General features: G+C 39.2%; 2 protein-coding genes, 1 long non-coding RNA gene and 1 other non-coding gene across 4 annotated transcripts; 2 read left to right on the forward strand and 2 right to left on the reverse strand.

Annotated features, from left to right (window-relative positions):
• Positions 1-5,653: 5,653 nt before the first annotated feature.
• On the forward strand, positions 5,654-6,628 carry LOC125498539 (uncharacterized). The gene has a single exon (XM_048646767.1). It carries the CDS (start codon positions 5,654-5,656, stop codon positions 6,626-6,628), a length of 975 nt encoding a protein of 324 aa, XP_048502724.1.
• Positions 6,629-10,614: 3,986 nt separating this feature from the next.
• On the reverse strand, positions 10,615-10,722 carry LOC125499243 (small nucleolar RNA R71). The gene has a single exon (XR_007275958.1). It is a non-coding gene; the product is annotated as a small nucleolar RNA R71 (small nucleolar RNA).
• Positions 10,723-20,790: 10,068 nt separating this feature from the next.
• LOC130591730 (uncharacterized) lies at positions 20,791-21,395 on the forward strand. Its single transcript, XM_057395537.1, has 2 exons — positions 20,791-20,972; positions 21,043-21,395. The coding sequence occupies exons 1-2, from the start codon at positions 20,841-20,843 to the stop codon at positions 21,382-21,384; spliced, it is 474 nt and encodes a 157-aa protein (XP_057251520.1). The 5' UTR covers positions 20,791-20,840; the 3' UTR covers positions 21,385-21,395.
• Positions 21,396-36,370: 14,975 nt separating this feature from the next.
• Positions 36,371-37,370, reverse strand: LOC125499107 (uncharacterized). The gene is made up of 2 exons (XR_007275823.2): positions 36,788-37,370; positions 36,371-36,659 (listed from the first exon to the last, which is right to left on the reverse strand). It is a non-coding gene; the product is annotated as an uncharacterized LOC125499107 (long non-coding RNA).
• Between the last annotated feature and the right edge of the window lie 34,719 nt (positions 37,371-72,089).

Genomic DNA, 72,089 nt, shown 5'->3' on the forward strand with positions numbered 1-72,089 from the left:
TTATTACAATTGGCAATTCTGAATATGTTAGCGATTGTACTGCATAGGTTGAGTTGAAAGTGTTAATACCCGACCGAAGGATTAACCATTCCTTGAACCTATCTTGACAAGTGGTTCAAGGACCTGCAGAGAGAATGCCCACACCACAATCTTGACAAGTGGTTCATCACCCAAGCATTCTACAATGGTCTACAACCCCATATCAAGAGTACAATTGATTCATATGCAGGGGGTGTCTTCTTAGAGAAGGAGGTGGATGAAGGGTATAATTTTCTGGCCAACTTAGCAGCCAATGATCATAGTTCCTCCAGGACTATTACAAAGAAAAAGTTGCATGATGATGTCTATTCCTTATTGTCTTCACAAGTAGCGCAGTTGAGCATGAAGATGGATTCCCTTAAGTCATCACAGTCTAATACTCCTCCTATGAGTTTTAATGCGATGTCGTCCATGACTCCTATTACCTCTTCATACTGTAAGGTGTGTGGTGTTCAAGGCCACTTTGGTCATGATTGTTACTATAGTTAACCTGATTCTAGATGGAGCATGCAAATGCTTTTCAACAGAGATCTCCACACAACCCATACTCTAACACATACAACCCAGGCTGAAGAGATCATCCTAATTTTTCCTACAAGAACAACAATGTTCAGTATTCTCAACCTCCACAACAAACATCCTACCAACCACCTCATCAAAACCCACCACCACATGCTGCTAGACAATAATATTATCAAGGGGCTCCTCAGAACCTCTCTCCTCGTTTTAATAGGCCTTCACACCAACGCTATCAACAACAAGCTTCTCAGAATTCCAGCTCTCAAGAGCCTACTATGTATGATCTAATGAAAATGATGGTTTCTATGCAGAAAAATCATGAAGAGAGCATCAAGGAGTTGAAGAACACTACCAAACACTTGGAGACTCAACTTGCTCAGGTGGACGAAAATAATGCACAGAGGCAACCAGGTCATCTGCCGGGGCAACCCATCCCCAAGGAGACTATCAATGTCGTTAAAATTCATAGCAACATTGTTAATGATGCTCCTCACATGCCCATTGATGATGCTGCTCCTAGTAAGGAGAAGGAGGTGGTAGAGGAAGAAGCAGAGAAGAGTTCGATGTATCAGGTGAAACTAGCTAAGGAAGATCAGACAGGAAAGCGGAAGGATAAGGTTTCTGAAACGCTTATTTCACAAAGGCTACCTTTTTCCCATAGGATGCAGAAGTCGAAGGTCGATCAACATCTTGGCAAGTTCTTGGCTATGGTCAAGAACCTTGAGGTAACAATTCCTTTTATTGAACTTATTTCTCAAGTGACTATTTATGCAAAGTTTTTGAAAGACATGATTACTAAAAAGAAAGACTTTGGTGGGGTAGATCGAGTCGCTCTAAGTGAAGAGTGTAACGTTTTTTTTCCAAAATAGAACCCCACCTAAGTTGAATGATCATGATAGTTTTTCCATCCCTTGCCATGGAGGTGCATTATTTATAGATAAGGTATTGTGTGATTTGGTCGATCTTTCTATAAAACACCCTCTAGGTGTTTTAGAAGACATTCCTGTTAGGGTGGGAAAGTTTGATATTCCTGTTGATTTTGTTGTGCTTGATATGGAGGAGGTTGCCCAAATTCCTATTATTCTTGGTAGGCCGTTTTTGTGTATTGCTAGTGCTGTTAAAGATGTCAAGTCTGGATCTTTGAATTTAAGCATTGGTGATGATAATGTTACTTTTAATCTAACCAATGCTGTTAAGTCTCCTATGCTTGAGTAAACTTGCTGAAGGATGGATATTCTTGAGGAGACTGTTCTATCCGCAAATGATGTGTGCTAACCCTCTAAAGGTTATACTTACTATGGATGGTCCCCAGGCATCGATGCTGAAGTCGATGCCTGCATTATCGATATGGAGGGACCTCGGGTTAAAAAGGGAAAAAGACCGGTGGTTATGAAAAATGTGCATTCTAACTATGCACCTGAGGTAACATGCATGACTGCAAGCCAGACTAACAGTCTTATTAGGAGGAAAATTTTTGATGAGGGGGGAACTCATTGCCAAGCCCCTCCGATTTGAGATTGCGGAGGTAATATGGTCGTGCGGGACCTTTATAAACCAGCGCTGTGTAGGAGGCAACCCATAGTTTTTCTCTTTCTTATCTTTTGTTTTATTCTTTCATTTTTTCCCTTTTAGAGAGTGAGAGAGCGGGAGAGTACTAACGTTAATTTATCCTCTGAGCATCATCCTATAGTTCATCTTGCGGCACTGAGGACATTGCCACGTTCAGCTTAGGGGAGGATTTTTGTATGTATTTTCTCTCTAGTGCCTTTTAGTTGCTTTTCTAGGATATTGCAACGTTCGTACAGCTTATTAGGAGTGGGAGTTTACGTACAACGAAAAAAAATGTACTGCTTTCTTAGTTGCCTATTACGTCATATTAGATTTCATCTCATTTTAGTTACATATATGGGACTAATGCTAGTACTCATTGAGAACCTTGTTAATAAATCACAGAGTTAGAAGTGATAAATTCATGAGACTATCATGAGAGCAGTAATCGTGTACAATTGAAAATTTTATAATTGATAAATCATTTTTGTATAGAGTTTTTAGGCATATTTAGGTTGCATTTTTAGAGCATATTGATTCATCTAGCTGCATTTTAGTTGCCATTAGCATGGCCTATCTATTATGTGCTCTATTACGCTTCGTTTGTGATTTTCTGAATGTTTCAGCAGATAGTTTCATAGCTATTTGGACGTTTCCGAAGCAATTTTGGATGAATTGGATAATTCTTGTAAAGGGAGTTGATGAATGGTGGCTTTTGATCGGTGAATTTATGTTCGTGGATTATTCTCTTGTTCCTTATAATAATATTAGTGAAGTAGCTTCCATGAGGATCGCGGCATATCTCTCAGGAGTGAATTTGAGTTGAAAACGCAGAAATGCATTATGTCCGAAGTGATAAAAACCGATACATGTTTACTATTTTGATCGTAACTCAAATGCTACAAATTAGATGGAAGTGATTCAAGTTGCGTTGGAAACTACACTTGAAGATCTTCGGAACGATATGTCACACACCTATAGACGATGCCTAGAACTCAAGATAAAACCTTCGAAAGTTGACCTTGAGAAACTGCATGCGAACCAGCGCCCAACGGGTTTGCTTCTAATCTTGCGCCTGCATTGCTGCCTGGCTCGCTGGCCAACCAGCACCCACTGGTGGGGCTCGACGCTGGGCGCAACATCTTAGCAGCGCACCACTATCATCACATCATCAAACTTTTGTTATTAGTTTACTTTATTATTTCCTTTTTTTTCGGACTCATTAAAGATTAGAGGAAAATATAAAAGGGGAGATTTATTTTATTTCTCTCCCATGCTTTTATTCCTAGAAAACTCTAGTATTACGTTTATTCTTCATCTCTTTTTGCTTCTCTTCCATTAATTCAAGTTCTACAAGTATTCTTCCATTGTTTTTCTTCTTTATTAATATTTGCTATTGTCTTTCTCTTGCTTTATTATTATTTTCATTATTTTTCAATCGTGAATTCTAGGTTAATTATCGATTTTTCTTTAGTTATTTTAATTATGTAAAGTTATTGATTCAATGTATATTGTCAATAATTAACCTAGAATTCAAGTTATTTTAATTATCTTATCTTCTTCATTAATATTGAATTAATGTTATTTTAATTATTTCCTAGGTTAGTTATTATTCAAATCAAACAGTCATTTTTCTGAGATAGTTTATTATAATTAAGCGAAAATCGATAGAAATCCTCTCTCTGTGGGATCGACCCTTATTTGCTAAGTATCTGCTAACAACAGACACCGTGCACTAACGATATTACTTTTTAAAATCATCAATAATCATAGTATCATCACATGAACCGTATATAATACAACATATATGCTATACTTAAACATTAGATAAATCATGAGACAATATTTAAATTGCATAATTTATAATAGTATCATAGCTTATATATTTAGTGATTAACGTCATGCAAGTCATAATTTACAAAATCATACTTTCAAAAATCATTCATTATTCACAATAAATATATAAGAATAAATCTGAGCATACTTTACTCATATAAGCAAGTGTCATAAATGGTAATCATATATTAACATAATTTACATATAAATGATTTGATCGAATTATCTTATAACATGAACATACCTTATTAATCATTTAAATTCATAATATCACATCGTTTATAAATAAGAAAAGTGCTTGTTATTTGAATATATTACTCATAGTTCACAAAATACATTAATTCAATAACTTGACATAATGTCATAAATATATAATTTATCGATAAGAAGACAAGATAAATTACATAATTTCCCAACTAATACTCATAATCATAATTTCACAAAAACATATTTTCTTGTATTTTTCATTATTTATTTTACTTAAATGTACGTTAATAAAGAGGTATTATCTAGATCGTGCAATTTACATTGACAGATAAAGTTATAATGCTCATAAAATAAATCATAATTGGTAAAACATCATAATAATTTTGAAACATTAATTGATAATAATAAACCATTAATTTCCAGCACTTGTATTACTAAATAATTTAATGATGTCGTAAGCATATATAAGTAAAACATAAACTAACAATTGTATAGTTCATATATGCATATAGTCACATTTTATCACATTTTCACAAACGAGCAAGCACATAATGCTACACATAAAAGTTACGCTAACCATCTAATCCAAAGTATCGTCATTCCTTCAAGAATGCTTTCACCTTTGTTTATAGCTTCATACATATCATATAATCCAATAAGAACAGTTAATCAGACTTCACTCAATTCATAACAAATCTTAAGATTTTTCTTATCAATCGACCCTTTCAAAAATATTATTATTATTATTATTCTTAATCTTATCATTAATTTCTAAATGCCATTTTATAAAAATATCGCATAACGATGATAATAATAATTTTCTTAAAAAATTTCTGAAATTAATATTAATAATTTCCTAAAATGCTTTTGTAAAAGTAAGTTATTATTTTAATTGATAGCTTTTAATGAACAAAAGAGTTAAAGGAAGAAGTTGGGTTTTATACTTCTAATAATGAGTCAAAAGTTGACTTTGGGCATTTTCATTTAAGATGGAAAAACTTATTTGTTTGAAATCAGTTTTCCTTGAAGTTCTGTAAGAAAGAAAGGGGAAGGGGAGGAGAAGGTTGCGGCAGGTTGATGCAGTATACCAAGTTAAATCTCTCAGCTTAACAACCTAAGTCAGTCCAATAAAGGCCCAGGGCCCAGTAGCTATTTGTAATTCTCTTTCTGTTATTTTGGGACCAACAACACAGTTGTCATTTAGCTTATTTTGTCCTTTAGCTAGCTAGGTCAGTTGTATGAGAGTGTGTACACACCATATATATGTACTGCTGAATGAATGAATGACACAAGCCTTTTTGCTGAATCTCACAACTTTCCTAAAGAATTCTCCTGGTAGCGCTGTTGCTGCTACTCAACATGGTATCAGAGCTGTAGCTCAAACAAGGGAAGAAAAAGATGGAATTTTTCAGCAAAATCTGAAGTTAGTAGTAAGAAATCATCACTGTGAACCTCTGCAATATTTTCTTCTCAAACCAAAGCCCTTACCTTCACCCATAGAAAGATGTCAAAAGAAAAAATCAGCCTTTCAGACATAAAAAGCCCACTGTATCTTCATCCGTCAGATGGACCAAACATTGTATGCATTGAAAAGCTCCAAGGCATGACAAATTACAGAACATGGCAAAGATCCATGGAAATCAGCCTAGCAGCCAAAAGGAAGCTCGGGTTTGTGACAGGAACAGTCGTAAGAGATGGTGAAGATGCAGTGAAACAAGAGCAGTGGGATACCTGTGATAGCCTTGTAATCTCATGGTTACATGGGTCAATGACTGAAGCTGTAAAAAGATATGTGTTGTACCTCAACACTTCCAGGGCTATATGGGTCCAACTGAAGGCCAGATTTCAGGTTGCTCATGGAGCAAGAAAATACAAGCTCAGTAGAGAGCTGTATGATGTGAAGCACAATGGAGCCACGGTGAATGAATACTATACCAACATGAAGGCACTCTGGGAAGAACTGGAGTCTCTCAACAGCTTGCCACCCATCACAACTATGACTACAGAAATAAATGAGTTTGTTGCAGCCTTGAACAAACAGCAGGAAGAACAACACCTCTTTCAGTTTCTCATTGGGCTGGATGAAGAGTATGGAGCTCAAAGAAGCCAACTCCTCATGAAGTCACCCCTGCCATCTGTGGAAGAGGCTTGCTCTTCTGTGCAGCAAGAAGAAGCACATAGAGAGATTCTGAACATCTCAAAGCTGAATCTTAAGCCCTCAGCCATGTTCAATAAGACAACAAATGAGAGTGGATGCACTGAATGTGGAGGAAAGGGACACTCATCTGAAAAGTGTTGGTATGTGGTGGGGCTTCCTAAAAATCACCCTAAGCACAGGCAGCAGATGAGAAGAGAAGGCAAGGAAGGTATTGAACAGAACGCTGGAAACAGATGGAACAGGTTCAAAGGGCAAGGAACTAGAATGGCAGCCAATGCTGAACTGTCAACCCAACATGGTGAAAAGTTGCTTACCTTTTGATAAGCGCATATATTTCTATATTTTTGTCCCCTAAAATTAGTCTTATGGTTGTCTTCTATGTGTTATTTTATAATATTTATTGACTTTTATCAATAAGTAAGTTATTTATGTCCATATTATATTTTATTGAATACTTAGCTTAAATAGTGTGTTTTTTTTATTATAGGTTATTACAAGTAGACAACAAAATGAAAGTTGAAGAAAATAGTGCAAGCCCAAACCAATTACACGTGAGAAGTAAAAGGAAGCAAAATTCATCTTGTTTCTTACTTCACATCTCACGGGAAACTTCAATCAAAGAAAGTAGGAAACTTTCTTCCTTCCTTCATTCATTCATTATAGCAGAGTAAGATAAAAATTGGAGATTTTCTTATTTCTAATTCAACGACCAATTCAGTAAAGCAAAGAGAAATTGTTCCCTTAATTCAAGATTCTTCACCGAATTCAAGAGTCTAATTTAGGGAATATGGATCATATGAGATTTTTTCTTTTCATCTCTGCAAGTAATTTCCCTAAAAATGAAGATTGGGGGATTCTGAATTGGGTATATAAATCCCTAATTTTTACCACAAGAGGACACACAAGGAGAGCGACATAAATTTAGAGTTGTGAGAGCAAGGTAGTAATACAAGGAGATCCGAGGCTACGAGATTAAGGAGTATTGCAAGAGAGTGGTCGGCATTGGTGGAGAATCAAGTGCAGCGGCTGCCTTGAGTTAATCCAAATTTCATAAGTTTCTCTCTACTTTATTATTTAATTCTCTAGTTCTTGTGATTGAACTTGGTTGATATACTTGTTAATTAGATGATATTTTGGTTTCTAATTTCTGATTTTGGTGTAAGTGTTTGAACGCTGAGTTTATTCACATTTTAATATTAAGTATGGTATTTATTCAATTCATATGATCGTTGCTAGAATTAAAAGTTTAATACTTTATGCTTGTGATAGTGCACGATTACATGTATACAGTAACTAAGCTATACTAGATTTCTATTAGGCGCGGCGTTTAATAGTTATTTAGATTTGTTAACGGCTTAATATTATTGTTGTGAGCGGCTCATGGTAATTTTATTGAGTTTATGAATTGATCTGATAAAGGAAGTTTACCGGGGTTGGCAATATTTTAGCAAGATTCTAAGTTTTTAGTGAGCTTAATAACGAACTGATCGCGGCGGTAGTTCGACAACCTATTTACTAAACTTATTATTGAACTAGACCAAATGACTGGGATTACGAAACTAAGTTGTGTTTAATTTATCTATGATCGAACCTAAGTTTTGTTGCTTGTTTGTCACTTGTATATAGTAGTTTAGTATTATTATTAGTAGTTATAATTATTACAGTTATTAGTCAACACTATTCCAAACACCCCCCCATTCTATGTTCATATTAGTAAATAATGTATATATTAGTAGTCATATTCTTTATGTGCATAATAGTTTATTATTTTTGTTGTGAGTTAACTTTGAGAGTTAGGAATTTAATAATCTTCTCGTGGGATCGACCCTTTCTTACCCTTTTACTATTTGTTAATATTTTTGAAGGAATAAGATAGGTATTATAAATTATTAATTTGTATACGGTAAACGACACGTATCAAATTTTGGCGCCGTTGCCGGGGAGATTTATAAAAAATTATGTTCTTCAAAGTTAAATTGAGTTGCTATGTTTCTGTTTTAAATTTTCTTATCTAGTTATGACAAAAAAAAAACAAATAATATTTGCTATCTTGGTTTGTCTAGTCTAATTGGGTGAGTTGGCTATTTCTCATTATATAGTATGTTTCTTGATCTTTGTTTTTGCATACTATATACTTGGTTGTTTCTTTCTTGCTCATTTACTAGTTTAAATTTTGCATTTTTTTTTTAGAGGTCTTATGAAGCTACTGCTCTGTTTTTGCTTGTGTGATTTGATAATGTTCTAACTTACATCTTCATTTTGCTATAGGTTTAGTTATTCGTGCACTAGTGCTTAGACTAAATAATGTGTTATATATGCCATTGTTTATCATGTAGTTCAATTATGTGAGTTTGTATAAGTAATTGAACTTTCCATAGTTAACTGCACCACTAAAAGTTCTCTGTAGGTAAGCTATAGTAATTCATGAAAGTGACTTTTATGCTACCATAACTTTTACATTAGCAGTGACTAAGCATAATGTGTAAAAGAATATCCAATCTGCTTGTGCTCTGTTTATATATTTTCAGATGTGAACTAAAATTTTTGCTCAAGAATATGCTGAATTCTAGTCCATGGCAGATAAACTATATGTTAGATGGGTCTAATAAGTATCCCTTGTTTCTTGGCCAAATTTTTGCAAGGTATAATCTTGTTTGATTCAATTGTGCTTATTGTAAGCTAAATTTATTTTTGATCTAGTAGTGAAACATTATGAGTTGTAGATTTCTGCGACTTATGGAAGTTCTATAGAACTAATTGTCTTATTTACCTTAAAAATCTAAGGTTAAAATGAATTTATAGAAAAGAGTGGACTTTGTAATTTTGTTCTGTTGGTACTAGTACAGATCAATGTTAAATTCTCAACTCCACCTAGCTAGGTTGTTATTTATTTAATTTTTCTCTCCATGCAAATAAGATTATAGTGGGTAATGAGTAAATGAGTGTAACATGTGTTTATTTTTTTTTTTTTTTTTTTTGCTCTTAGTTCTTGCATTGAGTGTTTGGTCAGGTTTTCTAACATAATAAGTTAATAACTGTTGAGTACCACTCTTCTAAAACTAATATAAATTAAAATGAAGCATATCTTCTTACTCTCAATAGATTCATGATATAAACTGCTGCAATAACATTTTTCCTAAATGTCTGATTGTACTAATCCATAACTGATCAATCAGTTATAGTGTGGTACAAACTATAAGAAGACCCATTAGTACAAGTGACTGCAATTTCAGAGTAATGAGCGTATATCAGCTGGGAAGCATTCTCTTATGCATTTTTATTTTAGAACTTTCTGTAGTCCTTTTTTTATTTTTATTCTTGGTACTTGCAAGGGGTTTCAGTCCATAAAAAAAATTGTCACTTACACACTCTTATCTAACTAACTCATGGATCTGAGTCTGTAAGGGTGAAATGCCTAGCTTGTCATGATACATGATCATTTTCTTTTTGTATGATATGCTATATCAAATATGGAAATGATGAGATTTTTCATGCATATTTACAGTCTGTATGACATTTATCTCTTATATAGAGTTATCCCTTTCAATATATGTTCATATTATGCTTGCCATGACTTAACTTTATCAAGTTAATTTAATAGAAGTTTAGGAGACATATTAGTTTTAAGAGGTATTTACTGTGCACCAATTTCAAGTAGTCAGAAGAGTGGTATCTCATATGGTATTATGGACTTGACGACATATTATAGCCCTTAGATTGATTATATTTGGGCTTTCTTTGTTTTCTATATTCTTGATTCATGTTCCATATCTAAGACTGAATTTTTTTTGTTTACAGTACATGAACACACGCTTACGACGTGAACGAGTGTTGTTTGATCCAGAAATAGAGCGTACAACTAGAAAAACAAGGAAAGAATTCTTACAAAAACAACGGGAAGAACGTCTTTATCTTGAGAACTTATTCAAAGACGAAGAAGAAATGGGTGATGAAAGGACCTTGAAGGAGCTAGCTGCACCTAAACTGGATGATGAACCGCTTGGCATCATTTTTCCAACCTTGGAAAAACCTCTAAAGTTAAACTCAGGTTTTCTCAATCTTTTACCAAAATTCTATGGCCGTGGAGGTGAGGATCCGAATCGATTTCTTAAAGAATTTTTGGTTGTTTGTTCTTCTATGAAACCTGAAGGTATTGATCCTAATCATGTCAAACTACATTCTTTTCCATTTTCATTGTTTGACATAGCTAAAGATTGGTTGTATTCCCTTCCTCCTGGATCAATTACTACATGGGATGCACTACAAAAAGCTTTTCTAGAAAATTTCTTCCCTGCTAGTAGAATTGGATCCATTAGGAAGGAGATTTGTGGTGTGAAACAACATTCTAATGAGTCATTATATGAATATTGGGAACGTTTTAAGAGACTTTGTGCTTCTTGCCCCCAACATCAAATTAGTGACCAACTTCTTATCCAATATTTTTATGAGGGTCTTTTGGGTAACGATAAAAATATGATTGATGCGGCTAGTGGGGGTGCTTTGGTTGACAAAACACCTACACAAGCTAGACAATTAATTAGTAACATGGCCCAAAATGCTCGACAATTTGGCTCACGTAGCGATGTGAAAACAGTAAATGAAATTGACTTAACTTCTATTAAAAGTCAGTTACAGGAAAATGCACAACAAATAGCCACCCTCACTACATTGATGTCTAAGTTTGTTGGGAATGAATCTAAGGCTAAAGTCTGTGGTATTTGTTTTGATTTTTCTCACTCTACTGATGCTTGTCCTACTGTGCAATCTGAAAATGTGAATGCATTAGGAGGTTTTTCTGGTCAGCCCCAAAGAAAATATGACCCCTTTTCACCAACTTATAACGAAGGTTGGAGAGACCATCCGAACTTAAGATATGGACATAAACCTCAGTTTACTCAAGCTAATCCTCGACCTTTTGTTCATCAAAACCCCCAATCTCAACCTTCTAACCCTTCCTTAGAAGACTTAGTGAAGCAACTTACCACCCAAATTGGCCAAGTCCATAATCAAAATATTGAGTATCAAAAGAAAACTGATTCCCATCTCCAACAACTTGACACCCAGATTGGTCAAATTTGTACTTCTCTAAGTAATATAGAAAATCATGTGTCAGGGAAACTACCATCTCAACCTTTGCAAAATCCAAGTAAACAAGTTAATGCAATCTCACTAGAAAGAAGCACCATAATGGATGAGCCTTTAGGAAATTTGAATGAAGATGAAGTTAATGAAATCCAGGGAAATAGAATTCCGTTATTAGATGCAATAAAGGTGGTTCCTAAATATAGTAAACTCTTGAATGATTTTCTCACTACATCTAACAAACACAAAGGAGAAGAAGTTTTGACACCTCTTATTATACCACCACCAAAATGTGAAGACCCTGGATCATTCTCAATTCCGTGTAGGATAGGTGAGACTATTTTTCGACAATGTGTGTTAGATTTAGGATCTGCAGTAAATGTTTTGCCCTTATCTTTATATGATAAGTATAAGATGGGACCATTAAAGACTTGTAGTGAGATACTTACTATGGCTGATGGTAGTAGTGTTTGTTCTGTCGGACTATTAGAGAACATTCTCGTTCAAGTCAAGCACATGTGCTTTCTGGTTGATTTTATTGTTATCAATGTAATGCATAATTCTGAGATTTTATTAGGGAGACCATTCTTAAAGACTTCAAAAGCATTAATTGATGTTGCTCACAACTGTGTCACTCTTGAGAGCAATGGAGAAAAACTGAAATTGAATGTATTTGAACAGGATGGTTCTGACATAGAGTCAGGTGCTACTAATTATGTTGCTTATTGTCTTGCGCAGCTTGGTCCAGAAAATTTGGAGATTTTACTAGATGAGATGGTGCATGATGTCGGACTAGAGCACATGTTGATGAATGCTCTAAATAAAATCAATTTGCTAGAATGATGATAGAAGTACGTCGCGCCAACGACGTAAACTAAAGGCGCTACTTGGGAGGCAACCCATGACTGTTTTTATTTTCGTTTATATATTCATTCCTTTCTTCCTTTTAGGACCTGTTTTGCTGATTTTCTTTCTTTTCTTTCCTTTTTGATATTCACAAATTTCTTTATATCTTCATTTTAGATTGTGATGGCGACCACCTTGGAAGTCATGTTCCATGCTTACCTAGCCCTTTGGATGCACTACAAACACACCTAACTCATTGGTCCAACACATCTTTGATAGCAGTACATCCGCACGTACCAAGGCGTTGTAACCTGCTCCAGATTCATCATAAAACCACTGCTCTATTACACCTTGTATTGCTGTTGGTGATTTTCTACAGTTTTTTTGTATCATCACCACTGGACTGTCCATACTCCATACAAAGCAAATGTGGAAATCATTTGGATGATGAGCGGCCATATCACTTCAAGTTGTGTTCACGTATTGACAACCAGTTACAAGGGAGTGCTCTAGCTCACCATCAGCTCACACGTAATGCCAGAAACTTTGATATCAGAAGTGAACAGCCAGCTAAGTTCCTTAATTCTTTTTTTAATTTTTTTTTTCCTTTCTCTCTTTCTTTGCTCTCATTTTAGTTTTCCTCTCCTCTTCCATTGAGGACAATGCTCACTTTAAGTGTGGGGGATGACACATCTTGCATATGGGAAAACGTCATCTTTTAAGGGAGATTATGCCCAAATTTTGAAAGAATCAGTCTACTTTTTATTGCATATGCATAGTAGTTTTACATTTGCATTCATACATATATAACATAAACTTTAGGAAAAAATGTATATAAAAAAAAAGAGCAAAAATAAAAAAAAAATATAAAAAAAAATGTATTTTCATTTGCATTAGTTTTAGATTTTTCCACCTCTTTATTTCCTAAGGAATGGCTATTACTACAAGTTGATAAGAAACTCTAATCTAACATGTTTATAAAATAAAATTGTTTTTCCAAATAAAAGATTTTGGAATGTTTAATAATTGGAAAAGAATGACAGGACTTGAGAAGTTCATAATATCATTGTGTGTTATATCACCACATTAAGCAGAAAAAAAAAAGCCTACTATCAAATTTTTCATAACTGAACCAATATAAGCATTGTTTTCTGGTTCAAAGTCACGAAATAAACGAGCCATCATCCAAAAAAAAAAAAAACAACAAAACAATGTATTCTGCGTTTCTCTGAGATTAGTAGAGCAGTTGTGTTATAAACATGGATTTTTATCGCAATATTTCTTTGATTAATATGTTGAAATGTTTCATACTTGAAGGCTCTGCGTACCAATGTCTGGGTTTTAAAAAAAAAAAAAGAAAACAAAAAGAAAGAGATGAACCCAGTCATGTACGTGTGGTGCTTCTATCTTTGCTCGAGTAGTTCGAGTTAGTAGATCCGTAGGGGTATTTTAAAACCTAGTGCCTTGGGCCAATTGGACCGGGAGAAAAGAAAAAGTGTGCAATTATTGTGAAGTTATATTGGTGCTACTGGCTACTGATATATATTATATCTGCTCTTACTTTTCTGCTCTGCTATTCTTAGAGTTTTACCACTACATACCCAAAAACACTCTTCCGTCTTCAAACCTTGGCCCCTTTACATCCTTATTCTGAACCTTGATGATCTTTTGAGTTACTTTCATACTCTTTTGGCATGATCTATTATGAATTTTGATGGTAAAGTCGTTCGAAAGCCAAAGTTAACATTCCTACTAACAATTTCTCCAAATGTTTTTCTCATGACTAACTTTAAAATGTTTTAGTTTCTTATCTTGTGCTTATTTAATTTAGTTATTTCCAATAAAGAAAATTGAGGTTGAATATTAGTCTTACATTTAGTATTAGATTGCATATAGTTCTCTATTGATAATATTTTGATCGAGGGCGATCAAAAGCTAAGTGTAGGGGAATTTGATAAGCGCATATATTTCTATATTTTTGTCCCCTAAAATTAGTCTTATGGTTGTCTTCTATGTGTTATTTTATAATATTTATTGACTTTTATCAATAAGTAAGTTATTTATGTCCATATTATATTTTATTGAATACTTAGCTTAAATAGTGTGTTTTTTTTATTATAGGTTATTACAAGTAGACAACAAAATGAAAGTTGAAGAAAATAGTGCAAGCCCAAACCAATTACACGTGAGAAGTAAAAGGAAGCAAAATTCATCTTGTTTCTTACTTCACATCTCACGGGAAACTTCAATCAAAGAAAGTAGGAAACTTTCTTCCTTCCTTCATTCATTCATTATAGCAGAGTAAGATAAAAATTGGAGATTTTCTTATTTCTAATTCAACGACCAATTCAGTAAAGCAAAGAGAAATTGTTCCCTTAATTCAAGATTCTTCACCGAATTCAAGAGTCTAATTTAGGGAATATGGATCATATGAGATTTTTTCTTTTCATCTCTGCAAGTAATTTCCCTAAAAATGAAGATTGGGGGATTCTGAATTGGGTATATAAATCCCTAATTTTTACCACAAGAGGACACACAAGGAGAGCGACATAAATTTAGAGTTGTGAGAGCAAGGTAGTAATACAAGGAGATCCGAGGCTACGAGATTAAGGAGTATTGCAAGAGAGTGGTCGGCATTGGTGGAGAATCAAGTGCAGCGGCTGCCTTGAGTTAATCCAAATTTCATAAGTTTCTCTCTACTTTATTATTTAATTCTCTAGTTCTTGTGATTGAACTTGGTTGATATACTTGTTAATTAGATGATATTTTGGTTTCTAATTTCTGATTTTGGTGTAAGTGTTTGAACGCTGAGTTTATTCACATTTTAATATTAAGTATGGTATTTATTCAATTCATATGATCGTTGCTAGAATTAAAAGTTTAATACTTTATGCTTGTGATAGTGCACGATTACATGTATACAGTAACTAAGCTATACTAGATTTCTATTAGGCGCGGCGTTTAATAGTTATTTAGATTTGTTAACGGCTTAATATTATTGTTGTGAGCGGCTCATGGTAATTTTATTGAGTTTATGAATTGATCTGATAAAGGAAGTTTACCGGGGTTGGCAATATTTTAGCAAGATTCTAAGTTTTTAGTGAGCTTAATAACGAACTGATCGCGGCGGTAGTTCGACAACCTATTTACTAAACTTATTATTGAACTAGACCAAATGACTGGGATTACGAAACTAAGTTGTGTTTAATTTATCTATGATCGAACCTAAGTTTTGTTGGTTGCTTGTTTGTCACTTGTATATAGTAGTTTAGTATTATTATTAGTAGTTATAATTATTACAGTTATTAGTCAACACTATTCCAAACACCCCCCCATTCTATGTTCATATTAGTAAATAATGTATATATTAGTAGTCATATTCTTTATGTGCATAATAGTTTATTATTTTTGTTGTGAGTTAACTTTGAGAGTTAGGAATTTAATAATCTTCTCGTGGGATCGACCCTTTCTTACCCTTTTACTATTTGTTAATATTTTTGAAGGAATAAGATAGGTATTATAAATTATTAATTTGTATACGGTAAACGACACGTATCACCTTTGCTCAGATAGAACAACTCTTGAAGCTGATACCTTCATCTTCTGGTGGTGGAAAGAACAGCTCAGACACAGAAGAAGAACTGGAGAGTGGATTTGCAGGTATGGTTACTTGTTGCAATGTCACTGCTAGCTTGACTCACTGGATCATAGATTCAGGAGCATCTAATCACATGACCTCTGATGTTGGAAACCTTATTAAACCTGTTGAGGCTAATGACAAACCATGCATAAACCTGCCAAATGGCAAAATTGTTGGCATATCTCATGTGGGTAATGTGGCTTTGAAAACAAACTGAACCTAAAAAATATCCTGTGTGTTCCCTCCTTTAGACACAACCTGTTATTTGTCAACAAGTTGGTTCAACATGATGGTTGCAACGTAACTTTCTACCCTGGTTATTGCATAATTCAGGACTCAGTTACACAGACTGTTAAAGGTGTAGGAAAAGCACAAGGTGGATTGTACTACCTGGTGAATGCCCCTATTGGTGAAGTGCACAGCAGAAGAAGTGTGGATGATAAACTCACGAAAGAAGTTGTCAGAAGAAGTGATGAGCATATGAGTGCAAATCATGTAGCTAGACAACATAACAGTTGTGTAATGTGGCACAATAGGCTAGGACATGCTCCTTTGAGCAAACTTAAACTCATTGGCTGTGTAAAGAATTATTCCAATATATCTGAATCTATGTGCATTACATGTCCCATGGCTAAATTTGCAAAATTACCTTACAGTGTTGGTAGGAATGTTACTGGTTGTGCTTTTGAACTTGTGCATATGGATGCATGGGGCCCATATAGGATATATACAGGTGGAAAATACAGGTATTTCATCACAATTGTGGATGATTTCTCAAGAGCAACTTGGGCATACCTTGTTTAATACAAATCTGATACTTATGCAGTGATTGATATGTTCATTAATTTTGTCAAAACTCAATTTGGAGTTGATGTGAAGAAAATAAGGTCAGATAATGCATTGGAGTTTGATGATGTGAAGTTTAGACAACTGTTTGCTCATAAAGGTATTGTCCATCAAACTTCCTGTGTGAACAGACCACAACAAAATGGAAGAGTGGAGAGAAAGCATAGTGTTTCTGTCTAGAAATTAAGGGTTCCGATTCCTTTGCTTAGGGAGTACCGGGTCAGATTCGAATGTCCTGAGTTCAAAGTCCGTACGCCGGAATCCTGCAAAAGTAACGGTTAGACTGCCCCGGGGGTTGTTCCGGGATCGCCTTTCCGACGCTCAAGTCAGTGATCAAGCTTAGAGAGATAAAGTCTAGAGAGAGATGCTCTGGTTTGTTAGGTAAGAATTCAATACCTTCTCATTGATGAGGGGGTTGAGTATTTATAGTGTTGGGGATATCCCAACTGTAGGCTAGCTGGGGGGCACTGACAGCTGGAATGCACCATCACAGGTGGGACCCACTGGAGGTTCTAAGACCATTATTGGGCTGGATTATCCCTGGTAAGCCCAACCCAGGAAATAAGCCCAAACAATTAGCCCCACGCCAGGAGTGGGAAATATCGAGGCCTTGCTGAAATATTTCCCGTTCGTGGCGGAACCTAGACAGTTTGGAACCTAGGTGGCCCTGCTTCTTAGGCCGGAAAGGAGGGCACGTGCCGACCCAGTCTCCTCAAGGAGGAGGGGTGGCTAGAGTGCCGACCCGGTCTCCTCGAGGAGGAGGGTGGCTTGAGTGCCGACCCGGTCTCCTAAAGGAGAGGGGTGGCTCGAGTGCCGACCCGGTCTCCCTTAGGAGAGGGGTGGCTTGAGTGCCGACCCGGTCTCCTAAAGGAGAGGGGTGGCTTGAGGGCCGACCCGGTCTCCTCAAGGAGAGGGGTCTTGAGTGCCGACCCGGTCTCCTTAGGAGAGGGGTGGCTTGAGTGCCGACCCGGACTCCTCAAGGAGAGGGGTGGCTTGAGTGCCGACCCGGTCTTCCTTAGGAGAGGGGTGGCTTGAGCGCCGACCCGGTCTTCCTTAGGAGAGGGGTGGCTTGAGTGCCGACCCGGTCTTCCTTAGGAGAGGGGTGGCTTGAGTGCCGACCCGGTCTCCTCAAGGAGAGGGATGGCTTGAGTGCCGACTCGGTCTCCCTTAGGAGAGGTGCGATTAGTTTACGGCTCGGCCTAGGGACCAATGAGCCCCATGGTTGTCCGAGCCGGTATCGTTGTTAGGCTGAGCCGGATGGACGCGGCTCGGATGAGGGGCCAATGAGCCCCACGCTTGTCCGAGTCGGTGCCTGCTCTCGCTAAGTCAATCTGGGACTTAGGAGACTTACTCAACCAAGGAGGAGTGCCTCCAAGGGCCGAGCTGGGTGGACGCGGCTCGGATGAGGGGCCAATGAGCCCCATGCTTGTCCGAGCCGGTGCCTGCTCTCGCTAAGTCAATCTGGGACTTAGGAGACTTACTCAACCAAGGAGGAGTGCCTCCAAGGGCCGAGCTGGGTGGACGCGGCTCGGATGAGGGGCCAATGAGCCCCATGCTTGTCCGAGCCGGTGCCTGCTCTCGCTAAGTCAATCTGGGACTTAGGAGACTTACTCAACCAAGGAGGAGTGCCTCCAAGGGCCGAGCTGGGTGGACGCGGCTCGGATGAGGGGCCATTGAGCCCCATGCTTGTCCGAGCCGGTGCCTGCTCTCGCTAAGTCAATCTGGGACTTAGGAGACTTACTCAACCAAGGAGGAGTGCCTCCAAGGGCCGAGCTGGTGGACGCGGCTCGGATGAGGGGCCAATGAGCCCCATGCTTGTTCGAGCCGGTGCCTGCTCTCGCTAAGTCGATCTGGGACTTAGGAGACTTACTCAACCAAGGAGGAGTGCCTCCAAGGGCCGAGCTGGTGGACGCGGCTCGGATGAGGGGCCAATGAGCCCCATGCTTGTCCGAGCCGGTGCCTAAGGTTTTGGACCACTGGCTGAGGTGACCGAGTGGGTAACCTTGAGCTGATGAACTGGTAATATTGAGCTGGTGAACTTAATAGTTTCTTGGGAACCCAAGTGCCACGTGGCAACGGGGGATTATTGGGGTGCTTGAAAACATGATGGCGATTCAACTTCTGGTTATTTATGACTTTTGTGACGATTGATATTCCGAGGGGTTGTGCCTTTTGAACAGTTTTGGGGCAGTTGGGAGGCCCATTAAGGGGCTGAAGACACAAGGCCCGGTCCAAGATGTGACGTGGCACGCGGAGATCGAGGATTCTGCCTATAAGTAGGAGAGAGGGGAGAGATTTTTGTCACTTTTACAATTCTCTCTCTCTCTCTCTAAATTTGAGTTTTCTGCTCTCTCTCTCTCTACTTTAGAGCATTTTCTCTCTCTAAGTCCGAGCCCCATCTTCTTCGTCCGACCAGGTACGCCTTTGTTTTGCTTTTTTACTAAGTTTTTCTTCTCTTTCTTTTAATAAAATCGGCCGACCCCCTTCTGTTGATAAATAATGGGGAGCTCGTCCGAGTCAGTGACACCCCCTCCCTCACCTCCTTATAATTTAGCCGAGGAAGTGAGGGTATGGGAATGGTTTTGGTGTCAACTTTAATAAGTTGCCCGGATCCCTCGCGGCCTGAGGCGCTTTCCCTCCCAAGTACTCCTTCGCAAGCCGAGGAGGAGGAGGCCGAGGGTACCATCCCCCTACCCTGGGAGGTGTCCCTGGCCTATCCTTCTTCGAGGAGTTACTTAGACAAATATTTGTCTGATGGTGTAGTTAGGATAGCTATGCCAGGAGAGGAAGGCGAAGCTTCTACATCGGGTCGGTTCGCGTATCCGAGATCGACCCAAAGGCGGTCCGGGCGCAAAATTTCCACTTCCATCTTTAATAAAGGCCTTATTGGAGGATGCCCGAGGCCAAGCAGCGAAGTTCCAAATAAAGGACCCCTACATACTGGTCCGACCCGATGCTAGCCATACAATCTTGTCTCCGCCGCCCGGGTGCACGGCGTTTTACTATAAGGCCATGGAACTAGGCTTAAGATTCCCGCTGACCCTTTCGAGAAGACATCCTGAACGCCTACACCTGTGCTTGGGTCAGCTCTCCCCAAACTCTTGGGGCGGGATCTTAGCGGTTCAGGTGATCTGTAACATCATCGGTGTCAAGCCGACCCTGACCCTTTGGCGGCATATGTACAAATTGTTCGAAATGCCAGCCGGGGACCATGGTCCGGGCTGGTGGTGTTTTCAGGCTCGGCGGGGCTATCGTACAGTTCTTGATCTCCCCACTTCTCAGAAGGGGTTCCGCCGAGGATTCGCCTTTGTTACTATGGTGGGGAATGGGGCATCCCCACCGTGCCCCCGTCATCCGAGCCAAACCACTGTTTGAACTCAAGGTGCCAGAGCTATCCGACGAGGAAGCCTGGCCGCATCTACTTTCAACTGGAGGCTAAGATAGTCGATGGTGGCGAGGTGTTCGTAGCGGGGAACTGGCTCCCGAGCTGCAAAATGTTCAAGAACGAGCACTTCCTCGCCGCATTCGGCCTTGAGTCTGGCCTTTCCCAAGGGTAATTCGGCAAAGGGGTCCGGTTGACTTATATTTATGCTTGCTTTGATATTTTGCTCTAACTCTTTTTCCTTTTGCAGAAGGCCTCCCTAGCCTTTCTCAAAGAGACCGACTCAGAGATGGCGAACGATTGAACCTCCGCTGCACTGAAGCGGCTCGGATTAGGGCCGAGATGAAGGCCAACAAGATTAACAAGCCGTCTAAGCCAAAAGTGAGAACCCTTTTCTCCGACCCGGTTTGCTTTAGTTTTTCATGTTTCTCACCAACTTTTAATGTGCTTTGCAGGATCCTTCCAACCCTAAGCCGAGAAGCGCAAGGAGCGCACTGAAGAGAGGGTGGAAATGACGGAAAAGGCCTTGGCGAAGGCCCGAGCCGAGCAGGAGGCCTCGGCCAAGAAGGCAAGGCAAGAGCCTTCTGTTGAGGTGAACAGCCCCCGCCGGCTTCTGGGATGAGGGGACACACATTTCCCTTCACCCAGAGGATTTCGAGCCGGTGCGAAGTCCGAGCAGTCAGGGGACCTCGCACACCGAGCAGACCTTATCCGAGGCGCCGGTCCCCTTTACTCAAATGTCCAAGACGGACAAGAAAGAACGGATTGCCAGTGCCCTGGAAATACTGGTTACCCAAACCGACCGAGATCATATCAACGCGGTGAATGGGAGAAACGAATCGAGCGAACTCTTTCGCTCCTGGATGGATGTAAGTACCTTAGCCTTACTCCTCCTTTTACTTTTTCATTTTTATTTTCTAACTTGTCTTTGTTTTGCAGTTTTCCATCCGGATGACCAAGGTAGCCGAGGACCGGCTCACACTGGTGCAGGAGGTTCAGAGCCTGAAGGAGGCGGCTCGGAAGCACTTCGAGAGGTCTACCAGGCCAAGGAAGCTAAGCGTCTGGCCGAGCTCCGCTTGGAGGAAGCCAACAAAAAGATTGATGATGGCGAGGCGACCTGGAAGCAAGAGAGGGAGGATTGGCAGGTCGAAAGGACCAACCTTACTCTTGCCAAAGACAACGCTGAGTCCGCCAAAGCTACGGCCGAGACCAAGCAGGCTCAGGCCGAGAAGGACTTGGAAGAGGTCCGGCTCAAACTCTCCTCGGCCGAGGCTCAACTGAAGGAAGCCCAAGCGGCCGTTTCTCGTTCTCAGGGGAATGGTTCAACGCCTGGCAGAAGTCGGACGACTGTACCGATTTCTGCGCCGACGTGGGCCATCTTCCCATAAGATGGGCGAGGACGAGGCGCTTGCTAGGCTTAAGGTAGCCTTGCTGATTCCTGTCCCGAGGCCGACTGGAATTCAGTCTGGTCTCGCTACCAGGATTGGCGAGCCGACGCTGAGAGATTAAGGCCAAGTGGCTGAAGAGATGAGCTCGGACAGCGACTCTGATGATGAAGAGAGAAGATGCTGGTAGCACCGAGCCACCTCCACCAGAGCAACCTGCCGCCGGTCCTTCTCTTAGCTTCTTAGGATTTTTTTTTAGCTTTGGCCTTGTCGGCCTTTTAGCTTTTCTGCTTTCGACCCTATGCTTTTGTAAACTTTTGGTTGTATTTTACAACTTTTGATCAATTGGAATACAACTACTATTTTGCAACTCGTCATTTGTCGCATATTTTTGTTATTTGCAATATTACAACATTCAATAGACAATAAACTGGTTAAGTTTTGCTTGCCTTTTTGTTCACAATAATTAGACTGGTTAAGTCTCTTTTCATTTCTGGGGAGAAACCGACTTGGTACATGGACTGGTTAAGTCCGAGTTACAATTTGATTTGCTTGCTAAACCGACCAGGTATGCTGGCCTTACATCATGCCCCTAGTGCAAGTAACGAAAAAAGAAGTTATACATAGAATCTTTTGAGATTGTCTAGGTTCCAAGGCCGAGCCAGGGGACCCCTTCGGGAGTTCGAGTCGGAAGTCCCTGGCTTGATGATTTCTGTAACCTTGTAAGGGCCGTCCCAATTTGCCCCCAACTTCCCTTTGAGATGGGAAAGTCCGGTGGCTTCGACCTTTCGGACGACCCAGTCGCCTAGACTGATTGGCCGAGGCTTTACTCGCCGTTAAAGTGCCTGTGATTCTTTGCTTGTACCGGATGGCTTGTAGCAAAGCATTGCCTCGGGTTTCTGGCAATAGGTCTAAGTTGAGGGCTTTTCTTCTTCATTTTGGTCGAACTCATAGAATGTCATCCGAGGAGGGGATTCCCACCTCGACCGAAAGGACAGCTCGCTTTCATAAACCAAGCCGAAAGGAGAGTGCCCCGTGGCTTCTTTCACCGTTGTTCGAGCCGACCAGAGTACTCCGGTAGGTCGTCTACCCATGCCCCTTTAGCTGCATCAAGGGATTCTTGATACCTTTAGGACAATTTTATTAGCCGACTCGGCTTGCCCTTGGTCTGAGGGCGGGAGACGCCGAAACCTTGTTTGAATGCCGAACCGGGCACAATATCTCGAGTCGGCCCCTGTTGAACTGTCGGCCATTGTCTGATACCAAGGCTCTTGGAATTCCGAACCGGGTAATGATATTCCTCCATATGAACAATGAACCTGCTTGTCAGTAATTGACGCCAGTGGCTCGGCTTCGTCCACTTGGTGAAGTAATCAATAGCCACAATTAGGAACTTCCTTTGCCCAGAAGCGGGGAAAAGGTCCGAGCAGGTCCATGCCCCACTTGTCGAAGGCAGGACTGCTTGAATGTGGTAGGGGAGTGGCAGGCGCCCTTGGATGTCCGAGTGAATCTGGCAGGAGGGACACCGTCGGACTAAGTCCGAGGCATCAGCTTTCAAGTAGGCCAATAGTACCCTGCTCTTAGTGCCTTTCCGGCTATAGTTCGACCCCCTTGATGGCTTCCGCAGGCTCCTTGGTGTATTTCCCGGAGGACATAATTTCCTTCCTCGGGAGTTATACATTTGAGGAGGGGATGAGTGAAAGACTTTTTGTAGAGCTGCCTTTCATGCCAAAGGAACCAACCTGACTTGCGTTTAATCCGGTCGGCTTCTTTAGGATCACTGGGTAAGGTCCCGTCTCGCAGGTATTCCACAATTTCACCCATCCAGCTTGAGGATCGATTGAGTACGAGCTGCTCCTTGGCATTTATGCTAGGTCCTTCAACACTTCCCAAGTATGGTTCTGGGGGCCGACCCTCAGCAGAACTAGCCATCCGAGCCAGTGCATCAGCTGCTGATTTTCCGAGCGAGGAATGTGGTAATCCGGAATCCGGACAACCTTGCAATGACAGCTCGGGCTTTGGCCAAGTACATCCTCATGTTGTCCTCCTTGGCCTCATAGTCTCCGGAAATCTGACCCACTATGAGTTGTGAGTCGGACTTGGCTATGATTGAGGTTGCCCCAGCTAGGATGCATAGCTGTATTCCGAGGATGAGAGCCTCATACTCGGCTTCATTGTTAGATCCGAGAAATTCGAACTTAACAGCATATTCAATTTTTTCTCCGACCGGGGGTTGATGACCAACCGGCTCCACAACCACTCTTTGTGGATGACCATCAACAAGCAATTCCCACTCCTCTTGCGAACCGACCGGGGGTCGAGTTGCGCATTCAGTGATGAAGTCAGCGAGTGCTTGGGCCTTGATGGCTCTTCGGGGCTCGAACTCGAGCCCAAAATCTGCTAACTGGTCTGCCCAATCACTCATCCGACTCGAGTGATTTCTATTTTCAATAAGCTTCCGGAGTGGTTGTCCGGTTAGGACTTTGATGGGTGTGCTTGAAAATAGGGCTTGAGCTTCCGGCTCGCCATCACCAAGGCAAAGACCATTTTCTCAACATCGCTGTACTTCGCCTCGGCCCCCCTATAGGCGTGGCTGATGAAGTACACGGATGTTGCTTTCCTTCTCGCTCGGCTATCAGGACGGCGCTAAGAGCGTAGTCCGAGACAGCCAAGTAGATAAACAGGGGTTCCCCCGGCAAGGGGGAGATCAGTTTGGGCAAAGATGCCAAGTGATTCTTGAGGTCAGCGAAGGCTTGCTCGGCTTCGTCTCCCATGCGAACTCTTTTCGCTTCAGGGCCTTGAAGAACAACAAGCTTTTATCGGCCGACCGGGAGAGGAACCGACCGAGTGCCGCTAAGCAGCCGGTTAGGCGCTGTACTTCCCGAACATTCCGAGGCGATTTCATTTCTAAGACCGCTTTGATTTTGTCCGGGTTGGCCTCTATACCTCTCTCATCTACTAGAAATCCGAGGCACTTTCCCCCTTTAACCCGAAGACGCATTTTTTAGGGTTGAGCATCATTCGGTATTTCCTTAGGGTGCTCAGCGTTTCTTTCAGATCTCAGGATGATCCGACTGGGCCTTGCTTTTGACTATCATATCGTCAACGTATACCTCAATGTTCCGACCCAATTGGTCGCTGAAGATTTTGTTGACGGTACGCTGATATGTTGCCCCGGCATTTTTGAGGCCGAACGGCATCATTTTGTAGCAGTAGACACCCTGAGGAGTGATGAACGCTGTATGAACCCTATCCTTCTCGGCCATGGGAATTTGATGATAGCCGGCATTTGCATCCATGAAGCTGAGAAGGGCGTGCCCTGCCGTTGAATCGACCAGCCTATCGATCTTTGGCAAGGGTGATTGTCTTTTGGGCAGGCTTTGTTTAAGTCGGTGAATCGACACACATTCGCCATGCCCCACTCGGCTTTTTGACCAAACCACTTGGCCAGCCATTCCGAGTATTGACACTCTTCTATGAAACCCGCTTCGAGCAGCTTCTTGACTTCTGCTGCTGCCGCGGCGCATTTCTTTCGGGACCTTGGTGCCTGAGCTTCTGCTTGATAGGTCTGAACCCCTCTTTGATGTTAAGCTCATGGCACATGATTTTCGGGTCGAGCCCCGGCATTTCTGTGGCCTCATAGGCAAAGACATCTTGGTACTCCGTGAGCACTTGGATGATATCTTGCCTTGTTTGGGGGTCCATGGCCTTGCCTACCCTGACAGTCCGACCGGGGTCCTGGCCGATCGCGACTTCTTCGTCCTCTCGGCTGGTGAGGACGTTCGTATTGCTTGGGGTTTTCAGTTATGTACACCCCGAGGCTCGTTGAGGGCTGACCCCCTTCATATTTTCTTTTTTTCGAGTCCTTTTGGACGTCGTTGTCCGAGTCCTTTTGGACGTCGGTATTTTTGAGGCTATTCACATAGCACTCTCTTGCGGCCTGTTGGTCGCCTTGAATTTTTCCTACCTTCCCGTCATCAGTCTCAAACTGCAAGAGGAGTGGTAGGTGGAGATGGCGGCCTTGGCCTTGTTTAGCATGGGCCTCCCCATTATTATGTTGTAAGGCAAAGGGATGTCTACCACCAAGAAGTCGATCGGTAGGCTTCTCCCCTTACCCTTTTCACCCATCCGAGTGGGTAATTTTATTGATCCGACCGGGTGGACAGAGTTGCCCCCGAAGCCTATGAGCGGCTGAGCCATGGGGGTAACATCCCGTTCGGTGTACTTCAGCTTTTTGAGGCAGTCAAGGGTGATTATATCAGCGGATGAGCCGCTATCCACCAATACCCTCTTCACCTTTGTATTCGCTACCTTGAGCTCGATGACAAGGGGTCGTCGTGCGGAACACGCAACGTCCGACTAGGTTCCCCAAATGTCATGACGGGGCAGCTAGCTCGGGGGAGCTGAACATCAAGCACCTGATGTTTAAGGTTCTGGAGGTGAGCCTTGCGCGCTCGGCCGGTTAGGCCTCCCGACGCAAATCCTCCAGCGATGACACCAATGAAGCCTTCGGTGTCCCCACTGTTCGACTGACCCACCTTTTGCTTTCCCTTTTCCTCGCTCGAACGCTTGAGGTAGTGGTTGAGCTTGCCCTGGTCGGCCAGACCGTTCAAGGATTTCTTGAGCTCCCGACAGTCATTGGTGGTGTGACCACATTCCTTGTGGTAGTCACACCACAAACTTTTGTCCCTCCGAGACGATGACGTCCGGATGGGCGTTGGCCTGGGAAGCCAATTTTTGTCCCGGATGCCAAAGTAGATTTCCTTCCGGTTTTTATGAATCGGGGGTCGTTGCCATTATCAGTGAGCCGATCCCCTCGGCCCCCTGTTCTTTGATGCTTAGGCTGACCCGCGTGATTCCCTTCATCCTTCCTTTTCTTGCCAACCTCGTCCGAGTAACGGCAGATATCCGTTGCTTGGATGAATCTTTGGCCCGAGCCATGGCTTCCGAGTAAGTTTTGACTTCATTCTCGGCAATGACCATCTGAGCCGACCCGGTTGGAGGCCGGACATGAGGGCAGCGAAGGCTCAGCGTCCTGTAGGTCGGTTATTTTAGAGACTCTTCGTTGAACCTCTTGATGTAGTCCGACAAGGATTCATTCTTGTCTTGCTTCACCCCCATGAGGTGAAGGCTGGTTTTTCTTTGCCTCTTTCCCGCTACGAACTGATGGATGAAGAGGTGCTCCAATATGGCGAAGTCAGTGATGACCCCCGCCGGCAGTTCTTGGAACCAATTCAGAGCCAACCCTCTAAGGGTGGTAGGGAAGAAGCGGCACCAAGTGGCCTCGCAGCTTGTCTGCACGCTCATTTGAGCCTTGTAACTAGCCATATGATCATCTGGGTCGGTTAGGCCCGCAAAGGCTCGATCAGGGGGTTTTAATTTTACCCGGAGGTTGGGTCCCTAGGATTTCCTGACTGAAGGGGATCAGGAACTTGAGCCCTCCTCCAGCTAGCCTAGGGGCTGAGAATGAGCCGAGTCCCCTTGGCCCTCTCGGTCATTTGCTTTCTTCCTGAGGAACTCCCGAGCGTCATAGCCTTGGCTGAGGCGCTTCTTGTTGTTAAGGAATTCCGGGCATCTTGGGGTTTCCGACCCGCACCCCCCCTTGGGGATTTAGATACATGGGTCTCTGCATGCTGACGGGCCGACCCTGTCGCGCGACTTTTTCCTTTCCCGGTGGCTCGGGTCTCTCGCATCGGACCGTGGCCGGCTAGGCTGCGGGTCTCGATTAGAACGAGAGTTGTCCCTCTGAGAGCGGACGACCGTGCGCTCCCGGGTCATGCTGATTGAGCGGGACGACTTGTTGTGGTGCCTCTGCTGAAGCATGGCCATCATGTCCATCATACCCTTTTGGAATGTCTCCTGGAGCTGAGCCGTGATAAGGGCCAGGTCAGACGCGAAGAGCGGCTGAGGCTCCACATGCTGGATATGCTGGGATACTAACCGAGGGTCCAAAGTTTGGACGGTAGGTGACCTCCGAGCCGGTGAAGGAGTCCGCTCGGCCTCCCGGTTATGCGCAGGCGAATGACCTCGCTCCGGTCGGGGATTGGGGATCCCGATTATGTGCGGGCGAGTGGCCTCTCTCTGGCCGAGAGACCTGTCGGAGGCTGGCTTGCCGCGAGTGTTTTTGGTTGGTGCCATGGTCAATTGGGCGTTCTGAGCTGAGTAGCTGAATGAATTAATCTGAGTGAGTGGTGGCGAAGTAATTTTTGTACTTTCCCCACAGACGGCGCCAAACTGTTTCTGTCTAGAATTAAGGGTTCCGATTCCTTTGCTTAGGGAGTACCGGGTCAGATTCGAATGTCCTGAGTTCAAAGTCCGTACGTCGGAATCCTGCAAAAGTAACGGTTAGACTGCCCCGGGGGTTGTTCCGGGATCGCCTCTCCGACGCTCAAGTCAGTGATCAAGCTTAGAGAGATAAAGTCTAGAGAGAGATGCTCTGGTTTGTTAGGTAAGAATTCAATACCTTCTCATTGATGAGGGGGTTGAGTATTTATAGTGTTGGGGATATCCCAACTGTAGGCTAGCTGGGGGGCACTGACAGCTGGAATGCACCATCACAGGTGGGACCCACTGGAGGTTCTAAGACCATTATTGGGCTGGATTATCCCTGGTAAGCCCAACCCAGGAAATAAGCCCAAACACATAGGAATGTGCTGGAAATGGCTCGAGCCCTGAGAATGCAATCAGGTCTACCCCTCAAATATTGGGGGGACTGTGTGCTTACAGCAGTGTACCTTATAAACAGGTTACCATTCCCAGTGATACAAAATCACACTCCTTTTGAGAAGTTGTTCAATAAGAAACCCACCTACTCCAATCTCAGATCTTTTGGATGCTTGGCCATGGCCAGCAATCCTGAAAGAACAACAGATAAGTTTGCTGCTAAGGGAGTTCCCTGCATCTTCTTGGGCTATCCCAACTCACAGAAAGGCTATAAGCTCCTCAACCTGATCACCAACAGGTGCTTTGTTACAAGGGATGTGAAATTTCATGAGCACATTTTCCCTTGCAACAAAGCTGCATCCCATTACTACCATCCTACACCAGTCCACATGGAACCTCAACCCACAGCCTCACCTCCAGCACCTGGTAGCTATGATGACATTCCCTTGGAATGGGAAGAAGAACCAGAAACCCAAACACCATCCCCTGAACCTGAGTCAGAAACCCAGACCTGCATCATGAGAGATGCCCCTGTGCTGCCCAGAAGATCCACAAGGTCACATAAGCCCCCTGAATGGCTGAGTGACTATGTGACCCACACAAAAACAGACCCAACAGTATGTGCAACCTCACTTCCATGCCTTCCTAGCCCAAATCATTGAAACACAAGACCCTAAACACTTCAAGGCTGCTGTACAACAACAAAACTGGGTTGATGCTATGAATGCTGAAATCCAAGCCCTTGAAGCAAACCACACCTGGACCCTCACTAACCTTCCTGCAGGAAAGAGAACCATAGGGTGCAAGTGGTTGTACAAGACCAAATGCAACCCTAATGGAACCATAGAGATACACAAGGCCAGACTTGTGGTACTGGGGTGCAAACAAAGAGAAGGTATTGATTATGAGCAAACCTTTGCTCCTGTGGCTAAGCTCACTACTAAGAGAGCCCTGCTAGCTGTGGCTGCTAGAGAAGATTGGTATATGTACCAAATGGATGTCAAGAATGCGTTTTTACATGGAGATTTGCTAGAAAATGTTTACATGAAGATACCAACTGGCTATCAAGGTCCAGGCAAACCTGTGATAGTTGGTCAGGGGGGAGCACCCTTATGCTGAACATTATCCTCACCAAGTTTGCAAGTTGAACAAGTCCCTCTATGGACTTAAATAGGCCCCTAGACAGTGGTTTGCTAAACTGTCAGGAGCCTTGAAACCTATGGCTTTACACAATCTAAAGCTGACTACTCCCTGTTCACTAAGCTAAGAGGCACTCACTTTGTAGCTGTGCTGATCTATGTGGATGACCTCTTGGTGGCAGGCAACAACCAAACCTTTATAGATGAAGTCAAACACATACTGGCCCAGCAGTTTCACATGAAAGACTTAGGAAGTCTGAGCTACTTCCTAGGTATAGAAGTGGATAGATCTCCCCAGGGCATCTTCATATCCCAGAAAAAATATGTCCTTGACTTCCTACAAGAATTCAATCTACATTAAGCTAAACCTCTCAAACTTCCCCTTGACTCTCAAACTAAACTCACTCATGATTTGGGAGACACTCTGCCAGACCCTACTCCTTACCAACACCTCATAGGAAAACTCATCTACCTCACCATAACTCGTCCAGATATAGCCTTCACTGTCCACACACTCAGCAAATTTATGCAAAAACCAACTACTGGCCATATGCAAGTTGCAAAAAGGGTTTTGAGGTACCTGGTAGGTTCTCCAGGCCAAGGAATACTCTTCACAACCAAGTCCTCAGCTATCTTGACTGCCTATAGTGACAGTGATTGGGCAGGCTTTCTAAATTCAAGAAAATCAACCACGAGATTCTGCATACTTCTTGGTGATTCACTCATTTCATGGAAAACCAAAAAACAGCAAGTGGTGGCACGCTCTACAGCTGAAGCAGAATACAGAGCCATGGCTCTAACTACCTGTGAGGTGATCACCTGGTTAACCCAACTTCTGAAAGAACTAGGTGTGAAGTCCATGGCTCCCATCCTACTAAGTGTGACAATCAGGCAGCCATTTCTATTGCTCTCAACCCCGTTCACCATGAAAAAACCAAACATGTGGAGGTTGACTGCCATTTCATTCGAGACAAAGTCACTCAAGTTAAATCTCTAAGCTTAACAACCTAAGTCAGTCCAAAAAGGCCCAGGGCCCAGTAGCTATTTGTAATTCTCTTTCTGTTATTTTGGGACCAACAACACAGTTGTCATTTAGCTTATTTTGTCCTTTAGCTAGCTAGGTCAGTTGTATGAGAGTGTGTACACACCATATATATGTACTGTTGAATGAATGAATGACACAAGCCTTTTTGCTGAATCTCACAACTTTCCTAAAGAATTCTCCTGGTAGCGCCGTTGCTGCTACTCAACACAGGTTACCAGCGAGTAGGGGGACAATGGTCGGAGTTTCGACAAGCGAAGATAGTGGTGGTGAGGTGGCGGTGTTGTCGGGGGCCGGGAGGGGTTCAATGAGCAGCGAAGGAGAGAAAAAAAGGGAAGGGCTATAAAGGGGGTGACGTGGTTACTAGCGGCCTGGCTTGCCGGTTGTGGCAGGGATGCTGCGTTGTAGCAGCGTGAGAGAGGGAGGCAGGGGCGAGAGAGAGAAGGAAAAATAGGGGAGGAGAAGGTAGGGCTGGCCCTGAACAAGGGCAAGCGGCCGGGGAGCCTGCCCAGGGCTCCTAAATCTTTGAAATAAGAACTTTGCTTAGCGCATAGTTTCAAAGATACTACTCCCTCCGTTTCATATTAATCTACACACTTTGACATTTTACACTGTTCACAAATTTCACTTTGACCATCATTTGTGATCTATAAGCGGATGAAAATATAGTCATGTGTGATCTTGTTAGATTCATCATAACATGTATTTTATTAATATGTACTTTTTATAATTTTTACAAATACAAAACTAAAGATATATGTCCTCAAAATTTTGCATTGACATGTGTGAAAAGTGTAAGTGTGTAGATTAAATTGAAACGGAGGGAGTAGTTTGGGGAGATGGTATCTTTTGTTGTATCAATGTGATGGTGTTAAGAGCTCATGGGTTTAATTCCAAGGCATGACAATTCTTTGCTTTCATAAAATTTTTGCTTCATTACTTTATTTTTATTTTATTTTTTTTTGCAATTTTTTTTGCTTTCATAAAATTCTTTGCTTTCATAAAACTCTTCTTTTCTTACACTTAGACGTGTGAGATGTGAGGTATAGATAATGAAATTTGCTGGTGAATGTAGACGGCATAATGGGTATCAAAAGAAGTAATAAGAGGGGTGTTTAAGGTTAGCAATATGTGGGTTTGATGGCACTTAAGGAAGAATTATGAGGGGGCTTGAATGAGGGGGGTACAACATGAGTTACATACTCCCTCCGTTCCTTTGAGTTCTTTACGCTTTCCGTAAAGGGTGTTCCTTTTTGTTCTTTACACTTAAAATCTTTCCCTAAATAACTCAAATTATTGGCAAAATTGCCCTTAAGATTAAAGCTGTTTCAGAAAAAATAAATCAATATTTACTGAATTGCCCCTATTTTTTTCTCGATTTCCATTCCATGAATCTGATGACCTTTGCCCTACTTAATGCATTTGTACAGTAAAGAAGAAAGTGTTCTTTGTGTTGTTTGCATTTCCCATCCGTGTACTTTGTTCCTATTGGTTTAAAAAAAACAATAAAGGTTTCCTATTGGTCAATATGGTTTTGCAAGGATTGAAGCCCTATTCTATCAAAGCATTTAGTTTACTGTTTTTTTGCATTTAATGCAGTTTGTTTTTCCTAAGTTCATGATAATTTACTGATTTAGTTAACCAACATTAGTCATTTAATAGAATCTTATTCCACTACCTACACTCCTTAATCACGTGCATGATACCAAACGTAAAAAACTCAAGGGATCCGAGGGAGTAGCTTATAATAAGTTGGCCAAGACTTTTCAAATCCCTCTCACTAATCATAATTTGCGTCCCCTATAAGGTTTAGTATGGCGCGTGCAAAGTTCATACACTAGTCGTCTGCGAAATTGTTTAACGCTTATTATTAAAATCATACGCTATTATTTTATATATAAAAATTACTTATCGTAATGTAATATACATATGCACATCATAACCATATACATTTTGTAATTCAAGCATGTGTATACATATCACATACTTAAACATTTTCCGATTTATACATGGACTATAAAAATTGAAATAACAAAGCAATTGATAAAACTACTCACTCATAATTGAAATAACAAAGTAATTGATAAATAAATTTAATAATAATAAAGGAAAAGAGGAGATTAGAAAAACTTAGTCTTTACTTGAATGGATCAAACTTGTAGAATTCAAGATTCAATAATGGAGTTTTCTCTCAAAAGCTCTCTAAAAATGAATAATAAAACCTAAGTGTCGAAATAAAATTACTAATAAAACCTAAATATATTTATAGTTTCCTAAAATTAAAACCAAGTTAAAAATAATTCCGACGGAAGAGCAGGTCGACATGGACGTGTCAATAGTGACACAGACGTGTCGACTTGATATTACAAAAACAGTAGCTAAAAGTAGTGTTTTTGTCTGCGAAAAATTGAAGCAACATGAACGTGTCACATACGACACAAGACGTGTCGCCCTGAAATACTGACGACGTAAGCTTCTGACACGGGTGTGTCACCTTGAAGGCAGATTACTAGTAACTTATAGCGAAATGAGACGAATGTGTCAGTAGTGACACGCCTGTGTTGACCTGCTCCAGCCTATTCATATCAACGCCATCACCATGTCAATGTCATCACCAACTCGCCACAAGTTATTCAATATGTTTGATTAACCTGTAAATTAAATCAAACACCACAAAATACCTCGTGAAGTAACATGGAACAAAAAGGGCTAAAAAAAATGCAAGAGTTAGTTCTAAATGCTCTAAACTAAGCTAAATTAGACTTAGAAATGCACCTAAAATATGAACTATTATTAACTTATCGAACTCCCCCAAACTATATAAATACTTGTCCTCAAGAATTCCATCGTGAAACATAGGGAAAAGTAAGACAAAGCTCTTCAAGCACACAAGCAACAAGGTTTTTAAATCAATCTTCAATGTTAAAATGGAACCATGGAGGGAATAAGCACAAAACTATTCAATCCAAGTCCCGAATCTCATACTTGTGACTTGACAACCAAACTTACGGCTTTGCTCCCCCAAGCTTGCCTTAGCCATACATGATAACCCTCACTCTAGTCGTGCACACAACACTCATGTGTATAAAAGGGTCAAATAATCGCTCAAAGCTCCATTCCATTGACTATATCCTACCATAAGGTTGCATATCTTCTCACTCTCCACCGCTACGGGACTACGTTATATGCAAAGAGTCATGAGGGCTTTATATAGGTTGTAATGATGGCTCAAGGTATGGGTGTGGAAATTTCTAGAAAAGTGGTGCTCAAAAGGGGAAAGTGGAGCTTTTTTTTTTTCTTTTTTCAAACAGCCTTGACAACAATTACCAAACCTCAAACACACATTTTAATTTCACTTCAATTTTTTTTTTGCAAATTAGCAACTTCATAACTCCTCAATTATAAACTGCAATTTCCTTTTATTACGCACTAAAGACATAAATCACAATCTTTTTTTTTTCTTTTGTTTACTCTTTTTTTTCAATTAAGGATCTAACAAATCATCTACAAGAGGAAATCAATAGGAGTTTCAAAGAAAGTACCTATGAGGAGGTGAACTCGATATAATCAAACACCACAAAATATCTCCAATGTCACATTTAAGTTCATCAACATAGCTTCACAATCCCCTAGGTAGGACAAGATAAAGGGCTAAAGATGTAGTTAATACAAGAAACAGGCCAGGGTCAGAGGGGTGACAGAATTGGAGTAATCAATGTAGGTGGCAATTGGTTATGTAGCTCAGAAATAACAATTGCCTTAATCATATTCAATGCATAAACAAGTCAATGCGGTCTCAAGGAATACCAATGCAAGTTCTAGAGAATAATAACCAAGGAAGAGCATCACACATGAAAAGAAAGACTAAAAAGATGTTAGTCCATTAGGCTCAAATAACCTCAGTAGGTAGATTTTTGGCTAACAAGTATAGTCAAGTCGCCCTTGGGAGGATCAAACCGTCTTACCACAAACCATTCAAGTCACAACGAGTAAGGATAGATAAAAAATAGTTCAGAGTTATTCAAATCATGCTTAGACTTCACATAGAGATGATCATAGAACCCAACTTAGTGTGTACTATTTGCAGAGATCAATCCTAAATGCAACCTAAAATGCAAAAAGCTAAAGCCTATAATGTACAAGAGATGAAGAGTAGAGGACCTCCCCCAAGCTAGCATGTCACAATGTCCGCAATGTGACACGGAAAGGGGAGAAACAAAACTCAAGGTGGTGGAGGAGGAAAGGTACCAGAACTACTAGGAAGTCATCCAGCATGGCGTGTCCAACTCGGGAAATTAGAACAGAAACCCTGGAACTCATAGACCATCGTAGCATAGCTACCCTGCAGAGACTGAAGATGGGCATCAATAGCATGGTTAGACTTAGCAAAGTGTTGGACATCATACCTGAGAGACTGTACCTCTAAGCGTAGATCACCAAAACCACTCTGCAGAGAGGCTAATTGCTGCACCACATAAGAGGAGGACGAGGATGGAACATCAACAGAAGTGGGGGTGGCGGCACCCGGATCCTCATCCATGGGATCTCCATGAGAATCGGCACCGGGTTGCCACTCAAAGTTGGGCTGGAAGATCCAGTTCTCCGGGAGGTAAATCACAGTCACCTGGGGTTAGGAAGATATGCATATGGTCGCTGACCGACCAACCAAACATACCCAGAGGCGTTATCCTGCTCGGTTATCCAATGCATAGCGTGGAGAGAGCGTAAGTTGAAACACGTCTCTCCGGGTACAACTGTCAAGTTAGAAAGATCATAGCCAAGATATATATCAAGGGTAGAAATCAAACCCGCAATGGTAATCTACCCATTACCCTTTCTTACATCATCCAAATTGTCCATGAGCTACATAGAGGGAACAAGGCGGCAATCCCCCTGAGTCATATGCCATAGGAAATATAGTTCCCTCAAATAAACAACCCCAGAACTTTCCCCGTAGCAAACAATGGACTAGCAAGTAGTCGATGAACATAACGAAATCTCGGGTTGATAATACCGGTGGCCTTATAAGACCAGGGTAATAGTGAACTGGGATATAAGAAGGTGCCAGAAATGTCATAAATTGAACTGGCGAGAGTAGGAGTGATGGGGACCGATTTGGCCACCTCTAGGAAAACCAAAACCCTCGGAGACTTGCTTAGTAGAAAGAGTATATGGATTGCCCATCATTTAGAGATAAAGCTTCCGCGGGGACTTATATTTACCTCTACCCACATGCAATATAGAAAAGAACTCATAGGTCAGACAAGCATAGGTCGAGGCATGAAGATTTAGCCAATTCTCCCAATTCATGGAGTGAAATAATTGGCGGACATCATTCTCAATAACTAAGTTGGCGACCGCGGTCGAGTCAGAGAATCTGGTAAGCCTAAGGTGGCGGTGCAAGTTGCGCATGTAGTTTTGCATGTGATCCGGGTTGGTGAAGGTTATACCATCAGTCTCAACAATGGGGGGAGCCAAGGGAGGTGGAGGAGGCGGTAAGGAGCGGTTACGAAAATTTATGGTGGAAGTGTTTCGAGGTTTGTTTCTCCTAGGTTTAGGACCCTTGATTAAACAAGCAATATGCAAGCAAAGGGTGTAAAAACAAACCAACCACATAAAAACAACTAAGTCACAAGAGCACCACCAAGTTTAGGAGTAAACCACAAGTAACACCCACTAGAAAATCACTAAGATCACCAAAGAGAAAGTCACAATTATTTTTACCTCGTGTGCTCTTTGTAGTTGTCATAACTTAGCATTATTCACTAGTGGAAAAATAAGGAAGGGCTGCGCTGAAAAAGGCCCTTAGGGCTGCGCTTTTTGACAGCAGCCCTTTCAATAGCAGCCCTTCACTTTTTAAGTAGGGCTGCGCTTAATGAAGGGCTGCGCTTTTACCTAAAAAGCGCAGCCCTTTTAAGCATGAAGGGCTGCGCTTTTTGCTAAAAGCGCAGCCCTTTTGACCCAAAAAAAAAAAAAAATTTGTTTTTTTTTTGCATTTTTTATGTCAAATTGACCCAAAATCACAAAAACAAATACTTCAATAACAAATGAATATATTATATTCAGTAAATATTATAATTAAACAAATAAATTACAAAAAGAAAAATTAAGATATATATAAACGAAACCAAACAACAATAAATCTGCAAACTTTGCACAACATGTCTAGATTGCAAGTTCTCCAGAGACAAATAAGTAAAAAAAATTATACATCGTTGCTGAATGAGGTACTTGATGTTGCTGTATTTTGACCAATCTGAATATAGTTGATTGTTGTGCTTCAAACTACATATGAGTCACACACAAAAACAGCAGCTATGCTGCAGCCTGCAAATTTGGATGGGAAATGTTCACGGGAAAATAAAAGCACAAAAACGATAGAATTTTTTATCGAAAGGAATCAAAAGAGACAGTAAGCAGAGGTGATAGACTTTTTTTTGCTTGGTCACACATACCTGGGGAGATGGATTTTTGAGGGGTTGATGAAGAAGAACAAAAAAGATAAAATTCGAAGAACAGTCGAGTCTCTTATCTCATAACAGAAACGATGAAGAAATTCGAACAAAAACGAAAACGAAAAATTCTATCACCTCTGATTCGAACAAAAACGAAAACGAAAAACGAAAAAATTCGAACAAAAACGAAAACGAAAAATTCGAACAAATTCGAATAAAAACCCCGAGATTCAACAATAAAAATTTTTCCTTTTTTTGCTTTTACCTTTTCCATCTCTCTCTTCACTAAAAAAAAAAACGAAAAAAAAAAACAGATCTCAAAAATTCGAAGAACAGTCGAGTCTTCGATATGAACATAGCACGGTTGATGAAGAAGAAATCTTGAGTAGGAGAGAGAAATGAGTGGAAAGGATCCATCATTCAAACCCTAAATTCCCCATTTTCGTTTCCAGATCCATCGATCTTCAACGATAATTTTGTCGATTCATTTGCGAATTATGGAGTTAAATCTTTTCGCAGGCGATTTTCTCAACTTTTTGAGGTTTGATATTGGGAAAAGTGTATGAAAACAACTAACACAGGCCATGGGAGAATCTGTGAAGTAAAAAAGGAGAGGAAAAGGGAGAAATTGAGTGAAGGGAGGAGAGAGAATGTGAGAGAGGAAGGACTGAGGAGAGACGGGAAAAATAAAACCCTAGCGCGCGCTCTTAATTTTAAGCCCAGTGCACTTCTTTTCAAAATAAAATTAAAAAAAGGCCCATGAAGGGCTGCGCTTGTCCCAAAAAACGCAGCCCTACTTAGTTGGAAGGGCTGCGTTTTTTTAACAAGCGCAGCCCTTCTGAATGTAAGAAGGGCTGCGCTTTTAGAAAAAGCGCAGCCCTACTAAGTGAAGGGCTGCGCTTGTTAAAAAGGCGCAGCGCTTCTGTTATGTAGGGCTGCGCTTTTGTAGAAAAGCGCAGCCTTTCACTAGTAGGGCTGCGCTTTTAGAAAAAGCGCAGCCCTTTCTGCGCAGCCCTTCCTTTTTTTTCTCCTAGTGATTATTAGTTCAACACCTTTTTCATCATTGTTTGTTACTTGTTTAGTTAAATTGAGTCGAGATTTTCTAGCGTTGGATACCGTTTTTCTCTATGGATTCGACCTTTACTTGCCCTGCTACATAGTTAGGAGGTTAGTTAGGAAATTATTTTTGTTAAGTGCGCGACACACCTATCTTCAAAGATATATATTTTTCAATTTTTTTGATGCCTTGGAATTTGGTCGGCCTGATGGTATCCAAATGCCACTATGTCGGGAGTCATTTGGACACAATGAAAAGACAATGACCGTATGACGGTGGCCATGATCCCTAATACAATGTTAACAGGAGGGAAATATACCTCGATATAAAGGAGAAGTTTGTACACCCAAGACCTACTCCTATCAAGACGTCAAGCTATCGGAAAAATATGAAGTTATGGTGCAAATAACATCGCGAACGTGGTCATACGACTAAAGATTGCAGGGAATTGAAAAAAGCCTAGGACAAACTGGCCGAGGAAGGAAAATTGAATAGGTATCTCAAGAAGCCTATAGGCGATCATCGACCAGAGAAAAAGAGAGAGAGAGCATGAATCGAAAAACAAAGAAACCGAAGGGTATGCCGGAGTCATAGCGGGGGGCATTGCCTCAGGAGGCCTAACGGTACGATCGAGGAAGAAACGTCTATATCACCTGAAGGATGCAAAAGTGTTAAAGAAACAGGACACCCCTACCATTAGTGTCCGGAGAAAGCCCTAAGCAAATCAAAACCCCGCACGATGACCCGCTGGTCATCGAATTAAAGGTGGTCAACCATCGTGTCGATCGATAACTGATTGATAATGGGAGCTTGACTGACATAATCATGTGAAAATGCCTCTAAAAGCTAAAGTACAAGAGGATGGAAATTTAAGGCATCGACCAACCATTAGTCGGCTTCAAGGACAATCTATACATTACACCCCCTCGGACATATCATGCTGCCTAACCGGTTTGGTAAGAAAGGGAAGGGAGGATGCTTCCTAGTGCACTTCTTTGTAGTCGACAAAGAACTACCATACAACATCATCATTAGCAGGTCGACGCTAAAAAAAATCAAGGTTGCCATCTCGACATACCAACTCTTGTTGCAGTTCGAGGCAGATGATGAAACGGTCGGCAACATACTTGGTGATCAAAAATGAGCAAGACAATGCTATGTAAATAGCTTGAGCAATTAGAGTAAGGAGCTTGTCGAGCCATCTGGTCGAGGAGGAAGAAGATGTAGCCCTCGGACCAGATCCTAACCCGACGGTCCGGGTAGGGAAAATCCTTAACCAAAACATAATGGAGAAAATAATCCAAGTCCTTCAAGAGTACAAAGATGTTCTTTTTTCCTTTTCCACTGTTGAAATGCCAAGGATAGATCCCTCGATCACGCAACATCACGTAAACATCAAGAAGGAGTACGGAGTGATCAAACAAAAGATGAGGAGCAGGGGCTCGAGAGAACAAGGACGTTGCTGAAGAGATAAAGAAGGTGATGTGTTGTCAATGAATGCCAATACACGGAGTGGCTATCTAACGTCATACTGGTAACACTAGTAGAATAATTGCTTATTGTTGCGGTGGTATTGCGGCAGTTTTACCCATATGCAACAATATATATCACGTAAAAAGAAAGATATAAGATATAATAAAGATATTGCTTCGATTTTGGCCTAATCGTAGCAATAATAGAAAAAATTTTGAAAAAAATTGAATATTTGACCAGACATATTGCTGCGGTTCTTACAAGAACCGCATCAATATTATTTAAAAGTACTAAAAAAAATTAGGGTTTTGCACTAACTCAAGGGCCAAGGCTTATACGCCTTCTCAAGCCCGCCTCTCTCATCCTTCATTTATTTCCTTCTCTCTCATCAAGCACGCCTCTCTCACCAGTCATCCCTTCTCTCTCCTCAAGCACGCCTCTCAACACTCATTCTCTCTCCTCCCATCGTCCGATCTCTCTCGTCTAGTCTCGCCTCTCCCATCTCCTCTCTTATCCGGACTCTTCTCTCTCATCTACTCTTCCTACCCTCTTCTTGTCTCTCGCCTCTCTAAGAGTGTCTCAGCAAGAACCACCCGCCTCATCGTGCGACCACACGAATCGGTTGTTGTTCATCGTTCAACAACAGACGAATCGCCTCTGACCAGGACGAGTGTTGCCATCACCAACGAACTCATCGATGGTAAAAGATCGAAAGGTCGAAGCAATCAAACGACGGGGAAGCATCTGACCACGAAGAGTTTTACTATTTTCTTCTTTTGTAATTATCATGTATGATGTTTGGATGGTGTTACAATTTTTTTCTGTTTTTTTTTTCATTTTTTAACTCGAATACAACAAATCTAGAAATTTGGCGGCGAACACTTTAGCGCACTTTTTATTTCCCTTTTTTCAGTTTTTTTTTTTCGTTTTTTAGGTCTGCATTTGGCGACGATTTTTTTTGTTATTTCATATTCTTTCTTTTGGTCTTTTAGTTATTTATTTGGATGATAAGTTATCGATTCATTTACATTTTTTGATAATATTTTCTAGACACTGAAAATTTTCCACTTTGTTGTTGATTATTAGATGTCATTTCATCTTTCGTCCATCTCTGAATTTGGTGGATAGTGAATGGATTAATTCTCTGGCTTTAATATTTAAAATTTGATTGTAAAATACAAATAATTTTTTTTTAGCTGTACCAGTAAATATTGCTGCGATTTTAGCCAACAACCGCAATAATATGCATATTTCCCATTATTAAATATAGTATATTGCTGCCCTAGGAACAGCAGCAATATCCTTTCTTATTCTGATATAAAATACATATATTGCTGCGGTTTTACCCAAAAACCGCATCAATATCTTTCAATATTAATGTGATTAAAAATCGCAGCAATATATTATTTACCTATTGTTGCACCCTTAATTGTTGCACGGCCAAAACCACCGCAATAGGTCAATGAATGACCGCAACAATAAGCCTTTATTCTACTAGTGTAAAGAAGCGAAATGGGTTCTGGAGAAAGTGCGTCGATTTTATAGATTTGAACAAGGCATGCCCGAATGACGACTTCCCCATTCCCAAGATAGATAAATTGGTAGATTCGACAGCTGGCCACATCCTATTCAGCTTTATGGATGTCAATGCTAGGTAAACAAGATGTTCAAAAATCAACTCGGCAGGAACGTCGAAGTATATGTTGACAACATGATCGTCAAAAACAAGTTCATCGAACCATATGCTATTGACCTGAAACCCTAGGAACATTGAGGAGGTATAATATGAAGTTAAACCCAAAGAAATGCATCTTCGGCGTCAAGGGAGCAAAATACCTCGGTTTCATGGTCGATGAAAGGGGAATAGAGGCTAATCCGGATAAAGTTGAGGCCATCATTAACATGAAGTCCCGTCGTACAGTCAAAGAGGTCCAGCGGTTGACCGGATGTGTGGCAGCCTTGGGACGTTTGTGTCCCGCTCTATGGACAAGAGCCTACATTTCATTAAAACTATGAAACAACCCTGTTTCGAATGGGGTGCGGAAGCATAAATGACGTTTCAAGAGCTGAAACTACATCTATCGGCTTTCCCCAAGTTTTTATAATGCTTGCCGGAAGAAACCCTGTACATCTACTTCGCTGTGTATGAATACACATTAAGCGTCGTCTTAGTAGCCCAACGGGGAAAACAATAGCATCTAGTGTACTATGTTAGTCACGTATTTCGAGAGGCAGAGCGCATGTATCTAGCCTTGGAGAAAATGATATTTCATTTGCCTTAGTTATGGCTAGCAGAAAGTTGAAGCCAAATTTTCAAGCTCATCCAATAAAAGTGATTACGATTTACCCCTTGAGGAAGTTAATCGAAAGCAAAAATGGCTCTACTCGAGTCATAGAATGGGCCAACCATATCATACTTCGACCTAGAATACAAACCCCGAAGGGCCATAAAAGCTCTGACCTCGGTCGATTTTATTGTTGAGTGTCCAATAGAAGCAGATGCAACCACCATAACCAGGACATGGCAACTCTTTGTAGATAGTTCTTCTTCGAAAGTTGGTTGCGGAGCATGCCTCTTGATTATTGATCCTCTCAACAACGTAATGGAGTACTCAATAAATTTTGATTTTGCTGCCCGGAACAATGAAGCCGAATATGAGGCCTTGCTCCTTGGACTGAAACTTTACGTATCGAATGGGGCTAACGAGATCGTGGTAACAATATACTCGCAATTAGTTGTGCCGCACGTCTAAGGAGATTTCAAAGGCAAGAGGACATCATGAAGATGTACCTCAACAAGTTTAAACAACAACAAGCTTTGCTAAGTTCTCGATTAAGCATATTCCCATATCTGAAAAGCAACAGGCAGACGCCCTGTCTCGGATTGCGAGTTCACCTGCTGGGTTAACCCCTCGAACTATCACATGGGAGGTGCTCTACAAACCTAGCATCAATCGGGATGTCTTTACTTGCCATTTGGATGAATAGAATGAATGTAAGAGAGATATCTTTAACTACCTCAAAAATGGCAGGCTGCTAGAGAATGAAAAATAAGCTGAAAGGTTGAAACGGTCAGTCGATAATTCCTCAGCCCCTTTAAAATGACCTTGTGATCGATATGGCATCCGAACAAGATTTCTAACGGTCAGTCGAACATAGACTAATGGGTAAGATAAAGCTGCAAACAAGGTCATTTTAAAGGGGCTGAAGAACATGCTCGACAGACCTAAAGGATCATGGGTCGAGAACTTGCCTGACATACTTTGGTCAGCTTAAACAATAGTCAAAGAAGCTACAGGCAATACACCATTTTACTTGGTATATGGAAGTGAGGCTCTACTGCCAATCAAACTTGATATCCCCTCACCATTCACCAAGGATAAATTTCTACAACTACGACCAGAACGAAGAAAAAAGGCTGTTAACCTCGACTTACTGCTAGAAACAAGGGAAAATGCCTTGCTGGAGTTGATATCACAAAAGCAGAGGATGATGAGGATATTTAACACGAAACTTCGAGAAAGTATGTTTAGTAGGAGACTTGGTGCTTCAAAAAAATTGAAGCGACAGGCAGAAAGACAGACCGCAACAAATTAAGTCCCAATTGTGAGAGACCTTATCAAGTAACTGAAATAGTTCGACCTGGAACATTCAGACTTGTTAACATGGATGGGGATCCATTGGCTCACCCATGGAACGTCGATAATCTCATAATACATCACAACAGATTTTACAGGCTAATCACTACTACAAAACAGGCTTAGGAAACCGGTTGAAAAGGGCATGAGAGAACCCCGATTACAACCTGTTTCCATCTCACAGGTGTCCTAGGTTAGGAGATCGGCCATGATGCCCGATTTCTTTTTTTTATTTGAGAGACCAGTTGATAGCTAAAACCAATCTCTTAGCTAAGCTTACATATAATATATAAAGAGGTTAGAAAACCAGTTTTCATTTAAAACCAGTCTTCTTAAGTTACCCTCTGAAACCAATTATTGACCATAACCAGTTTCTTAGATTTATTATACGTTTTTTTTATTAGAATACGATATACATACGTTATCCTGTAACTACTCATGTATTTTCGGCTCCTTGTATATACACTATTTTTTCATGAAACAATATATAAATAGTGAGAAAAATATTATTGAACAAAATTTCTTGCTTGCTCTATTCAGCATGTCAAAAAGAAATATTTGCTACATTTAATTTATATCGAAAATAATTTCTCTCAATTCATCAATTTCTTCCAATATCTTGAAAATAAAGTTTCTATAATCTTATGATAACTAATAAACCAAAATTCTACAAAAATCCAATATATGTATACTTCAAATTTGAAGGTCAACACTGAGTAAGTAGATGCGACACCATCCCGCAATTTTTCAGTCATCTTTGATCTAGTAACACCAGGAAAAACCATGCTAATGGGTTATCAAATAAACTCACTTGGCATCGGTGGCTGCAAAAATACTCTGTCCGTGTAAAAATTGAAAACGGATAAAAAGGAGTGCACTAACATACTCTATCCCTCAGTAATCTTCACATCTTGGGATGGTACAAAGACCATAAATTAGTTAAGTGGGTAGATAAAAATAAAAAAAGGTACGCGAAAGCAAGTACAGTGACAGAAAAGTAAAGACAAATGAACATTATTTTGTTATAACCCAAAATGGAAGATTTATTGAAGACAGAGAAACTATTATTTGGAATAAGAATTTCTGTAAAGCAAGCACACTTACCAATGAAAGACCAACTCTTGAGCCACACCTTCAAAATTGAACTTTTCTCCACCTATTCTGTCTGGGTTTTCTGAAAGGTAGCATGTCATGTTGCACATAATAGATAAGTTCAAGTCATCCTCAAATATTGTATCATGTGAGCACATTGAGGCAAAGATGGCAAATGACTCGATAACAAAAACTGCAGTAAACCAAAAAGAAGACCAGAAATATATAGAAGTAGAAGAAAGTATGTCCACTAAAATACATCCTTGATGCACGGCCATAAAAAAAGGAACGACCTATTCAAAATAGTAGTATATATTTATGGAACTTACCAATAAATTGATAATTCAACTCCTCATCATATTTTTGTTGCAACTTATTTCGCTTCCTTGCAATGCTCGTAAGGCTTGTAGCTTGTCTATCTATTTGGTTTAGCATAAAACATATCGAAACTTAGCACCTTTTGTTTTGGGTGGGTGCTTAAACCTCTATTAAGTAGAACGACCTTCTGGAAATATAATTGAGCACTTATGCAAAGCAGAACCCTCAAAACCAGTAGTTTGTTTTCCAATAGTAGTAGACATCTATAGGCCAAATGGGGATAATTACTAATCTAAAATTTGATCCTAGCAATATATTTGAGAGGGAAGAACATTTTGTGGAATAATACTGAATGCCAAAAACTAATTAACAGAATTTGAATATAGGAGTTTGACATATTATTAACAAAATTTATCAAGATAGTAATCATTGTGGTTATTAATTTACCAATCCGACTTGTGTGGACCCGGTTCACACTAAAAATAGTGTGGACCAGGCCTAGGCACGTGAACATAACACACACTATATCACTTTAACATACACTATATCATTGTAACATACACTATATCACTTTGACACACACTAAATCACTTTAACATACACTATATCACTGTAACATACACTATATCATTTTAACACACACTATATCACTTTAACATACACTATATCATTTTAACATACACTATATCATTATGATATACACTATATCACTTTAACATACACTATATCACTTTAACATACACCATAACATACACTATATCATTTTAATATACACTATATCAGTTTAACATACATTATATCATTTTAACATATACACTATATATCATTTTAATAAAAACTATATCATTTTAACATACACTATATCATTTTAACATACACTATATCATAAACTCACGTGATATGGATCAGGTGCACACTAATTAGTGTGCACCGGGTTCATATTAGTTTTTTTTATTAATTTACACGCGGAAACATTGTGTAAGATGGCAAGATACCATTTTTTGTTGTAAAACTAAAAATAAGGGAATCAAGTCACTTGGTATTATATAAGAAACATGAACTCAAACAAAATAGTAGCACAACTATGTTTTAAGATATACATATAGATATCAAGATAATTATACAATAGAATTATAAGCCGCAATATACTCTACTAATAAGTATTTACAATTAGAAAAATCACAACCAGCACCAATAACTGAAATTCATAAATCAGTAACTATTAACAATGCGTATCAACCAAAGCGTGGATGGTGGACCAGAGACCACCTTCCTCTACGTGGTCCTGCTCCAAAATGCATCCACTAAAATATCAAACGCAATCTTGAAGAAAAGGAAATAAATTATAAAAAAAAAAAAAATTGGTAATCTAGTACCATGAATTGCGGTTGATGAGTCCCCAAGAATTGCGGCATTAAACTTTTTTTTTAAAAAATAAACTACCATTATTTATTAGTTTTTGTTTTGCTAAAAAAAAATTATAAGAGCATATTTTACAGGTAAAAAGTAGTTCAAAATTATATCATTTCATAAAGAAGAACATAGGTCATAATAGATAAAAATGTAAAAAAAAATATAATCAATCACATTAAAAGAACATATTATCTACAAAAAAAGAACACTTAGTTTAAAATTATCTCATTCACATAAAGAACATGGGTCATAATGGAAAAAAAAAGTAAAGCAACATACCTAATTACATTAAAAGAACCTATTTCAAGGTAAAAAGAACACATAGTTCAAAATCGTCTCATTTTATAAAAAGAACATAAGTTATAATCGAAATAATCGAAAAAAAAGTAAAAGAACATACCTAATGAAAGCAAAAGAACATATTGTCTAGGTAAAAAGAAAAATGCACAAACATATGCTAGAACATCATTCCCTGCAATTTTAGTAACAAAATCTAAATTTTGTTTCTCCTCACATTGTCTCGAAATATGAAGTATTTTTACTATGTTCAACTATAATCTATTTCTCCATAATTAACATATGTTTTGAAAAGAACATATAATATAAGTATATAGAACATACTATCTAAATAAAAAGATCATATAATTTAAATTTAAATAGTATACTTTATAGAAAAATAAAACATATAATTAAAATTTCAAAGACATATTCTGCATGTTTTCCTTTTTCTATTGTTCAAAATTGTGGAGGTTTTTTTAAAAAATACCATTTACTTATCTAGCAATACTATCATTATCGTAAAAAAAAAAAACAATACTATCATTGAGATAATATTTTGTTTGTTTTTAAATAAATGAAAAGTCCATCCACATCACCACATGATCTGCAAAATGCAGTTGGGTTGATTTGATAACATCTCCTATATTTCGGCTGAAATTCAGGATGTTTATGTTTTTTTTTCATGTAGCGTTTGATATTTATGTATCCATGCGTTTGATTTGTATACTTGAGCGTTTTGGCTCGAGACCATGTAATTCTATGTGGTCTCGAGACCATCTACATAATTGCATGTATCAACAACCAATTTGGTACTCCCTCCGTTTCCTAAAGATCGATCTTCTCTCTTTCTGTTTAAGGGTGTTTCCAAAAGATCTTCCATCTTTTGCTTTATTCCTTATTTGGCAAAACAAATTTCCCTATTTACCCTCTCATGTCACTATCATATGGTCCACCATTACATTATTAATTCAATTCTACTCCCTTTCTCTCTCCTACTTTAACCCCTTTTTATTTGTTTATCTATCTTAACCCCTTTCTCTCTCCTACTTTACTCACACCATGCCCCACACAACTTGATTTTCCTTGGTATCTGTAGGAACAGTAAGTGGGAAGATCTTTAGGAAACGGAGGGAGTATATCTGCAACAATAGTTCTCTATCAGTCAGCGAATAAGCAAAAGAAAATATGCACAAACCAATCTACACTATCCACCACAATTGAATCCAAAACAAATAAACTACAACTCCATTAACTACAAAGCCACCACATTGTAAAAAAAAAAAAGTTGTAGCTAGAAACACAAAATTTCTAACTAACCTCATCTACCTTCACAAGACAAAGATTGCCTCCTATACAAAAGAGAAAGTAATGACTAAGATGATATGTCCCCACCAGATTGATATGACCATTATAGAAAATAAATCATATCTTCCAATTGGTAAAAAGATAGAGCATTCTAAATATATATATTAAAATTGGAAATTTGAGTTATTTAGGTCAAAAACCTGAATATTAGAGAGGCGATAACAAAGAAGAATAAACGAAGAGCATAGAAGAAGAAAAAGATGGCACTTCCAGATTAAGTTATCGTATTGAAAATTAAAGTAAAGAAAGAGAGTATTAAAACCAGAAAATAAGGATGAGATATATGAGAACAATCCTAAAACCTTGAAATTTGAAAAAAAAAATTTGAAGAAGCAAGCTATAAAACAATTTACCAGGAATTAATATGCTTGCTAATCGCCCAATTCACCAAAAACGAATACCAAGTAATAGTTAAATCAAGCATTAAATACCAAAAAAAGGAAATCAAAAGGCCAAATTCACCTGTAAATGACAAGATGGCGGGGGTGTAGAGTTGTCTCCCTAGGTACCGAAATATCATCTTTGTCCATAAGCTCAATCCCCATTGGTGTCTGGATGAAGGAAAAGGGAAGCATAATTTCTTAATTGAGAGACAGTTCTAGGGAAAAACGCATCAGTTAAGGTGATTAACTGATGCGGTTTTCCCTTGGAACCGCATCAGTATATGCTCTAGGCGCCAAGTGCACTTTATCTTTTGGGAACAAACTGATGCAGTTTTCCTTAAGAACCACATTAGTTTGTCAATATAATATATATGTATATATATGTATGTATATATATATGTATGTATATATATATGTATATATATGTATGTATATATATGTATGTATGTATATATGTATGTATATATATATACAAATAAGTACTAACATACAAAATAAACATATAGTGTAAGTAGCTAGTAACATAATCCTAACAAAGAAGGTTAAAGCCGCGACATCATCTTCACATGCAAATGTTGGTAAGGTAGCGTGCTTGCCAATCCCGAACCTTGTTTATCTCGGAGGTGGTGAAAGAGTTCTACCTTGGCTTACCCTTGATGAATACCTTGTAAAATAAACATAAGGAAACCCACATAAGAAGTCAAAACGAGACTATGCGCGGAAGGTTAATGAAACTTGAGCTAAGTAGTCAAAAATCAGCTCGAAATGGCCTTCACTTACCCAAATTGAGTTCCAAAGCATAAAAAATAATTTAACTTCACTCTAATGGTTAAATACGTTGTTATTGTAGCTATACATGTTCCAACATGTGACTAAATGCGGGAATTTAGGAGAATGAACATGAAAATCTAATATCGGCCCTAAAGACCTTTATTTACCCAAAATGGGTTTCAAAGCATGAGAAATGGTTTTTCTTAACTCTAATGGTTATATATGTTCCTATTAGTACTATATATGTCCTAAAATGTGGCTAAATGTGGAAAACTATGTAAATTGAACTTGAAAGACAAAAATAGGTCCGAAAAGACCATAATTTACCCAAAATGACATTTATCTTCCCAAAATGGATTGAGAGAAGATGAGTGGACTTTACTTGACTCCAATTGTTAAATATGTTGTTATTATATCTATACATGTTCTAACGTGTGACTAAATGCGGAGATTAAGGAGAATGAACAAGAAAATCTAATATTGGCCCTAAATGACCTTCATTTACCCAAATTGGGTTTCAAAGCGTGAGAAATGGTTTTTCTTGACTTTAATGATTATATATGTTGTTATTAGTACTATATATGTCCAAACATGTTGCTAAATGTGGAAAACTATGTAAATTGAACTTGAAAGGGCAAAATAGGCCCGAAAAGACCTTCATTTACCCAAAATGACAATTATCTACCCAAAATGGATTGAGAGCACATAAGTGGACTTTACTTGACTCTAATGGTTAAATATGTTATTATTATAGCTTTACATGTTCTAACACATGACTAAATGAGGGAATTGACGAGATTGAAAACATGAAAATCTAACATCGGCCCTAAATGATCTTCATTTACCCAAATTGGGTTTCAAAACATGCAAAATGGTTTTTCTTAACTCTAATGGTTCTATATGTTTCTATTAGTACTATATATGTCCTGACATGTGGCTGATTGTGGGAAATTATGTAAATAGAACTTGAAAGGGCAAAATAGGCCCAAGAAAGACCTTCATTTACCCAAAATGACATTTATCTACCCAAAATGGATTGAGAGCACATGAGTGGACTTTACTTGACTATAATGGTTAAATAGGTTTTTATTATAGGTATACATGTTCTAACATGTGACTCAATGCAAGAATTAAGGAGAATGAACATGAAAATCTAATATCGGCCCTACATGATCTTCATTTACCCAAAATGGGTTTCAAAGCATGAGAAATTGTTTGTCTTGACTCTAATGGTTATATATGTTGCTATTAGTACTATATTTGTCCTAAGATGTGGCTAAATGTGGAAAATTGTGTAAATTGAACTTGAAAGGGTAAAATAGGCCCAAAAAGACCTTCATTTACCCAAAATGACATTTATCTACCTAAAATGGATTGAGAGAACATGAGTGGAGTTCACTTGACTCTAATGGTTAAATATTTTGTTATTATAGCTATACATATTCTAACATGTGACTAAATGCGTGAATTAAGGAGAATGAACATGAAAATCTAATATCGGCCCTAAATGACCTTCCGAAATTGGGTTTCAAAGCATGAAAAGTTATTTTTATTGACTCTAATGGTTATATATGTTGCTATTAGTAATATATATGTCCTAACATGTGAGTAAATATGGAAAACTATGTAAATTGAACAAAGGGCAAAATAGGCCCGAAACGGCGAAGATGGGTTGTTATGTATAATACCTTCTCAATATCCCCGACTTCCTTGCAGCTTGAGGCTATATCGCACATGAACCTCAACACATAGTAGCAACATTCGGTTCCCCCGGGTTTTTGAGCACACTAATTAGAGGATTACATTAAAAAATTATGTAATAAACATACATGTTTATTTTTTTGTAAAAGAAAGTAGTAGAAAAATAATATGAATTACCTTCATTGTTTTCCACCGAGCAACTCTTCGTGTTCTCTCAACCTTCTCTAAACAACTGTAGTTATTTTAAATTCATGTGAGAAGTGGACACAGGAAGAAATTGGTGAAACGTGTTATGCTAATAATAATAAGCATTTTAATTAAGTAACAAACATACCTATTTATGCATGATTTGAGGAGTAAGGATCATGGTGGATCTTGAGCTGCAGAATCAAACTGATATACTGTGTTGTTTGAAGGACTAATCAGAAGAAGTGACTAAAGGGCAGTAAAATCCCAAAAAAAAGTAAGGAAGCAATGATGTGAGTGCTTGTATTGTATAAAAATTATTAAGTGGTAAAATTGGATACAAAGGTTAAGAACTATACTATTCAAAACAAGGGGCAAACATGAACTTATAATGTGCACATTTAGCTGTTTGGAGACATAGCCACATATACTCCTTAACCTCGATTGTGTTTTGCAAACAATTGTCAGCTCAGAAAAAATTTGGACATAATCACCCAAACTGATCGCGCCCACAAGAAGACTCTTGGGATAACATAGATATAGTATTAGATATTGCAAAGAAAGTTCATATATTTCATAAGTACAAGCGATATACCTCATGAATGCTTGAATCAATGAAACATTCAATATCTCTCCGTAAAGAAGTCCTTCACATCATCCTTGGATACCCATGTCGATGCTTTCTCGTGGTAGTTGAATCCCATGGTACCCAACTTAACCTCCATAGGTGTATATTCCGGTATATCACGCATATTTGCATGAAGCCATGAGCATGCCTTAGTGAGACATTGAAGCGTTGATGACTCAATCTAAGTATCTTAAGGAGGGTTTTGTTGGCGACTTGAACCTTTGGAGACTTGCGTTCCTTTCACCGAAATCGCCTTCTTTGGCTTGCTTGAACCCTCCTTTTCCTTCGCCTTTTCTAGAGGAGGTGAGTCCGCCTTGCTTTCCTTGGGATTCGTTATTCTCTTCAAAACTTATTGATTGAAACAGAAAAACATTCAACTTACTTAGTTAATTAATACCTAATAGATATGAAATAAATAGATCAATATGAATGAAGACTTTAGTTTCTTCAATTCACCTTGTCTAAAAACCTCACCCATGCCGATGGCCACAACACATAACCACCACGAGCGTCGATCAAGACATTTATATCAACCGACAGGTTAGGCAATGGGAGAGCAAAGTCTTTGTAACCAGGAGTGATGGTGACTAGACTAACCGCCAAGTGCTCATTGTCTACAGACATATGATGGACTATTGACCGTTCACTTCGTGGATGTGCATTTCCTTAAGCCACCACAATCAAACCCTTATATTTTACATCTAGTAAAAGTTGGCAAGGCATTTCTTCCTTCAAAAATATATAAATTATGGTTAGTTTATATAATTACTTAGTTTGTAAAATTATAAGAAGGATAGTAGTTACCTCTAACTCAAGTATAGATGCTGTTGTGTGTTAGGATGGCTAGCTTTGTCCTCCAAAGGACGATCAAGTTTAGGTTGACGTATCGCCGGTAAACCATACTCTTAAAGGACCGCCGGTAAACTTTCCGTTGAATTCTCTGTAATTCCTCTATAAGCTGCTCCTGAAGAGCTTGTGTCATAACTTCCATATCATATGGTGCGGAAACATTAGAGCATGACTTTTTGTAGGTAGAAGAATCTTTACTCACTAGTGGAAAAAACCTTATATGTCACTTAGTAACAGATGCGATTTTTGTAAAACTGCATTCGCAAATCAACATTAAAAATGGAAGGAAAAGTTAGGAGTACAATCTGATACAATCCTCTTGTGGACCGAAACAAATCAAATAAACCGATGTGGTTTGTTTTAAATCTGATGCGGTTTGGTGGACCGCATCAGATTTGTGTGATTTTTTCGCTCAATTTGGCCCAACACAGTAAAAGCCCAGTACAATAATAGTCCAACTCGCTGATCTTTGGGCTCCTTACCCATAACCCTAACACTCACCAACGCGTTTTTCTCTTACCCATAACCCTAACTCCCTCTCATCTCTCTCTCTCTTCTCTAACACTCCCAACGCCGTTTCTCTCTAACCCTCCTTCCTCCTCCCTCCTCCCTCCTCCCTCCTCCTTTAGTGTCGGTAATTGTTATCAAGAGTCTTTGAGCTTCTCGCCGTAGTTGTTCTTCCATCTCAGAGCTATCAAGCGTCGTCGTCTCGGAGTTTCGACCGACTGCACCTCTCATCTTCACTAACTCGCCACTGTCGGAGTTTCCATCTATCGTGTGCACCTCTCTTCTTCACGAACTCGCCGGAGCCTTCATCGTTCGACGGATTCCAGATCTAGTTAGATTTTTTTGTTTTATAATTTTTGTTTCGTTTTTATTTTGTTTTTTTATATTTTCGTTCGTTTTATGTAATTTATGTCTTTAGTTAGATTTAGTTCGTTTTTTTTCAATTTTCGTTCATTTTCTGTAATCTATGGTTTTAGTTAGATTAACTTTTTTTTTAAAAAAATCGTTAATTTTTTTCAATTTTCGTTCATTTTCCGTAATTTATGTTTTTTAGTTGGATCTATTTTTGTTTTTTCCGTCATTTTCAATTTTCGTTCATTTACTGTCATTTTTTTCGTTTTTTTATATAATTTTTGTTTGTTTTCATTGTTGAATTGGAATTGTGTATGCATTTTTAGAGGTATATATATGTATTGTTACGGTATATATATGTATAAAAGATTTTTTTTCTATAAATCTTTTTTTCATTATATATATATATATTGTTATTGTGATTGCTAAGTATTAAAGTGAGCGTGAGATGTTGTGATATGAAAAAGGTTGCAGATCTGCAGGTGGCAGGTCTGCACCTTTTTTTTGGCAAATTTTTTGGCAATCTGATGCAGTTTTAAAGTAATATTGCATCAGTATATGTGATTTACTGATCCGATTTTGGACCGGATTAGTAAATAGATGGATTTGCTGCGAGTCCGTTTGATGCAGACCAAAACTGCATCCATAAGGCCGATTTTGACCGCATCAAATGGACGTTATCTACTACTGATTGTAGGCTTTTGTCACATCGAGACGAAAACCACCAAAACCCCTCAAACGTCCATTGTGGTCCTTTCCCAAAGTCTTGTAAAGAGCATCTTTGTTGGTTTAAGGAGTGAACTCGCCGTTAACCTCTTGTTGCCCCCTTAATTGCTGCGGCAGGCTAGGGAGGGGGTTTACAAGGTGGGGGGCAGAAGGTCCGAGGGGGTTGGGAGGGCAACAGGTGCCTTGGTAGGGTGGGTGGCAAGTCTGTAGGGGGGGGTAGAAGGTGGGAGGGAGTTGGCAGGGTAGCAGGTGGCTTGGAAGCAAGGGTGACAGGGCTACAGGGTGGGGGCCGAAGGTGGGAGGGGGTTGGGAGGGCAGCAAGTGGCTTGGCAGCAAGGGTGACAGGGCTGCAGGGTGGGGGCCGAAGGTGGGAAGGGGTTGGGAGGCCAGTAGGTGCCTTGGCAGGGTGGGTTGCAGGTCTGGAGGGTGGGGGGCAGAAGGTGGGAGGGGGTTGGGAGGGCAACATGTGGCTTGGCAGGCTGTCGGAGGGTTGGCACCTGGGTGGCAATATGTGGGAGGGTGACAACAGGGGGGTGTCGGGCTCTGGGAGGGGGTGTAAGGGTTGGCAAGGGTGGGGTAGCATGGGGAGGGGGGTGGCAAGGGTGGGGCAGCAAGCTAGGCAAGGAGGAAAAAAACTGAGGGAGCAACAAAAAAGCGGGGGGCGGAAAAAAAATCGGGGGACCTAAAAAAAACTGGGGGAGCAAAACAACACTAGTAGAATAAAAGTTATTTGCTGCGGTGATATTGATGTGGTTTTACCTATACGCAGCAATATAACACGCAAAAAGAAAAGAAAAAATAGAAATTGACAATATTGTTGCGGTTCCCACCCAAAACCGCAGCAATATTGTCTATCGGACACTTTCTAAAGATAATGTGGGACCCTGAACAGCAAATATTGCTGCGGTTTCCATGTAGGACCGCGACAATATATTAAAAAAATAAATTTTTAATATATTGCTGCGGTCGTACGTGGCAACCGCAACAATATTTGCTGTCAATAACCAAAAAAAGACGGGGCCCTCTTCTCTCACCCTCTGTCGCATGTGAAATTATAAAACACAACACTTAGGGTTTTTTCCCCTTATTTTCCATCTCTCTCTCAGCACCTCTCTCAACCCTCTCTTCTCTCTCTCTCAGCCTCTCAACCCTCTCATCTCTCTCTCAGCCTCACACGCACTGCTCTCTCATCACTCTCAACCTCTCTTCATCTTCGATCTCTCTCGCCTCTCTCATCTCTTCTCTACCCTCTTCTTGTCTCTCGCCTCTCATATCCTCGTCAAAAGCCACGAATAGCCTTTGACCACGAAGAGTGTCGCCATCGACAATGAACTCCTCGACAACGAATTCATCAACGGTAAAAGATCGAAAGCTTGAAGCAATCAAACGACGGGGAAGCATCTGACCACGAAGAGTTTTATTTTTTTCTTCTTTTAAATTATCATGTATGATGTTTGGATGGTCTTACAATTTTTTTCTGTTTTCTTTTTCATTTTTTTAGTCGAATACAACAGATCTAGGCGACGAACACTTTAGCGAATTTTTTGATTTCCCTTTTTTTTCGTTTTATTTTCCGTTTTTTAGATCTGAATTTTTTTTCATGTAATTTTTTGTTTTGCCGGATCATGACTTTCTGGTTTTTTTGTTTGGTCAGGGGTGATTGATATGAAAGGAGTTGTTTTTCGTTTTTTTTTTTTGTAGATTTATGTTTTAGGATTTCGAAATCCAGTAGTTCTTTTTTTGTTTCTGGTTTAATATGTTTGTAGATTTATGTTTTTTGATTTTCAGTTTTTTATTTTATTTAAAATATTTTTTGTTTTTTTATACATTGTGTTGCTTTAGTTGGTGTTCATACGTTGTGTTCATCTTTACTGTGAACTGGAGAAATTTGAATTTGTTGTGTTTTGTTATTTTTAGCATTTTTATTTTTCAAGTTTGATGACAAAATGCAAAAAAAAAAAAAAAAAAAAAAAAAAAAATTTGCCAATATTAATACATATTGCTGCGATTTTCACTAAAAACCGCAGCAATATGTCGATTTTTTATTATTAATTATAGCATATTGATATAAATTAGGATTTTTTAACTCGAATAATACAAACTTTGGGCTGTTCTCTTGCAATAATACAAACTTTTGATTATTTTTTAATAATACAAACTTTAGGCCAAAATTCCTTTAGTAGGTCAAGTTGACCGTTAACCTGTAAAACAGGTAGATTTTTTTTTTAACTCCAAAATCTCTTCCTCCTTCCCCTAGCCAACCAACTGAAAATGTGAAACCCACTCCCAACCCCTCCCCCCCACCTCCACGGCTCCAACCCCGCCCCTCCCCCACCCTCACCTCCACAGCTCCACCCCCCTCCCACAACTCCACCCCCACTCCCACCCCCACAGATGAGGTCCACCATCACCATCCCCTCCCCCACCATAAAACCGCCTCAAACTCACCACCCACGAAACTGCCTCAAACTCACCACCCACGAAACCGCCTCAAACTCCCCCACCACGAAACCGCCTTAAACTCACCACCACGAAACCACTTCCACAGACCCACCCCTACGCTTTAGGGTTTCTCCGTCGCATGAACCGATTCTTCACTACCACCTCCTCAAACTCACCACGACCACCCTCAAACTCTCTTCTCTCAACTCACAAACCGCGAACGTCCTCGCGTAACTGTGCGAAATTGTCGACAACAACGACGTCTCCTCCTCCTCCTCCAATTCGCCGATAATATCAAAATGACCGCCAATTTCGAAGATCGTACTGATTTCGCGCGGTGATGGTGAGTTAGGGTTTGATTCCTCCCGCTTCGATTTGCGTTTGCGACGATTCGACTTGTTGTTGTGGGGGAGAGGATATGAGTTTGAGCGATCGAGAATGGCGTCGGAGTTGACTGGAGATGCTGAAGATATGATGAAGGTGATGGTCGTCGGAGGGGTGCGGTGTGGTTTCGGGGTGGGGGAAGGGCCAAAAATGGGGGTTGGTTGTCGAAGAGGTGCGGTGTGGTTTAGGGGTGGGGGAGGGGTCAGGGGTGGTCGTCGGTGGGGGTGGTGGTGTGGTGTGGTGGGGTGGGGTGGGGTGGAGTAGTGAGAAAGAGAATGAAGGGGGAGCAGGAGAAGAAATAAAAAAAGAAAAATTTTGGTTTTTTTTCCCCTAAATTTAAGAAATCAGCCAATCAAATAAAGACACGTGTCCTAGAGGTGCCACGTCAGCTTGGTTACCTCTTACAACAAGTTACCAACCGGTATTAACCTACTGGAGGAATTTTGGCCTAAAGTTTGTATTATTAAAAAATAATCAAAAGTTTGTATTATTGCGAGAAAACGACCCAAAGTTTGTATTATTCCAGTTAAAAAATCCTATAAATTAAATATATTGTTAATTAAAAAACAAAAAAGTAATATTTCTACGGTTTCTGGCCAAGAACCGCATCAATATTACTTTTACTATTTTTAATTTATAATATTTTGCAGTTTTGGGCCAGAAACCGCAGCAATATTACGTGTTAACCAGATAAAAAATTATAATATTGCTGCGGTTTGGCCTAAAAACCGCAACAATATAATTAATACCTATTGCTGCCCCCTTAATTGTTGCGCGTCCAAAACCGCAGCAATAGGTCACTTTTTAACTGCATCAAATTGCATTTATTCTACTAGTGAAAAGCGAGGGAGAAAAGAAAACTGGGGGAGCCAAAAAAAACCGGGGGGAGCAATTTGAAAGGAGTGAAGGTACTTATAATGACATTTGCTATCTTAAAGGTCCCCAAATCTAAAATGGTCATTTTATTTTCTGAAGCTCGCCTATACATGGAGTACCACCAATCAATGACACGGTCAATTGTGATAGATGCGGCGTTGGAGGTAGAAGATGTCGTCGTAAGAAGGGTAAAATTGGTCGTGAATCCACACCGGTCTCGCCCTCGCATAAGTGTAGGAACCCATATGATAGTATGTATTGGTTCCTCTGTCTTGCACTCTGTGCATGTTTCTCACGCTTAGCCTATAAGATAACATGGTTAATTTGAAAACACATTTAATTGTACTAAAAGTAAATATGCAAATTCTAATATAGCTTAGAGCACAATACTTATCACCACCTCCGGCGTAGTATTTTGGGAACCAAATGCCTTCTAATCTTCTCGTTTTATATGTAACCAAATCTCGAAATACATGTTATCCGGTTGTCGTGGATCTTCATCTCGCCCGTCCTTTTCTGTTTCTTCCGTCTCATTTTGCTTTGATTTTTGAATTTCGCTCCTATTTTCATTCCTCTTTCTTCGTTTCGTGATCCATCCACTAACTAATTTTCTTTTGGAAGCACTTAATCATTCAGCCACATCGGATAGGAACAATGCCTTTTTAGCTTCATGAGGAGTAATATGGCTTAAATTCTATAGAAACAAGAATAAACAAGTAGTTGATTTCCATATACATATACATCAATGAAAACATGTGGCTAAATACAAAAAAAATAAATTACATTTCTTGACTCTAATGGTTATATATGTTGTAATTATAGTTATATATGTCCTAACATGTCGATAAATACAAAAAACAAAGTACATTGAACATGAAAAGCAAAAATCGACCCGAAATGACCTTTACTTACCTAAAATGGGTTTCTAAGTATATGAATGGATTTTAGTTGACTCTTATGGTTGTATATGTTGTTATTAGAGCTAAATATGTCCTAACATGTGGCAAAATGCGTGAAACTAAGTACATTGAATATGAAAAGCAAAACTCGGCCCGAAATAGCCTTCATTTATCCAAAATGGGTTTCAAAGCATAGGAAATGACTCTTATTGAATCTAATGGTTATATATGTTGTAGATATAGTTATAAATCTCCTAAATTCTAGGTAAATACCAAAAAAAGTACATTCAACATGAAAAGCAAAAATCGGCCCGAAATGACCTTTACTTACCCAAAATGAGTTTCATATTCCCAAAATGGGTTTATAAGTAAATAAATGGATTTTAGTTGACTCTAATGGTTTTGTATATTTTTATTAAAGGTAAAAATGTCCTAACATGTGGCTAAATGCGTGAAACTAAGTACATTGAACATGAAAAGCACGAATTGGCCGCAAATAACATTCATTTACTTAAAATGGGTTTCAAAGCATGTGAAACTTTTCTTGACTCTAATGGTTATATATGCTGTAATTATAGTTATATATGTCCTAATGTGGATAAATACAAAAAACAAAGTATACATTGAACATGTAAAGCAAAAATCGGCCCGAAATGACCTTTACTTACCCAAAATAGGTTTCATCTTCTCAAAATGAGCTTTTAAGCATATGAATGGATTTTAGTTGACTCTAGTGGATGTATATGTTTTTATTAGAGATAAATATGTCCTAACATGTGGCTAAATGCGTGAAACTAATACATTGAACATGAAAAGCAAAAATCGGCCTGAATTGGTTGTTATTTACCCAAAACGGGTTTGAAAGCATGTGAAGTGACTTTTATTGACTCTAATGGTTATATATGTTGTAATTATAGTTATATATGTACTAACATGTGGCTAAATACAAAAAAAATACACTGGACATGAAAAGCAAAAATTGGCCCGAAATGACCTTTACTTACCTAAAATCGTTTTCATCTCCCCAAAATGGGTTTCAAAGTATATGAATGACATATTTGGTTATATATGTTGTTATTACAACTATTCATGACCTAACCTGGCCTAAACGCCAAAAAAAAGTATTTATATTAAAAAGTAAACTTACACAAGTGTCTTCCCATAATGATTTCTTCATTGCCTCAGACACATCTTTCGACTTGACCAAAATCTTGAATTTGCGCATACAAAACCTAATATGCCGCCCATACTTTGCACCCTACTGACCATAAGGTTGACCCAAATCATCATACTCGAGGGTCATATGGGTCTTAACATTCAAGCCCTTAGTCGCACCCCTTCATTTCCGCTTCGTTGTTGCAACAATCCTTGGAGTTCAGGTGGTCCTATGCAATTCTTTCCCCGCATTTTTGGGTGGTACAATGATCAATGAGACACATGGATAATCTTCCGGAGCATTGTTGTCTATGGTGGGAGCATTTTCGCATAGCTCCTCAATTACTTGAACCTTGCGCATTTCCTCATATCGCAAGCGCTTCTCCTCATCATGCGATATGTCTTCCGGTTCACCTTTATCCTCCTCCTTCTCCGCATCATACTCATCATCATCCAATGACTTATCATATTCATCATCGTTTTCTTCCTCAACAATCACATCATCTAGCATCATGTTTGAAGATACTGAAATATTTTTAAAAAAGACATTAGAAACGCGCAAGATCAAACAAAAACATGAAAGAAATTAGAAACACGCATACTTAAGCAAAAAAAAATAATGAATTTAGACAAGAACATTCCACTACCTCCCCTCCCTGTACTACCACTTCCCCCTGCCACTGCACTGCCACTCCCCCTGCACCTCCCCCCTCCCCCTGCACTCTCCACCCTCCCTGCACTGCCACTTCCCCCTCCCCCTGCACTGCCACTCCCCCCATGCACTGCCTCGCTACACTGCCACTCCCTACCCCCTCCTTGCACTGCCTGCACTCCCCACCCCCTCACTGCACTACCTGCACCCTTCCCTACACTACATGCCCTCCCCACCCCTTCCTTACACTGCATGCACTCCCCACCCACCCCCTCCCTACCCTGCCACATCCACTCCCCACCCTCTTACTGCCCTCCCTACACTGCCCTCCCTACACTACCCTGCCACTTCCCAGCCCTGCCACTACCACTGTGCACCCCCTTGCACAGTCCCCCCACCCCCGCACAATCATGAATTAGGCGATAAACGCCATTCATCTACCCAAATCGGTTTCTTCCATCATGTGACCAAACTTTAAGTGACTCTAATGGTGATACATATATTAAAAAGAACTATACATGACATTACATGCGGTTGAAAGCGATAAATTAAAGAAATTAAGCTTGAAAAGCCGAAATCGGGTAAAAATGACATTCACTTACCCAATTGCATTTCAAAAGATGTGAAACGAGTTTAGTTGATTGTAATACATATATAAATATAATAATTAGAACTATAAATGACCTATAATAGGCTAAAAACAATAAATTGAAGAAATTGAGCTTGAAATACCGAAATTGGCCCGAAATGACATTCACTTACCCAAATTAGGTTTCAAAACATTTGAAGCAAGTTTAGTTGATTGTAGTATATATATATATATATATATATTATATATTTATTATATATATATATATATATATATTATATAATATATATATTATATATATATATATATATATATATATATATATATATATATATATATATATATATATATATACTAATTAGAAATATAAATGATCTATATGAGGCTAAAAGCAATAAATTAAAGAAATTGAGCTTGAAAAATCGAAATCGATCCCAAAATGACATTCACTTACCCAAATTGGGTTTGGAAAAATGTGAAGCGAGTTTAGTTGATTGTAATAACATATATATGTACTAATTAGAACTATAAATGACCTATATGAGGCTAAAAGCACTAAATTAAAGAAATTGAGCTTGAAAAGCCGCAATCGGCCCAAAATGACATTCAATTGACCAAATTGGGTTTCAAAACATGTGAAGCGAGTTTAGATGATTGTAATACATATATAGATACTAATTAGAACTATAAATGACCTATATGAGGCAAAAATCAGTAAATTAAAGAAATTGTGCTTGAAAAGCATAAATCGGTCCCAAAATGACATTCACTTACCCAAATTGGGTTTCAAAAAATGTGAAGCAAGTTTAGTTGATTGTAATACATAAATATGTACTAGTTAGAACTATAAATGACCTATATGAGGCTAAAAGCAATAAATTATAGAGATTGAGCTTGAAAAGCCGAAATCGGCGCAAAATTACATTCACTTACCGAAATTGGGTTTCAAAACATGTGAAGCGAGTTTAGTTGATTGTAACACACACACACACACACAACACACACACACACACCACACACACACACACACACACACACACACACACACACACACATATATAATATATATATATATATAATATATATATATATATATATATATATATATATATATATATATATACCAATAAGAACTATACAGGACATTACATGCGACTAAAAGTGAGAATTTAAGTCAAATGACCTTGAAAAGCCGAAATCCATAATCTAAAATTGAGAAGTCAAGCCTATTGTTCACTTTTGCCACCTTCTTATGAAGTTTCTACCATTATCCTTCCCCCATGATCGGCACACATGTAATTTGTCGCTAAATCAACATCAGTGACATCGGAGTTGGGAATAGTGAAAGGCGGGGTGTCTTCAAATGCATCATACAGGGTGTATTCAAATGCATCATACTCCTCCTCATCTTGAACATCACCAACTCCAAGTATACTTTTTTTTCAGGGGCAACAATTGACCACTTGTTATTAGAAGGATTAGTTACATAGAATACTTGCTTAACTTGTGATGCAAGCACGAATGGCTCTTCACTCTCACGCAATCGACCCAAGTCTACAAGAGTAAATCCACAAGGGTCATCTTTTCTTATGTAGCACCGGTTATAATCAACCCACATGCATCGAAATAAGCACACCGTGAAACTAGAGTAGTCAAGTTCCCATATAACTTAACCCGCCCATAGTATAACAATGTAGCATCAAAAGGAGACTTGTCTTTGGCACTTGCATACTTTGCAGATGATGCCTCTACTTAAACGTCACTATTCTACAAAGATCTCGGTTTTTTTCTTGACGATCTGTCCAAAATGTATATCCACTAACATTATAACCCTCATAGGAGTGCACAACTTCTTGAGGACCAAATGCTAGTCACTTAAGAGTTTCTGAAATAGTTGAATCTACTTTACGCATTAATCGATTATGGAACCAATCAATAAACGTCTTATTAGGCAACTACATCAATGCTCTAGTCCCTTTACTTGGATTCTGATCACGCAACTCCTCCATATGATCAACCAAGTAGCGATGGACCTGTACCATATGCTGCAATACAAATAAGTGTGCTTGTATGCACATTTTAACAGGAGGTACAATCATTTTTGAGCCAAGTGTACCTTTACACTAGAGACTGCCCTCGTGTCGAGATGTAGGAAGTCCAATAGGATCAACATTAGTTAAGAACTTGGCCAAAAATTACCGACCTTTCACTCACAATCCCCTATTATACTTCCTTCTAGCTGCGCTGGATTCCTTACTTTATATTTCAAAGAGCCCATATGTCTCTCAAAGGGATAACACCACCTCAAAAACATTAGACCACATAACATAATCTCTCGAACTAGATGTACAACCAAATGGACCATAATGTCGAAGAAAGCAGGTGGGAAATACATCTCAAACTTGCACAAAGTCTCTATCATGCCAACTTGGAGGGCATCAAGCTTCGACGGTTGTAACATTTTGCACATATAGTATTAAAAAAGAAACAACTCTGTTATGGTATGTCTCACGTGTTTCGGAATATCCCTCAATTGCAATCGGTAAGAATACTTGCATCATTACATGACAATCGTGAGACTTCATACTCGATAGCTTCAACTCACCGTCTAAGGTAACAAATCTTTTCATGTTCGATGAGTACCCTATGGAGCCTTAATGTGTAAAAGAACTCGAAAAAAGCGTTTCTCAGCTCTAGATTGAGTGTAGCAATCCGAGGCAAATAGTTCCTATAATTATCAATCAACTTTTTCTTTCCTTTTCCTTCAATTCTTGCAACCAACTCTTCTTCAATTTCCTCTTTTTTCCCCTTTCCTTTTCCTTTGCCAGACACTTTATCTTTCTTCTTTCTTTTCTTAGTGTCCCTCTTTTGAGCCCATAGCTCTGGTCGAACCCTCACTTTCCATACAGTCGCACTCCTTTGTATCCTTTGTCTTATGTGGAATATTCATAAGTGTCCCCAGAATGCGTCACATACTTTTTCTCTATGTGCATGACGTCGAGACAATGTCTAACCTCTAGATCCTCCAATATGGAAGTTTCCACATAATAGACTCCTTTTTTCAAAGTCCCTAGCACCATCACCTGCTCCTTTGCCGATTATCGTTTTAATACCCTTGACCTGATTAAAAACCTCAATACCAATAAATGGCCTACGAGCAACCCCTTCCTCAACATTCCATCGAATGCCTTCTTTTATTACGATAAGGATAGTCGTGTCGAAGGAACCTTCGGGTCCGCATATAAACTTCTCTGTGACAAGTAGAAATGTATTTAGATTATGTGGCATCGATGCGAATTGGGCAAGCTTTCTTCCCTTTGTTCTTGTACCCGGACAAGTTCTTATAAGCTGGAAAGTCATTAAGAGTGTAAAAAAGCATGGCACGCAATGTGAATACCTCATCAGCATGTGCATCATGCACATAAACTCCTTCATCCCACATTTTTCTCAAATCATCAACAAGTGGTTGGAGGTAGACATCTATGTCGTTTCCAACTGTTTCGGCCGTGAAATAAGAATCGATAGCATGATGTACTTGCGTTTCATGCACAACCAAGGAGGCAAGTTGTATATAACTAGAAGAACCGGGCATGTACTATGTTGAGAACTAAGAGTGCCAAATGGGTTCATCCCATCCGTACATAGGCCAAGCCTGAAATTTTTATCCTCGGCACCAAAGGTCTTATGCAGACGATTAATACCTTCCCACTCATGAGCATCAGCTGGATGTTTGAGAAAATCGACCTTTTTCCTTCGTTCTGCATGCCACCTCAAGTTCTTAGCATCTTTTTTTATTGAAAACATGCACTTGAATCGTGGTATGATAGCAAGATACCCCCTCACCTTTGCTGGAGGCCCGTTCTTATCACCAACCCTACGGGCCTGTAACGCAACTTCCCACATCGAGGACACTCATCCATATTCGCATACTCATTTTGATATAGGACACAATCGATTCGACAAGCATGTATCCTTTAGTGCTCCAAATCGAAGGGACACATCAGTTTCTTAGCATAGTAGTTCGACTTGGGTAGTTCATGGTCGTCCGATAAGATATCACCAAATGCTTGTAACAAGGAAGTGAAAGCAGAGTCACATATATCGGCTTTTCATCTTGATATTAAAGAGTGTTATCACCGCCATCAGCTTGGTGTACCTCGTACAACCGGGATACAACGGTTTCCGAGACGCCTCGGCCATGCACTAAAAAATACGAGGCCGTTTCCCAGCATGATCATTCCCCCCCTCCATCATCTCCTCGATATGAACTAGTACAAAATAGGTGATTTGCATCGGATGCGAGGCGCCTATTTGTGTCAGACATGGGTCCGACGCCACAAGCCTCGACGCAGATCAGAATACGGGATCCTATTAAATCGGGATCCTATAAAAATAAGCCAATCAACAAAATAACAAAAAAATTCAATTAAATCGTTACAGAAATTATAAAAAAAATGCTTGATCTTCATTTTCAATTCGCTACTATCTGATCCTTTTTTTCAACAATCGTTATAGAAAATGCAAACTAAAAAAAAGTTAAACCTGACCTTATCCTTGAATTTCTAGAAGAGAAATAAAACTAATTGCACACTCAAAATTAGTGGATTGAAAGCCTAATCTCGAACAATAAATTCAAAGCTAATGCTCGATGCTGAATCTAGAACAATCGAGGACGAAATATGTAAACTACGACATTTTTCGACGAAGAAGATTTCGAGAAGAACCAAACACAAATCTACAAATGAAAATAAGAATTTTCAGACTTGATAACTAAAACATAAAATTAGATCTAAAAAATTAAAAACGAAATAGACTACGATAAACGCCAAAAATAAAACAGAAAATTAGATCTAAAAATGAGAAAACGAAATTGTAGATCTGAATACAGAAAATTGTAGACTACGAAATTATAAACTCAGATTGGGAAAAAAAAAACGAACCTGTCAAAGTGAGAGAGAAAGAGTGTTCGTTGCGACGAAGAATTTGGATCTACGACGAAGAGACGCACGAAGAAGTCGATAAGCGTTGTTCGTTGCGATTGTTCGTTGTTAGTTGCGGTTGTTCGTTGTTAGCCTCTACGAAATTTTATTCGTTGCATGCGGTTGTTTGTTGTTCGCCTGAGGCGCCCGAAGCGGCGGTTAAGAGTGGGAGAAGGAGAGACAGAAAGGGTGAGTGAGAGAGACAGTGAGAGAGAGAGGGTGAGGGACGATGAGGGTTTGGGGGAGACGCTGGTTTGAGAGGGACGAAAGTGAGAGAGAAAGAGAGGGACGAAAATGAGGGTTTTAGGGTTTGACAAATTTTAAAAGGAGAGGCGGGGTTAAAAAATTTGGGCTTTTGGGCTGATCTGCGTCGGATGAGCTAAGGGGTCCGATGCAAATTAGCCTTTTGCAACGCACATTAATTAAGTGCGATGCAGATAGGGACAAGCGATGTGCGTCGGATGGGCCTCAGTGTCCGACGTACATGAGCTATATGCGTCACACATCAATAGGTTACGACGCATATAGCTCGTATTTAATGCTTATGCAATGATGTTTTGCGTCCCACTCTTCATTGCATGCGATGCAAATTATGGTTTTGCGTGGTTTTGCCTTTCATTCGATGCAAATGGGGCGACAAAAATCGTCCTTTTTCTACTAGTGATGATGGTCCCTTTCCTACAGTTCTCCAAGTATAAGATGTAGATATAGAGTTACTTATATCTACATATGTACCTAGAGAACAAAAGAAGGTTACGACGAGCCAAGATTTTCCTCTATAGAATCTAAATAAAGACATACGTTCACAACCTAAGTAAGATTAAACATCTAAGAACAGTCCTAAACCGGGGACTACTCAAGATTTACTCCTAATGAGTATGTCTCGAACGGGTATGGATCTAGACATATGATATGATGATGCATATATACATAGGTTTTTAAACAACAAAGCATTTTATATATGAGAGCTAACATTCTTAATTCAACGATAAATATATACATATTTGGACTTATAAACCAATTTACACATATAAACCAATTTACACATATAAACCAATTTACAATGAAAGAAAGCTAAATATGAGCGATAACATACCAATATCAAGGTTGTAGATAGGGAAATCGAACTCAACACTCCGTCACTAGCTAGCTTCAATAATCAACAATAGAGTTTAAAGTTAAAATTAGTATAACCAAATCAAACTAAACAAAACAAAACCTAAACAAAACAAAACTAAACTAAACTAAATAAAACAAAACAAAACAAAACCAAACCAAACCAAATCAAACAAAACGAAACGAAACGAAACGAAACAAAAACAAAACAAAACAAAACAAAACAAAGCTAAGCTAAGCTAAGCTAAGCTAAGCTAAACTAAACTAAGCTAAACTAAGCTAAACTAAACTAAACTAAACTAAACTAAACTAAACTAAACTAAACTAAACTAAACTAAACGAAACTAAACTAAACTAAACTAAACTAAACTAAATAAACTAAACTAAACTAAACTAAACGAAACTAAACTAAACGAAACTAAACAAAACGAAACCAAACGAAACGAAACCAAACGAAACGTAACCAAACCAAACGTAACCAAACCAAACGTAACCAAACCAAACCAAACCAAACCAAACCAAACCAAACCAAACCAAACCAAACCAAACCAAACCAAACCAAACCAAACCAAACCAAACCAAACCAAACCAAACTAAACCAAACCAAACCAAACCAAACCAAACCAAACTAAACCAAACCAAACTAAACCAAACTAAACCAAACCAAACTAAACTAAACCAAACTAAACTATACTAAACTAAACTAAACTAAACTAAACTAAACTAAACTAAACTAAACTAAACTAAACTAAACTAAACTAAACTAAACTAAACTAAACTAAACTAAACTAAACTAAACTAAACTAAACTAAACTAAACTAAACTAAACTAAACTAAACTAAACTAAACTAAACTAAACTAAACTAAACTAAACTAAACTAAACTAAACTAAACTAAACTAAACTAAACTAAACTAAACTAAACTAAACTAAACTAAACTAAACTAAACTAAACTAAACTAAACTAAACTAAGCAAAATTAAACTAAACTAAACTAAACTAAACTAAACTAAACTAAACTAAACTAAACTAAACTAAACTAAACTAAACTAAACTAAACTAAACTAAACTAAACTAAACTAAACTAAACTAAAATAAAATAAGCAAAATTAAACTAAACTAAACTAAACTAAACTAAACTAAACTAAACTAAACTAAACTAAACTAAACTAAACTAAACTAAACTAAACTAAACTAAACTAAACTAAAATAAACTAAACTAAACTAAACTAAACTAACCTAAACTAAACTAAACTAAACTAAACTAAACTAAACTAAACTAAACTAAACTAGTTATTAATTAAGTACAACAACAACAACAACCTTGAAGTGAAGGAGTAGTTGTTTAGGAAGAGGAAGGTGGAGGTGAGGTGTGAAGTGGTGGCACGCAAGCTAGGGCAGCGGTGTAGTGGTGAGCTTCTAGCTTCAGGTGCCAATGCTCGCCGGCGGTGGTGGTGCGCAAGGTCGACGACGGTCTGAAGTGGTTGGCGATGTGGTGTGGTGGTGCGTGGGTGAAACGCAATAGGGAGAAATTAGTGGCGTAGGTGGTGTGGTGGACGGCAAAAGTTGTGGCTAGAGGTGGTGTGGTGGACGGCGTTTCAATGCCGGTCACAGGTGGTGGCGGTGAGGTGTGGTGATGGGTGGTGAAAATGCTTCAGCTAAGTCGTTGTGGTGAAGGAGTACTAGTCGTTGTGGTAGAGCTGAACTAAAGAGAATTGAGGGAAAGAAATGGGACGCGGGTTTTTTTTTTTGGAAGTTTTACTAACGGTAAAATCTGATGCGGTCCAAAAAACCGCATCGGCTTTTTTAATCTGAGGCGGTTTTTTGAGGACCGCATCAGATGTTTTTTGCCAAATTCGTCTCCCATTTTTTGGTTGATTTTCGGATGCAGTTTTACAAAAACCGCATCTGATAATAAGTGACATATAAGGTTTTCTCCATAACTGGAGAATCGGATTGAGATGTGAGGGTAATTAGGTGGAATTGTGATGGGTAAGAAGAGGCAGTTAATGGAGTTGGGAGAATTCGAATTATCGGGAGGGGTGGTTTACTGGTTTGAGGTTTATTGATTTTATTTTTTTTTTGATAGGAATGCTCATCTTAAAAATAAATTGAAATAAAAAAGTAATTTTTGTCAAGGAGACAGGTTTTACTTAGAATTAGTCTCTTATTTCATATCACCTTTATCAATAAGTCAAATAGTTAAACTTAAGAGACTAGTTTTGGATAATTACTGGTTTTATATATTTAAGAAATGAGTTAGAAACCTCAACTAGTCTCTTATAGATGGCCTCTTTGACCGTTTTTGTAGTAGTGAACTAGTTATTAGGCCCGGGCTATGCCCCGGGTAAGAAAAAATTTCATTTATTAATATAATACTTTATGATAATAACACTAAATACAACTTAGCCTAGTGGTTAAAACTTTAGTATATGTACTTGAGGTCTAGGGAATAAACCTATACTATGCAATTTCTTAATTTTTTTTAGGAAAAATTGTTAGAAACTACTTATTAAAGACACTTTTTTTAAAAAAACTACCTTATATCATGTTTATTTTACAAAACTACCTTATAAGTGGAAAAACTTTAAAAAGCACTACCAAATTCAGAATTTACTAACCATGGTTAACTATTTCCTCCAATTATCACTCTAATATAAGATTACTAAACTACCCCAACCCCTCTTTGCTAATTTTTCTCACAGGAGCGTTAAACTATTGAATACCCTCTTAAATTGTTTGTGTAATTTCTTCTCCCAACCTTTTGCTTCACCAATTAATTCTTCATTATGAGTAACAAAAGCAGATAGAAATTGGGTTTTGGGTCATGAATTGATGTCGTTGATGATGATGAAGAATATGGTTTGATGATGGTGCAAAGCTTGCTCTACTAGACACTTTTACTGCTGGTTTGTTTTTGGGATTGACTTTTTGGGGAGAGAAGGTGTGCTTGTACTTGCCACATGTATATTTGAGAGATAGAGCATCAAGTGATCAAGAAAGTGATGATATCGTAATTGTAACGTACTGAATTTAGGGGGTATTTTCATAATCTTATATTAGAGGGATAATTGGAGGGAGTAGTTAACCATAGTTAGAAAATTATACATTTGGTAGTGCTTTTTAAAGTTTTTCAACTTATAAGGTAGTTTTGTAAAATAAACATGATATAAGGTAGTTTTTTTTAAAAAAGTGTTTTTAATAGGTAGTTTCTAACAATTTTTCCTAAGATAAATTCGAGCAGTATTTTCGCATAGACTTGTTAGGTCGATAAATAGAGAAATGACTCCAAAATGACTCGAATAATCTACTGATTCGAACAACTCGGAAGACCTGTTAGGCCATTTTCATTAATATAACTTGTATAAACAGATTTACAAATCCTTAAGATTTGAGAGGCCAAGGCATCTGTCATTAATTAGTCAAACAATACAACAGAATTCAAATCACTAAACCAACCCCTTAGACCGACAAGGTCGGGGTATTATCTATTCAAATATATTAAAAGGCGTGCGAAAACAAGAAACTATGCCACGTGGCGCTCTCCATAGGGAGTTTTAGTTCATGTAATCCATGTACAATAAAAAAAAGGAAAAATTGTTAGAAACTACCTATTAAAAACACTTTTTTAAAAAAAACTACCTTATATCATGTTTATTTTACAAAACTACCTTATAAGTTGAAAAACTTTAAAAAGCACTACCAAATGTATAATTTTTTAACTATGGTTAACTACTCCCTCCAATTATCCCTCTAATATAAGATTATGAAAATACCCCCTAAATTCAGTACGTTACAATTATGATATCATCACTTTCTTGATCACTTGATGCTCTATCTCTCAAATATACATGTGGCAAGTACAAGCACACCTTCTCTCCCCCAAAAGTCAATCCCAAAAACAAACCAGCAGTAAAAGTGTCTAGTAGAGCAAGCTTTGCACCATCATCAAACCATATTCTTCACCATCATCAACGACATCAATTCATGACCCAAAACCCAATTTCTATCTGCTTTTGTTATCATAATGAAGAATTAATTGGTGAAGCAAAAGGTTGGGAGAAGAAATTACACAAACATTTAAGAGGGTATTCAATAGTTTAACGCTCCTTGAGAAAAATTAGCAAAGAGGGGTTGGGGTAGTTTAGTAATCTTATATTAGAGTGATAATTGGAGGAAATAGTTAACCATGGTTAGTAAATTCTGAATTTGGTAGTGCTTTTTAAAGTTTTTCCACTTATAAGGTAGTTTTGTAAAATAAACATGATATAAGGTAGTTTTTTTAAAAAAAGTGTCTTTAATAAGTAGTTTCTAACAATTTTTCCTTTATCTTATTAATTCTTCAACACTCGAATTTCACAAAGCAATAAGATACAAGGCAAACACGGTCAAAATATTCATTTCATTTCAACAAAATGATAAATACTTCGAATCACATCGAATGTTCAGTACAGTCAAGTTCAAAATAGAATGATGATTACAGGGTTTGAGGAAAATGTCTCCTAAGTATCTTTGTTCAACTGCTCCTCGACAGAAGCAGCAGCCTTCGTCGGACCATCGGCATCCTCCTCATCATCAAATGAGCCGCTGGAGCTCGAAGTATCAGACCCCTCAGCTGCACCTTCATAGACATTGGCCTCGCCGGTATCCTTGGCCTCCTCAACAGCAACAGGCTCACTGGTTTCACCACTCTTGGCCCCGTCAACCGCTGCTTTCTTGGCCTCCTCGGCCGCTTTTTATCTCAGTAGCAGCATTGGCGATGGCAGCTTGCTCCAACTCTTTGAACTTGGCTTGAACCAAGTTGAAATCAACTGAGGGAGCAACTTCGACCATGGCATGTTCGGAAGGGCCCTGAACCTCCTCGACAGTTGAGACTTGAGTGACAGCCTTCGATCATTTGGAAATCAGCATATTTGCGGCCTGCCAGAGATTATGTCCAGTCGTTGATAATGGTCTCCTTGTGCAGCATAAGGTCTTTGCAGCATTATTGGACCTGAGCAGTGAGATTGGCTCTCTCACCATGAATTTTCTCCAAGGTTTCCTTGCATAACATAACCTTGTTCTCGAAGAGGCGACATTCTTCTCAGACTTTGTAATACTCCCACAAATCTCTATTTTCCAAAAACTTTTTTAATCTAAAACTTACAGAATTATCAAAGTATTATGGGTCATGTGATAACGTATCGATTTATTCTGAATTTTGCAGCGGAAGTAATAATAATAATAATAATAATAATAAATGAACTTTTGAAATAAAACTGAGTCAACCAAAAAGTCAACTCTAAAGTCAAACCAACAAAAGTCAAAGTGAACCTCAAAAGCAAAAGTCAACCTCAATTGTAAAAGTCAACAATATAAAAGTGTAAAGTCAAATGAAATGGAAAGTCAACATAGCTCAAATTCTGAACCCCATGATGCATCACCTTCGAATCTGTAATGAACGATGCACTATTGTCTATTGATCCCTAGAAACT

Source organism: Beta vulgaris, chromosome 6 (assembly GCF_026745355.1).
Source record: "Beta vulgaris subsp. vulgaris cultivar EL10 chromosome 6, EL10.2, whole genome shotgun sequence".
NCBI lineage: Eukaryota > Viridiplantae > Streptophyta > Magnoliopsida > Caryophyllales > Amaranthaceae > Beta > Beta vulgaris.

What these genes read in the sequence shown, in the direction of transcription:
- LOC125498539 (XM_048646767.1), top strand. Translation starts at nt 5,654, where the DNA reads ATGTCAAAAGAAAAAATCAGCCTTTCAGACATAAAAAGCCCACTGTAT.
- LOC130591730 (XM_057395537.1), top strand. Translation starts at nt 20,841, where the DNA reads ATGTCCAAGACGGACAAGAAAGAACGGATTGCCAGTGCCCTGGAAATA. An exon ending in TCTTTCGCTCCTGGATGGAT is followed by an intron (nt 20,973 to 21,042) that starts GTAAGTACCTTA and finishes TTTGTTTTGCAG; the next exon opens with TTTTCCATCCGGATGACCAA.